The sequence below is a fragment of the Macaca fascicularis genome, chromosome 17 (assembly GCF_037993035.2).
Source record: "Macaca fascicularis isolate 582-1 chromosome 17, T2T-MFA8v1.1".
Taxonomy (NCBI): domain Eukaryota; kingdom Metazoa; phylum Chordata; class Mammalia; order Primates; family Cercopithecidae; genus Macaca; species Macaca fascicularis.
Genome location: NC_088391.1, coordinates 52,097,501 through 52,169,589, shown reverse-complemented (window position 1 = coordinate 52,169,589; position 72,089 = coordinate 52,097,501).

Genomic DNA, 72,089 nt, shown 5'->3' with positions numbered 1-72,089 from the left:
TTCGAGCCACTATTTAAAATGAATATTTTATTACATGGTAATGCATAACAATAACAAGAAAGCAAAATGTGTTATTTCAAAAACCCAGCATGTTTTCTTTGGTTTCTCTGCTATCTTCTAGAAATATGGTATCTTTTGGTGGATCCTCTACAGTCAGGTGGGAGATGAGAGAATAGAGAAATATAATATTGTAAGGTATTTATTTTAGGAACCATACTTGAATGTAACATATATCTCTTCTCCCCAAATTTTATTGACCAGAAATTGGACAAGGCCATATGCAACTACTAAGAACGTCAGCTATTTAGTCTAGCAGTATGTCTGAAGAAGCAAAGAAACACCAACATCCTCCGACAGGATAGAAACACAAACAATTATACTACATTCTTTTCTATATCTACAGGAAGCAAGAGTGTTTGCAAAATATGATGGTGTAAATACTAAAGCAGGAGTCTTAAGGAAATTATTATTAATTTGAAATAAATCCTTGTTAGAATGAATGAGAACTGACTTTGGAGGCTTTTGTGGAATCCAGTTGTTATTATAGATTTTGCAACGGCACTGATATGAATAGTTTTCACTTAATAAATATTCTACTTTGCCACAAACAATTTGAGAAAAAATAAAGACCTACCATGGAAATTGAATTGAGATTTTGGAAAAAGACATGGGGATATTTAAGGAACAGTTAAGAGAATTTTATTAGCTAGAAAGTTGACAGGTCATGCCTATTATAATGTGACCTGTCAGAAAAGATAATGGAGACAAGGGACACAGAGATTAGTAACACAGACTAATACAAATGGGATAAATTAAGTGATAATAAATAAAAGAGATACATATTTGAAGGCACAATTAATTATTTTAGAGGTATAAAAGTATAGTGGATGACCAGGTCTTGCAAGTAGCTATATCCATAGGTGCCTGAATTGGACTGAAGTGGAGCGCAGAGAAGGATCATATACATGAAAACATTATAAAAGTGTAAGCATAGTTTTTTTATAGATTATATATATACACACACATTGTACATATTATATGTATATATACACATATGTGTGTGTGTATGTGTGTATATATATATATAGAGAGAGAGAGAGAGAGAGAATTCAAGATTATTCCAAGATAGTGAAGAGTTTTGTTACATATAGTTTCAAATTGTAATAGAAGTAGAAAGGGTAAGGATATAGGTAACTATTTTGAATGAGGTGAAATGGCTATGAAGAAAGAGATGCTTGATATGACCCTCCAAGGAAGAAACTGTTTATCTTTAGGTGGTTTAATGATGATCTAGAAATTATATTAGGAAATCAGGGCACAGTGACCTAATAAAAATGGCAACTTTGAAGCCTCAATATAAAGTAACTGTGGAATTGTGAAGTGTGTGTGTATACCGGTAGGTGTACATATGTGTGTTGGTGTTCCTGCATTGTATTATTCGTGCCTTCTTAATAATATTTAGTGAAACTTGAAATCAGAATTAGAAGAATGAGTCTTGGAATGTAATTTATGGCTGATTAAACAGAGAGAACTCCATGTAGGTTTACCTCTTCAGAGCTGTATTTTAAATTTCAAGGAGGGGTATGAGTCCTGGGATTTACCTTTCCCATGGATATACTTATTTACACTCTAAATTAGAGTAAGAACTCATGATTCTTTTTTTGGAGGAAAGATTTTTCTCCTTTTCTTTAGGGGGAAGGGGAGCAGCACTCATCTAAGCAAATAGATTTCATATTTTCATATTCTTCATCTGTGTTACAGACTCTGACATATGTAGGATGTCATGGTTATCAGCACCTTGCCCAAGTAATAAGAACTGAAGGCAAAAGTAGATGCCACAAGTGTTATGTAAGAATCAATAATTAATATATCTACTATAGAAATCTTATATGTGCATTCACAATAATAATCACAAAGTAGACTTTAAAACCTAATAGTTCAAAAGCAGAATGCTAGGTTTTATTTATGAAACTTAGCATTTCATAAATGTTAAGTTTCATAAATGCTAATTTCATAAGGTGGGAGAATCCCGTAATACGAAGTCAGGAGTATACAAGAATGTAACTGTGGAATAGGAACTCCGAAGATCAGTATGAAATGTTTCGGAATGGATGAAAAAATTGTTAAAGGTAGATGTAACACAGAAGTGCGCAGATGTGAGGCTTTAAGGTGGAATAACCTTAGGGGTGTTTAAATATTGATGGTTATTGGAAGTGTCCAAGGTATGATATAGAATTAATTAAACTGTATTCAATTTTTCAACAAAAACCAATACATAAAGTTGCTAAAAATCAATTGTAGCAAACTGAATGTTTTTAAGAAATTATGCTTTTAAACATGACTTAGACAGTGGCACAGAGGTTTAGACTCTGTATCCGGACCTTGTAGTGAAACAAGCACTGATTTCTATGGTGGAACAATAGGTCTTGCCTGAACTTGGTTATTCTTCAAAGGAAATCCTAGTCAGAAACTAACATATTTTGAGAAAATAAAGTTCATGTTCAAAACTGGATTAGTAACTGTTTGCAGTAGTGAAGAATGGCGGGAGCAGTACCACAGACTGGGAACCGGGAGAACGACATGTACTGTTGTACCACTAAGTTTGAGCACACAATTTCTGTTACACATGTGGGAATTTTACAGCCACAACCCACTAGTTATTTTCAGAAAATTATCTTTGTTTAGAGTAAGATAATTTTATTTGGATTTCACTTATGCAGAACACCACATCCTTCCATTCTGCCAGTAAACTAAGTACGTGAAACTCTCCAATTAGGAAAAGCTAGAGAGGGTAGATTCCCCAAGCCAGGTTCACTCTGTACTGTAATCACGAAGCAAAATGGGTGGATGTTTAAAAATGAACAAAGAACTGCATTTTCTTAAAAATCACTCTAATCTAATTCTATAAGGTTGTTAAAAGGACTGATGATCCAACTTGTTGAGGTCCTTGGAACCATTCTGGCACAATGTTATGCTATGTCTTTGTTGAATGAATAAAATCATGATGAAAAGTTTTGAAGTTTTCAGCTGAAAAGTCAGAAGCAACTATTAAGTTCACATCCTGTGGCTCCCGGAGGAAGACATTCTTGAGATTTCAGTTTGTAATTGTGAATTTTCTATGAGAGTAGCTGTATATGTGTGGCGTGTGTGTGTGGGGGGGGGGGGGGCGGGGGGGGGGTTTGTTTCTTTAGATTTAATTTTTCTAAATAATTTTTTAGTTTCATACCAAAGTCTCATTATTTAAAACAATACATCAGAGAATACATTCATGTTTCTGAAATTACTGAGTTCAATGTCACAATTAGCAGCTGTGATACAGTTTTACATGCTATTATGTTAAATTAATAGAATTCTATATTTAGTACTCTGCTATAGCTATTTAAGGGATTTATAATGTATTTCAAATTGTTTTAAAATTTGAATTACCAATATAATAATTATGAAGAAACACAGGGAAATATATTTAGAATTTTTTATGTATTTTACATTAAACTAAATAAAGGCATCATAACATAAATGAACTTTAGCTTTTCTTTGGAGAAGAGATATGAACACTAACTTTGTTAAATGTGGTCACATGTTGTATGATAGATTTCTTGAATATACAATTAATCATGTAGTAACTGTATATAAACTAATATATTTTTAAAAAATGCTAAGACTGGATATAAAGTGTTCTTACCTCAAAAAAATGATAATTATGTTAGGGAAAGATAATCAGCTAGATTTAGTCATTCCCCAAGGTATACATACTTGAAAATATTATGCTGTACATGGTATATACATACACTTTTTTCTGTCTTTTCTTTAGTAAGTAATTTTATTAATTAAATTTTGTATATGTTAATCAGTCTTAATATAGTTTCAAATAACGGTAACCAATGTTTCTTAGGTAGGAAAAAAGAGAAGTCTTTAATATAAGTTATATGTCCTTCAACAAAAAGCATGAAGTCAGTAAGAAACTCAGTGATTCAATTTTCAGTGTAGTGCACTGTGGTTTAGTTCCATAATTCTCATTATGGCTAATTGGCATCAGGCAGTTAAACTTGCTATACTACACTAAAAATGAAATGAGTACAACAGCAAGCTGTGCATATACTTCAAATATATTTAATATCCTGTTGCTATACTTAAGGTTTACTCACTAGGGAGGTTGTTGTCTTCTAAATCGTCAGAAAGAAGAAAATAACTTTGAACTTTCTAATTTGAACAGTAAATGTACACAGAGGAAAATAGGTTATGTGGACTAATGACTTAAATGTCCCCACAAACTAACCATCTACATCTACACGAAAATACCATATTATTTTTCAATTGCTGTGTAATTACCATAAACCTAATGATTTAGGAATACACAATTATTATGTCGATTTCTGTGGGTAAGGAGTCTAAGCATGGCTTTGCTAGGTCTGCTGTAGAGGGTCTCACAAGGTTGAAATTAAGGAGTCAGAGAAGCTATATTTTCATCTGAAGGTTTAACTTAGACAAATATCCCTTCAAGCTCATTTAGGGATGAGCAAAATTTATTTCCTTGTTCTACAACCCAGGACCTGGCCTCTTGCTGACTTCTTCAGGAAGCACCCTCATGTCCCAGAAGCCACCAACAGTTTCCTCTCATGGGTGAGTCTCCCTCAAATGTCTCAAAACATGACAGCTTGCTTCTTAGAGGCTAACAAGAGAATAGCTCTCTCCAGCATTCTAAAATGAAGTCTCCTAATTACAAAATGTGACATAACCTAACCCTGGAACTGGCATTCCCATCACCATTGTCATCTGTTAGCTAGAATCTAATTTCAGGTCCCACCACAATCAAGGGGAGAGGATTATACAATGATTCACTGGAGTTCATCCTATGGAATGTCCACCACAAATGTCAATCTGCTTGAGACCACTTCTTTACTTCTTTATTCCGTATTAAATATAGACTCATCATTTCATTTTAAGCTTTTCTAGCCAGGCAGGATGGCTCACGCCTGTAATCCCAGCACTTCAGAAGGCCGAGGCAGGAAGATCACTTGCTGTCAGGGATTTAAGACCAGCCTGGTCAAGGTTGGGTGCAGTGGCTCAGGCCTGTAATCCCAGCACTTTGGGAGGCCGAGGTGGGCAGATCACGAGGTCAGGAGATCAAGACCATCCAGGTTAACACGGTGAAACCCCATCTCTACTAAGAATGCAAAAAATTAGCTGGGCATGGTGGCAGGAGCTCAGAGTCCCAGTTACTTGGGAGGTTGAGGCAAGAGAATGGCGTGAACCTGGGAGGCGGAGCTTGCAGTGAGTTGAGATGGCTCCACTGCACTCCAGCCTAGGTGCAGAGTGAGACTCCGTCTAAAAAAAAAAAATTACAAGGAAAAAACAACCCCATCAAAAGGTGGGCAAACGAGCAGACACTTCTCAAAAGAAGACATTTATGCAGCCAACAGACACATGAAAAAATGCTCATCATCACTGACCATCAGAGAAATGCAAATCAAAACCACAATGAGATACCATCTCACACCAGTTAGAATGGCGATCATTAAAACGTCAGGAAACAACAGGTGCTGGAGAGGATGTGGAGAAATAGGAACAATTTTACACTGTTGATGGGAGTGTAAACTAGTTCAACCATTGTGGAAGACAGTGTGGTGATTCCTCAAGTATTTAGAACTAGAAATACCATTTGACCCAGCCATACCATTACTAAGTATATACCCAAAGGATTATAAATCATGCTGCTGTAAAGACACATGCACACGTATGTTTATTGTAGCACTATTCTCAATAGCAAAGACTTGGAACCAACCCAAATGTCCATCAATGATAGACTGGATTAAGAAAATGTGGCACATATACACCATGGAATACTATGCAACCGTAAGAAGGGATGAGTTCATGTCCTTTGTAGGGACATGGACGAAGCTGGAAACCATCATTCTCAGCAAACTATCACAAGGACAAAAAACCAAACACTGCATGTTCTCACTCGTAGGTGGGAATTGAACAATGAGAACACCTGGACACAGGATGGGGAACATCACACACCAGGGCCTGTCCTGGGGTGCAGGGAGTGGGGAGGGATAGCATTAAGAGATATACCTAATGTAAATGACGAGTTAATGGGTGCAGCACACCAACATGGCACATGTATACATATGTAACAAATCTGCACGTTGTGCACATGTACCCTAGAACTTAAAGTATTTAAAAAAAAAAAAAAAAAGGAAGAAAGAAAGAAAAAAGAAAGACCAGCCTGGGCAACATGGTGAAACCCGTCTCTACAAAAAAATACAAAACAATTAGCCAGGTGTGGTGGCCTGTGCCTGTAATCCCAGCTATTCCGGAGGCTAAGGTGGGAGAATTGCTTGAGCCAGGGAGATCAAGGATACAGTAAACAGTGATTGTGTCACTGCACTCTAGCCTGGGTGACAGGGCGAGACCCTGTCTCAAAAAAAAAAAAAAAAAAATCAATTTTTTCACTTCATTCCTTGAACTTCCTGTTTTATTTCCTTATAATTTTCATCTTTTTTCTGATTTTTCACCTTTCTTTCTTGACATAAATGCATAAATTATTTCTCATAAAAGCCTTATTAGAGAAAAGATTTCTTCTTAATCCAGCTATCTTTCCTTGTATCTAATTATTTCTATAAATCACCACAACACAACACATTGGATAATTGGATAAATTACCTCCTCTCTTTGTCAAAGACACCATGCCTCTAAAACAACCAAGAATATTCTTTCAATTGTTTGCAAAACAGGTCAGTGTTATGTGATGATACCTGGCCAATACGACAAGGTTTCTGTGATTATTTGTTATGGTTAACACTTAATCACTGGACAGTATTTTAATATAAAGAAGCTATATGAACACCACTAGGTAAATGGTTCGCTAGGTAAAAAGCATTTTTTAATTTTAAAAAATTATACATGGATATAATATCATTATGAAACATGGATACTATGGAAAATTGTATATGAAAGAATGAATTGACTGACACATGCTTACTTTTAGTATAAACATGGATTTATATTCAGAGACATCAATATTTTTGTTACACAGATAAATCATTATTGTCAACATATGGTTTAACTTTCATTTCTGGAATTAACAATACTACATTGAACACAGAGTTTTATTTAAAACAAAGTGTTGTGGGAATCAACAACCAGTTTCTTTAGTTGTATGATTGTTGAAATATTTACCACTTGGTGTCATTTCTTATGAAAATTATCAACATCAGAATTTGACAGTGTTTTTGTATTTAAAAATGATTACTTAATAAATTAATATATCCTAGTTATTGCTACAAATAGTGCAGTTTTACTTGAGTTATTTATCACAATCTTGTTGCAAAGATTATTATCCCACTCTTGCAACCCTATATTTCACTGTTGATTTTAAGTCCTTCTTTTTATGATTAAGTTATATCTAAAACAGTATTAATAGTATATTGCAGTAATTAGACATTCTACAATCTATCATTTTTAAACATTCAATATTTTTCCTCTAAATAATTGGATCTTATAATATGATGAATAATTTGCTTATTTTGAAAAAGATTTCAGTGTTTACCAACTAGGCTTACTTTGACAACCGCATATAATAAATAGATAATATGATATAAAAGTAGGCACTTGTGATCTTTAAATCCACATGATAATAGATAATAAATATATTTAAGTGAATTAGTTTTAATAGCAATTTGATTCATTAGAATTTCATTGTTAATTTATTCTATTTTGCATTCATAACAGGTATTTTATTGTTTCCAAAGCTGGCCAGTTATAGCCAGTTTGGAATTTAGTCACAGACTTTAGTCACATGAATTCCAATTACTTCAAAACAACTTTTCAAAGACAAAAATGTTCTAATGACCAAAAATAAATTTCTCAAAATACAGAAAACAAAGATTTATTACAAAGAGAAAAATCTTTCCTTCTTTTTAAATGAATAACAAAGTTTTAGACTAACATAAAATTGATAATATATATGTTTAAATGATAAATTATTGCTACAAGACATATTTCCATCTAAAGATCTGTATGCTATTTCCCAGAACATTATACATTAATTTCCAACCTACCTATATATTTACATGTTTTAGGGAAATGAAGTAAATTCACTGTGATATTAGTTTTTTGGAAAATAGTTATTCATAGCCCTGGAACTCTTATAAGAGTAAAGATTACAAAGAAAAGCATATACAAATATTACCATGCTTAAATAACACTAGGCATTCTATGAAATTGTAGTAAACAGTGAGGCTGGAAAACTGCTTATTTCAAGAGTCATACTCCTTTTATTTTAAGTAAGCTTTTGGCTTTGAACTTCTAGAGAAGCTAGAGTTTATCTCGTGCAAGAGGGATCAAGGATTTAATCTTCACTATAGGATTTAAAACATTTTCAAGGGAAACATGAACTTCAAAAATGCATCATGCTGCCTGAACTACCCAGGAGTGGTTTCCTTATGTTATATAAACACCCACACAGTGAAAGTAAACATTTAAAAAAATTCTGCTATTCTCATATACTCCTACTTTAAATAGAAGTTTGTTTTTTTAACTTTACACAAACTTTGCATGGATAGGTCATTTGACTCTGCCAAAATTATTATAAGAATTGGATTAGCATGGGGATTCTTAAGCAGTGCCTCAAGAAGAAACTTACACATTTTTTTTTCCTTATAAAACAGTTTAAAAAACCTATTCTGCTATGACTGAGATGGAAACTTTTATCTAACCCGTTTTTTAAAACTTTACAACCAAATAATATATTTTTAAAATAGCATAACAATTAATTCCGAAAACAAAGTAAAAATTACCTCAAGTCTGAAAATAGTCTCATCAAAATATTGTATAACATTTGTTACATGTTATTTAGCTTTTACTAATATAGAAAAATAAGAAAGAGAGCTTTCCTGAAAGTATATGTTCTCCACTCTCAATCACATTTCATACCTTTACACTCCTGTGTTTCAAAAATTCTATTGAGATAAAAGTATGTTTTCTTGTGTATTTATTGGTTTGTTTGCACTGTCGTATTAGGGGTTGTGGATAGAAATCAAACTATAGTGTTGGATTTCTGATTCAACTTTGTCCAAGCTTCCATAACAAACTTCATTGTTTTTTAAATGTTTTCTGTGTATAAGGTATTCAATTTATAAGGTATAGCCAATCTGTTTCTGAATATGAACAAGTACAGTTAGTTGAAAATTTACTAATTTCATAGTTTATATAATCGATATATTTCTGTTAAAAAGTTGATCATTCAAAAGTAGACATGAATCAAGTGAATAAGATAATACATGCTAAAAGTTACTGATGTCTAAATTATGTACAAATCAGTATATTATAACAAGGAGAATTTATTACTTCAGAGCTCTTACTTGAAAAAAGATAAAATTAAAAAGAACAGAAAATTGTCTTGAAAAGAACGGAGGGAATGCAGCCTAGATGATAAGGTGACTAGCATCTGACCTCTACTGTCAGGACAAACTCAGTAAAGTGTCTTCTTTTAGTTTTCTCACCTGTAAAATTAAATTATGAAATTAAAAAGCCTCTCTATATTTGTGATCATCAATGTACTAATAGATGCTAACTTCAAAAAACATTCTATGGTCAAATAAATTTTGTGGTTGCCTTATACCAAGTTCAACATATTTCCTTATAATATTTTCTTAAATGCTAATTGCATTGTGGATAAGGGTTGCCTGATTTAGCAAATAAAGTACAGAAGTGTCTGTTACATTTAAATTTTAGATAAGCAATGAATAATTATATGACCTATAGTAAGCATGTTCTTTGCTATATTTGGGTCATACTAAAATATTATTTCTTGTTTTTCTGACATTGAAATTTAATTGGATGTATTTTATCTGGGAAATTTAATTGTAAAATATTCAAATTTAACTGGGCGTATTTCATCTGTCAACGCTATTTGTGAATATAAAATAAAGAGGTGTAGCTTTCCCCAGAGACGTGTTTTTTTTGTTTTTTTTTTGTTTTTTTGTTTTGTATATTTGATGGGGAAGTTCCAGAAGACATCTAGCTTGTAAACAACTCTAAACTCTGTTAAGTCTCTTCAGTTTGTAAAGAAAATTTGAACTGAGATTAATTTATAAAAAGGAAAATAATATCAACATCTAGTATTTATTCAGCACTTACTCAAGGGAGAAACTATCCTTGAATTTTTTCATTGACTCTACATGACAATTGTTAAAATTATTGCTTTTCCAATGGGGAACTTTGGGGCCTCGAGGCTTCAAGACTGCATAGTTTATAAGTGGTGGAGCTGAGGTTAAAAACACCAGCTGTTTGTGACAGACTTCTACCACTATCAAAGCTTAGTCACTACTGTGTACCTCCTCTTTACGTGTATTTCATATATAAAAATATTTTATATTTCAAATTTAAAAATATTTTCAAATATAACTGAGTAAACTGTATTTTATTTAGATAATTTGTTTCATTTTGGTTTTATTTTTTGAGATTTTTTCTTTCAGTATTGAATTTATAAGAGTCAAGTTAGCACATAATTGTGTTTTATTAGGAAATCCTTGGCAGGAATAGACATGTGACTATGTGTTCAGAAGCCATAAGAAAAATAACCAATTCATCTTTTCACTAACTAAATGGAAAAAAAACACAAACTTCCAAGTCATCCCAAATGAATTTTCTTTTTAAAAGTAAGTAAATTTTTTCATTTAAAAAATTTATGTGAATATATATTGAAAGTTGTAAAATATAGAGGCAATAGAATGGATTATGCAAAAACTATTTATACAGGTACTTTATATGGTAACATTGATGTTACAAGGCAAAATGGGAATACACAAATTTGGGGTTGGAAGGTTTGTAATTCTTATTTTTCCTTTTTTTTCTTAAGGTAACAAGGAAATATGGCATTTTATTATATCTATTTTTTTTTCATTTGCAAGAACAAATTGCCTTTTTGTTTAAAATATGCCTTTTAAAACTTCTTGTTTACTAGCAATGTTAAACTGCTTTATGAATAGGAAAGAACAAGCGTTGCTATATCATTGGATCCTGGATGACTAGGTCTACATCATCACCTACCAGATGCAACTGGGGACTGAGAGGCATTGCTGCTGACATTTCGGAGGTATGGAGATATAACGGCAGATGTGACAGGCATAATAAGAAAGTCTGCAGGCTTCTTCTTTAAATCACTAGAAATGAGGAGCCAGAAATGCTTAGCGTTACTGAAATAGGACTTTTTATAGCTGAATTGTCCTTTAGCCTGCACACACTTTGCATCCATGTTCAAATTAACATTACTATCTAGTCACTGCAGAGAAGGTGAATTCATATAAATTCAAACATTGGAAAAACTTAGCAGGTTAATTTTCTTTCTTAATTATATTCAGGAACTAAAGGAAGACTATAATAATTCTGGCATTTTTGTCACAAATTTTCTGTTGTTGCAGAACTTCTAGAAGAAACAAATTTGGTGTTTTATTCAAAAAAGTAAACGTTAAAAAATTAAATACTTCATGCTTTTATGTGATCATTTAGATGGAATTATTATGGAATATTAGAAATAGATAGGAATAAAATACTCTGTTTAATAAAGAAATAAAACAGAGATACATGGATGCTTTTAGATTATAAAAAAATGCTTTTAGACTGGGTTCAGTGGCTAATGTCTGTAATCCCAGCACTTTGGGAGGCCCAGGTGGGTGGATCACTTCTGAGGTCAGGAGTTTGAAACCAGCCTGACCAATACAGTGAAACCCCATCTCTACTAAAAATACAAAATATTAGTCAGGCATGGTTGTGGGCCTGTAGTTTCAGCTACTCTGGAGGCTGAGACAGGAGAATCGCTTGGACCTGGGAGGCAGAGGTTTCAATGAGCCAAGATCTTGCCACTGCACTCCAGCCTGGGTAACAGAGTGAAACTCTGTCTCAAAAAGATTTTAAAAAGTTGCTTTAAACTACTGAGAACAAGGCTTGAAAGTGACTTAAAGATCACAAAGATCAACCATCCACCAATAATCCAAATGAGTATATGTTATGTATATCATATTTTATGTATAAACCAAATCTTTTAAATATTCATAATTTGAATGATAATTTTATGTAATATATGTTACATTCAGTACACAGAACCAACCGATTTCATATGTACTTAATGAGATATAAGCTTATCTAAACAAAGCAAGTAAATGAGTTTTTATTCATAAGAAATTTGTTAATATGATAGTAAAATGATTAAACATACCATTACATGGATATCATATAAATAAGAGATTATGTCCATCTAAACAAGAAGTTATATCAAATATATGTAGCAATTGGCATGTTCTAAATAAATCAACTGTATTCTTTCTGCAAGTCTAGATCACATATCTAAAAAATAGCTTTTATTACTCGAATTATTTTTCTAAAAGTCTTTTCCTCAATAACAATAATAATAATGTTAATAATGTATAAATAACTAAATTGCTATGGTGTTTTATTTTTCTCCATCCCTGTCTCCCATGTAGAGTGTTTTGAGTGTGGTTTGTGAAAGATTGTGAGTGTTTGAAAGAAGGTATGAACCCCGTAAAAATAGTAGAAGCATTATTCCTAGAAAAGTAACAAGCCTAAGTGATTCACCTATCATAAAAGAAACTCTGAAAGGAATCATATTATTGGGGTAGGCTTGTGTCAAATTATAAAACGTTTTTAAAAAGCCAAAAAAATTATACCCTATTTTTTTTCCAACATTACTGCAGAATTGAATGGAAGAAATAAGTAATAGCTCAATTTAGGAAAGGTCCTCTTATTTATGGAGTATGTCATTTAATGTTAATTGCATTTTTGCAGCAAACAGAGAACACTCTATAGTAGCATAAATAATTACAAATTTTTAAAATCTAAACTTTAGGTGAGGTTTAGATGCTAAAGCACTAGGCTACAGATATGCTGCCCAAGGCTCAAATGGATCACAAAGGACACATATTCTTTTGTTTTTCACTTCTGCCCTTTTGTCATTAATTTGTGGCTTTCCAATCACAAACAAGAGATGTGCTGTGACTCTTCATTTGTTCTGTGTCCCAGGAAAGAAAAAGAGCATTTTCTCTTAATAAAAAATGTATCCTTATTATTTTTGGTAATAGCATTTTGAACTATGTTCTACTAAAGCACTTTTACCTTTTCTTTTTTGACTAGATTTCTTTTATATGACCATCTTATGTGCACATGTGAGAAGGTAGATATATTAATTTTGCCACCTAAAAGGTAGGGGAAAAAAGGAGTGAAAAAGATTGTGAATGGCTTTAAAGTAACAAATTTACACTGTCTTCTAAAGGGATATTGTCAGGATATAGAACTATTTTATATTAAACTAGCCTATGAATATATTAAAGTAGTCATTTTTGTCAGTACTGTCATTTAATCATTTAAAAGTAAGTAATGACTAAAGATTTGCTATTTCTTAAACAGAATAAAAGAAAGAAATTTAGCATGTACTTAAAATTTGTTTTGTTTCCTCATTTTTAGAGCAATCTCTTCCCTCAGCCAGAGAAAAGACAATGAGAAAGACGGTGGCTCAAAGAAGTCTGTGTGTGTGTATGTGTGTGTGCGTGCATAATGATAATTATGCTTTTCCTGAAAAGGAAGTGTAGTCAATGAACATTTCTTCTGAGATTAAGCTTTGCTGCTGATTGCTTATATAATGTGTTCACCTTACAATTCATTTCCAGATAACAGTTGCATGTAGAGTCCTGGGTTAGTATTAAAAATATTAAAGTCCTCTTCATTTGAGTAAGTCTGCATTGAGTTTTTATTTTATTTTATTTTTTACAATTTCATTACATAAGAAATCAAACACTCCTTTTCAAGTAGTTTGAATTTCTTGAACTTGGCTTCATAATTTATAGATGAAAGAGAATTCTTTGCCTATTCCTCTATTTGATTTTTAAGGGGGGAATGTGTTTGCTTAAAGACTCTGGGCTATACTGCATCCTTAATGAAATCAATAGTCTAGTGCAGAGATCAAGGATGGGTGAGAGCCCTACCTACATATTTAACTTGTGAACATTTTTTTTTTTTTTTTTTTTTCTGCAGAGACCTATGATCACTGTAGCCACCTGGTATCTAAAAGATTTCCACGCAATTTCTTAAACATGAATCTTTTTCATCATGCTGAGACATTACTTGAATATTAGCAGAAATAATTCATTCACTCACTTTTTAGAAATGTCAAGGTAAGCATTGTCAAGAAAAAGAGTACTGTTAGTGCTGAAGTGCTCAACTGCTCTAAAATTACCTTTAAAAATATGTGCAGACTATGAAAAAAAGCAAAATCTTAATTACCCTATATAGACTTAGAATTGATGCATCATCGAAGACTGAATCAATTGGAAATATCTGGCACTAATTTTTCCTCATATTTATTCAAATATACAAAGAGGTGTAATTAGATAACACGTTTGTTTGGTTGGTCAGTTGGTTTTTTTGAGACAGGGGCTCATGGTCGCCCAAGCTGGAGTGCAGTGTCGAGATCTCGGCTCACTGCCACCTCTGCCTCCCGGGTTCAAGCGATTCTCCCACCTCGACCTCCTGAGTATCTGGGATTACAGGCGCACGCCACCACGTCTTGCTAAGTTTGTGTTTCTTGGTAGAGACGGGGTTTCGCCAGGTTGGCCAGGCTGTTCTCAAACTCCCGACCTCTGGTGATCTGCCTGCCTCGGCCTCCCAAAGTGCTGGGATTACAGGCGTGAGCCACCACATCTGGCCAGCTACACATATCTGACAGACCAGAATGAGGCATATTTTTAGATACCCAGATTGGGTGTTCGAGAATAGAGAAAGAGCATTGTATATTTATTGAACAATAAAGTATTTGAATATGGGTTCAACTGAAAAGAATTTAAAAGAAATAAGAACTGTCCTGCAGATTCCCTTTGATGGTAGTCTTCTAAAATGTGGCTCTAGGGGTTGTATTGGAACCTCTTTCAGGCAAAAATAAGCAAAACAACAGAAAACTACTTTCTACAAGTCCAAATAAAAAGTAAATAATTTCTCCTAGACTAATATGATTTTCATTATATTTGAGATTTATTGGAAGAAGCTTTTCCGTTTTTATTTCTTAGCAGGTGAATAGATCTCTAGAGATTAAAAACAATATTTGACATTTTTAGGAAAAACTCTGAAGAAACCCTGAAGATCTTTAGTATGAGAGTAAATTTCTGACTAGCCATTAGTTGCACCATTAGTTAAGCATGTTGAAGTTACTTTCCTTTTAGATCGCAATTCCAAAGGTGGCATTTGATCGCTTCAGACATTGAACGAACAGCCATTAACTTCTGCTCTAAACTATTGCTAGTATTGCTTATTTCAATCCTTCAAAGCCTCTTCTTGTGAGAAATACAGTATTCCAATCTAACTTCTCCCTTTGAGTCATGCCGAACATCTGCATATCTTTTCAATAAAATGGTCAGGACTTAAACTGGCTTTTCCCTGAGGACATTTGATCCTTCCATTGCTAGTACAATCCTAGGGCTGGACCGGTGCTGGGTCAGGCTGGGAGGCAGGGGCTCAGTGGTTATGTTCTCTTTGATACATTCCAATGCAATTTCTTGTTTTTGTTTTAGCTTCTTGCAAATTAATTAATTCATTAATTCATTCTACTTTGGGGCTTAGGCCATCTGACTTTATCATTGTCATGTAACTATTATTTCATGTTGTTATATGCAGACTTCTGGGTCATTTCCTTGCATTTTTCCCCAAAAAACTGATGTATACAGTGCAAACCAAATGATCTTCACTCATCCCTCCTCACCTAAAAATGCATCAATGCCACACTCATTCTTTTTTCCTTCTAATACTAGTGAATAAGATGTCCATCTAATTAAAGCAATTTCGAATAACATTCTCTGGATCCTTCATATTTGTCTTCTCTTTCCCCCAAAGTTCTCAAGAAAACTTGCTTGATTTCAAGATAATTGAAGTGTCATCTTCTCTGTGAATCTAGCGCTGCCTATACCGGGTTTAAATCAGTGTCCTTTTAAGCTTTGCTTTCTCTTCTTTTCTTTCTTTCTTTCTTTCTCTCTCTCTCTCTCTCTTTCTTTCTTTCTTTCTTTCTTTCTTTCTTCCTTCCTTCCTTTCTCTCTCTCTTTTTCTTTCTCTTTCTTTCTTTCTTTCTTTCTTTCTTTCTTTCTTTCTTTCTTTCTTTCTTTCTTTCTTTCTTTCTTTCTTTCTTTCTTTCCTTTCTTTCTTTCTTTCTTTCTTTCTTTCTTTCTTTCTTTCTTTCTTTCTTTCTTTTTTTTCTTTCTTTCCTTCCTTCCTTCCTTCCTTCCTTCCTTCCTTCCTTCCTTCCTTCCTTCCTTCCTTCCTTCCTTCCTTCTCTCTCTCTCTCTCTCTCCCCTCTCATCAATTACGTTTATCACACTACATTGTAATTTTTTCTCCTAACTTTTTAAACACACCATAAGGGAAAGAAATGCATCTTTTTCAACCATTTATTCCTCAGATGCATCAAAGAATCTATTCAATAAATGTTGTAGAATGTTAGAGAAAAATAAGTAAATGGCAATTTCAATTAATTGTTCTCTTTTTCTCATTGATGGGCAAACTAATAATATTTAAACTTTAATATATGAATGTGTAAAGTAAAATGTGGCACATTTAAAAATAGTAAAATGTGGCAAGTAGAATACGCATATCCAAAAGGATGTTGTGATTATCTGTTACCAAAAATTTTCCATTTGCTATGCCAAATATAAGAATTTACAAAAACATACGGAAACTGAAAATTAATCAACTTCCTCAGATCACTTTACCTATACAGGAAGATCTGTATCTGTATTTACATTATTGACTGAAATTTTATTGGAAAGTCCTGGAAATGGTCTGTAACATTATCTTCAAAATTCAAATATCCTAAAATATACCACATCTCTTTTATTTATGTATAATTAATTAATAGATAAAAAATACAAATTGTACTTTTCTACTGACATTTCTGCCTTAACTGTAAATGAAGTTCACATTTATTGTTTGACTTTCAATTCCTCTACTATTAAAATAAGCATATTGTTTCCTGTCACCAATTTTCTACATGAATTATGAAGTTAATATGTATCTAATGAAAATTTTTCTTATAGTTTTACATGGTTAAACTTTATACATGGTTGAGTAAAAAAAAAGTCAATTATGAAATACCTCACAAATTGACACAAATATTAAATTATCAACTTGATGGTGAGGGAAGATGACTGGCTGTTGGTTTTTATTATAAAAAAACAATTCTTTTTTAAAATGTTAGTTTTTATTATTTGAAAAAAAACTATAATGGGTTGCAACATCAGCAATTATTATCTGTCAGTGAAGTGTGTTACATGGCACCATAAAAGAATGTTTACTGGAACAAGACAATACAATTTGGGGACTTTAATTATAAAAGACAAACACAGTATAAAAAAATATTAGAAAAGTATTCTTATCTTATGAGATCTGGAGACATCTTTACCAGCTCTATTTTTTTCTCTTTTTAATAATATAAAGAAGCACAACTCAGATGAGTGCGATGACACACACCTGTAATCCCAGCGCTTTGGGAGGTCGAGGCGGGTGGATTGCTTGGGCTCAGGAGTTTGAGAGCAGCCTGGGCAACACGGCAAAAACCCGTCTCTACAAAAATACAAAAATTAGCCAGGGGTGGTGGTGCACACCTGTAGTTCAGCTACTCAGGAGATTAAGGCAGGAGGATCGCTTCAGTCTGGGAGCCGGGAGGTTGCAGTAAGCCATGATCATGCCACTACACTTCAGCCTGGGAGGCAGAGTGATAACCCATCTCAAACTCTTTGCTGGTGCAAAATTGAAGATATGTTGGCTTATGTAAAAAGGCAGTAAAAATAATTTATTGGCTCATGTAACTAAACTACAGGAAGGACAATGTAGCAACTAAGACCTCAAAACACCTCAGTCCCGAAGCCTGATTCCTGACAGCATTTTTTTTTCCCGTTTTTGACTATTCTGCTTCTTTTTGCTCTTTGTTCTCTCAAATCATCTTTCACTACATGACTAGAAACATATGACAAGCTAGTGCAGACACATTACATCTTGCAACTTCAACTCAGAAAGGGCCTCGATCCTCTTTTCCCTTCTGAATCGCAGTTCACAAATATTGGCCCAGCTGGCAAACAATGAGGTCTCTATAATGAATTGAAAGAAGGATTCTTTGGGATTGTAACATACTTTCCCATCTCTTTGTGTTTGTAAGAATGGTTAGCCAACATCAACTCGTGTAAAAATATGTGCTAGGTTTTATATAAATTTGGGATAACAAATAATTAGCAATGAACCCATGATTTAATCTTTTAATCAATATATGACATGAAAACAACCAAATGTAACATTACTAAGGCTAATTACCATAACAGAAGGTAAGTGGTTATTAGAATGCCTGCAATATGATTAGAATTTAAAATATAAACATTTCCATCATGAAAAGATAGAATGAGAAGAAATACAATTGAGAAAAGTCTTCATATAAAAAGTAATGATTAAATTGTATTCTGAAGGGCAGCAAAGAATAGCAACGGTTAAAACTAACCCTTAATTTATGTTAGAAGTAACGTTATATTGTAGAACATAAGTATTTGATGCTATCTGAACCTTAGTTTCCTAATCTGTTAGGTGGCTTTTAATTTTTTAGTATTAAAAACACTTTTCCCATTGTTAAAAGTACCTACTAAAATATTAACAAATTGTATCTAGTTTAAGAGGCGAGAGAATCACTTGAACCAGGGAGACAGAGATTGCGGTGAGCGAAGATCGGGCCACTGCACTTCAGCCTGGGTGACAGAGCAAGATTCCACCTCAAAAAAAAAAAAAAAAAAAAAAAAAAAATTGCAGTCTATCCATCTGACAAAGGTCTAATATCCAGAATCTACAAGGAACTTAAACAAATTTACAAGAAAAAAACGACACCATCAAAAAGTAGGCAAAGGATATAAACAGACACTTCTCAAAAGAAGACGTTTATGTGGCCAACAAACATATGAAAAAAGGCTCATCATCACTGGTCATTGGAGAAAATGCAAATCAAAACCACATTGATACCATCTCACGCCAGTTAGAATGGCGACCAGTATAAAGTCAGGAAACAACAGATGCTGGAGAGGATGTGGAAAAATAGGAATGTTTTTACACTTTTGGTAGGAGTGTAAATTAGTTCAACCATTGTGGAAGACAGTGTGGTGATTCCTCAAGGATCTAGAACTGGAAATACCATTTGACCCAGCAATCCCATTACTGGGTATATACCCAAAGATTATAAATCATGCTACTATAAAGACACATGCACACGTATGTTTATTGCAGCACTATTCACAATAGTGAAGACTTGGAACCAACCCAAATGCCCATCAGTCATAGACTGGATAAAGAAAATGTGGCACATATACTCCATGGAATACTATGCAGTCATAAAAAGGATGAGTTCATGTTCTTTGCATGGACATGGATGAAGCTGGAAACCATTATTCTCAGCAAACTAACACAAGAACAGAAAGAACAGAAAACTAAACACCACATATTCTCACTCATAAGTGGGAGTTGAACAATGAGAATACATGGACACATGGAGGGGAACATCACACACTGGGGTCTGTCAGGGGGTTGGGGACAAGGGGAGGGATAGCATTAGGAGAAATACCCAATGTAGATGACAGGTTGATGGGTGCAGCAGACCACCATGGCAAGTGTATACCTGTGTAACAATCTGTTCTGCACATGTATCCCAGAACTTAAAGTATAATTTAAAAAATTAAGAAAAAAAAATGTTAGCAAGACCAAAAAAAAAAAAAAAAAAAAAAAAAGAAGTAGTTATTTTATTAACAGAGATTCACTGCGTGTATAAAATTTTTAAAAAGTCTTCCACCATGCCTAAATATTCTGGTTATTGCAGTGGTCAAATAAGATATTGTTATGAAAGACCTTTCTAAAACACACATTTCTATAAATAATGGGTGTGATATAGAGTTATAAATGTATATGCAAACTTGGTGATAGTTTAAATTTTTTAAGCTTTTCTGTTTTAATGTATATTTTACTATTTTTCTTGCAATAAATGTTTCATATATTTTTATGATAAAGGCAAACTTGGATACTGTTTATAACATTTTGAAACATTTTGTTTTATCTGATATAATTAATATTTACCCATAGGACCAAATTACTCATGAATCACTGCTGCTTTGAAAACATAAAAGTTAGAGCCTGCTATAAGATGAATCAACTCAGTTTTGTTCTGAAACTGCATGTTTTTCAAAGTTAGCTATTATATTTCATAAAATATGTCTGTTAAAATATTTATGTTGAATTTCTAAATTCATTCATGTTGACAAATAGCAAAACACCACCACAATTCACCTAGGAATTCTAGTTAATTAAATACCAGTTGATCTGTTCATGCTTCTATTATGTTTTCTATAATAACTTAGAATAAAAAATTCATTGAAAAGACAGAAACACTTCATGGCAAATATTGGATGCTGTGTTAGAAAAAAGTTGAAGCTTTTTGTTCTACTTTAGAAAATGAGGTGTTTATTAAAAGTTTTTGAATTAATAATTTAAATAGCTACCAATAATCACACAGGGACACATCATACTGTCACAAAAGTTAATTTATTAAAAGAAACCATAAGGCTTCCTAGAGAAGCACTTAATTTGGGAGACTCATGGCTTAGCGGAACTATTAGAGTACCAGAATTGTAGGTTTTATTTATAATTCACATTTACTGTTTATTAAATATAAGACCCTAGATATTGACATTTTCTCTCTATTCCTCAAATTCTTTCTCTGTAAAAAAACACACAATTGAACTATATGATATTTATAATTTCTTTCTGCTCCAAAAAGAAACAAGTTCATGAGATACATGCAAATTATTATTATATTTAAATAAAATATTTAAAATATTTAAATTTTGTTACATTTAAACACTGTTAATAACCTCATTGTTATTTAGAAAACTCTCCCCATAACTATTATGACATATAAATAGGAGAATACAATAATGGAAAGGGATAATATTTTGCATTCCTCTTAATCCAAAACAAAACCAAAAAAAATTTTTTTAATTATTATACTAGAAAATTGTTTAAAAAAAACATAGCAGGACAATAAATTCCAAATCTAGAATAACATATTTACAAAATCCAATAACACATTTATTTCAGTTTTTCAGTTTTATTAATATCATTTTAATTTTAAAAAAATAATATCAATATAAGTTTGTATTCTGCTGTACTTCTGAGAGTTGATCATGAGTTGGTTCTTTCTTGTCCCATCCAACTAAAACACAGTCAAGATGCTTGGGGGAATAAAGTACTGAGCATATAACATTGCTCTAAGAGTGCAATTTTGGGTGAGCCTGGCTGCTAGAACTGTCTGCTGTAACCTAGAACCAGTATCTAATGGATCTGCTGTAGCTGTAATAGTTTCACTTATTGTCCTCTTTCATTAATCCAAACTTACTAGCTCTCCACAACCTTACTATGCCAATTAACTTTCTCTAAGAATACACGTTTCTTTTTTGCATAAAATCTCTAACCTTCTCTTTGTTCTTTGGACACACCAAAGACAACCCAATCTATGTGTGTGCTCCAAATTGCAATTCTTTCTTCTCAAATAAAATGTTTAATTTCAGAGATTTGTCTCTGTATGTTTTATTTTACTTTACCATACATTATGATACAAAAGGAATTACAACATATGAGTTTAAAGTGAATTTTGATTGTTTTCATCCATTGTTGGTATGAATAGCAAAAACAAATGTTGCTGTCTCATTAGAATTCGAGACCCTTAAAATCTACATATAGTAGAATAAGACTTTTATGGTTCACTGAGTAAACCGTTCATAAGTGTTTTATATATGTATCAGAATATGCTGGGGAACTTTTATTGTTGCTTCAAAATTTTACTAGAGCTTCAAAATAGAGGATGAAGCATACTACTGTGATCAGGTTTTAAGTAATGGTGCTAAACAAAATTTGGTGAGTCAAAAAATATAAAAGATTTTCGTTCCTCTATTAGCTCTATCACACAACTACTGTTCAAATAAGGGTAGATTAGATTTCTGAGGAGATTCTTCAAGGAAATCAGAGATGCAAAGAGATCTGGCATTTTATCAGGAAAATACTATATATCTCCCCAAGCTTTTGTTTGTTTTTCTTTTCTTTTCTTTTTTTTTTTTTTTTTTGAGACAGAGTCTTGCTCTGTCGCCCAGGCTGGAGTGCAGTGGCGTGATCTCGGCTCACTGCAAGCTCCGCCTCCCGGGTTCACGCCATTCTCCCACCTCAGCCTCCCGAGTAGCTGGAACTACAGGCGCCCGCCACCACGCCTTGCTATATTTTTTGTATTTTTAGTAGAGACGGGATTTCACCGTGTTAGTCAGGATGGTCTCCATCTCCTGACCTCATTATCCGCTCGCCTCGGCCTCCCAAAGTTCTGGGATTACAGGAGTGAGCCACTGGCCCCGGCCATTTCTCCCCATTCTTTTCCTCAGCCTAAGGTGGGCATTCCTGGGAAGTCTCCCATAGACACTGGGGTTGCCACATAAGAGGACATTTTATCTCACACTCTTCCTATATATGTGTGACACTGTTGATACCTGTATACACATTCACTGGATGAGGAGACAAGATCTGGTATTTATTTCTCAACAGGGAAACTTTGAAGACAGGAGGTGACTCATGATAACAAGGCACTATGAGAGGGGAGCATGAGCCAAGCTGCATGTTCACTATTTACTAAGGTCGAGGGTACGTTTTATTTTCTTGGGGAAAAGATGGACAGAGGAAGGTAATGAAACTGAAGTTGTGATAAAAGAAATCTACCTAAGTTGACAGCCAGCTAGAGTGAGGAAATTTCTACCAAAAGAAGCTATGATTGAAGTTCTAGAAGCAGGAATTGAGAAAAGGGTTTAAGAGACGGTATCACCTATCACATCAGCCAAGTAAAAGGAAAATTGCACTTTTACTTATCCCCCTTTTCTCTTCTTTAACCCTGGTGTAACCACAAATGTCCACTGTGGGGAAGAGAGAGAACAGTATTTGAACGAATCCACATTTCTGCAACTCCCAACATCCACCTCTGCAACTGCTCATCTCTAGGCCACTGGTCAGGCCTCTACTTAGAGAATGAAAGGAGGTTCAAAGTGGACATGAGTTTTAAGTTTTGATGTAGTCTGTTCTTAAATAAGTCTATTCTACTTTGGGAGGCCAAGGCAGGTGGATCACTTGAGGCCAGGAGTTTGAGACCGGCCTGACCAACATGGTGAAACCTCATCTCTACTACAAATACAAAAATCAACCAGGTGTGGTGGCAGACATCTGTAATCCCAGGTACTCCAGAGGCTGAGGCAAGCGAATCACTTGAACCCAGGAATTGGAGGTTGCTGTGAGCCAAGATCATACCAATGTATTCCAGCCTGGGGGACAAAGCGAGACACTGTTTCAAAAAAAAGAAAAAAAGAAAAAGAAAAAAAGAAAGAACCTATTTTAGTAGCTGTTTGTTAATAAGAACCTTTAAGATTTGCTTGAGATGGGCTGAGTGCGATGGCTCATGCCTGTAATCCCAGCACTTTGGGAGGCTGAGGTGGGCAGATCACCTGAGGTCAGGAATTCGAGACCAGGCTGATCAACATGGAGAAACCTCGTCTGTACTAAAAATACAAAATTAGTTGAGCGTGGTGGCACATGTCTGTAATCCCAGCTACTGGGGAGGCTGAGGCAGGAGAATCGCTTGAACCCAGGAGGCAGAGGTTGCGATGAGCCAAGATCGCGCCTTTGCACTCCAGCCTGTGCAATAAGAGTTAAACTCCATCTCAAAAAAAAAAAAAAAAAAAAAAAAAAAAATTGAGATGTCATGAAGGTTCAAAGAATATTAAAGATTACTGATATTGTTACAACACTGTGTGTGTGATAGAGGTATGATTGTCCTCATTTTCAAATCATAAAACATAGCTACTAACTGTAGGGGATTTACCAAGACTTAAAACTTAAGTTTGTTAGTCTTTGAAGCCTTTGCTATATTTTACTACTCATTTCATGGTTCCTGTAAGAATTTTATAGCTCACCATTTTAATTTTATTTAGTTTTTACCATATGAGGTGCAAGCTCAGATAAGTAATTTTCCAGATCTTTCATTAGTGTTAAGTCCTGTTAGATAAAATGCACTTCAAAGTAATTTCTAACATTCATACGTACTTTTCAGCAAGGCCAGACTTCTGACTACCCCATGATATGCCTTCCCTATTCCTGTGTCTAACTTTGCCTGGGCCGATTCTTTCTCTAATAGCAATTTGTCCCTTCTTGTCTGCCTACTTTGAAGGTATATAATTTTAAGATCCAGATCAAGCCAGTTTTCCCAACACAACAGAGCTTAACATGACTTGTTCTTTTCCAGGTAATATAACTATAATATTAACAAGCTAGCCTTTGAAAGAAAGGTAGAAGAAAATTTTAAACATTGTTAAAACACGACCACACCATTACACAAACTCATTTAAAACAATTTACTTACCAATGAGACAAATTGTTTTTGTTGATTGCTTTTTTGTAGTATAAGTTTGGATTGTCTAAGTATTGTAGGAAGGAGAAAGCTGATCTGGGAAAGACATCAAAATAAAGAGGAGTGTTATGCTTTAAATATAAAAATATAATTTAAAGCATTAACTATATTGGAATATATATTACAAGTTCTTATCAATCCTAAAAGTCTAGAAATGGAAATTGGAAAGATAAATATATTATTATTAGTGGTTAGAGGAAAACGAAAAATCTGTCTAATTTTCAGATGGCAGTTATTAATTTTATTTCCCCATGTCTATAAAATAAAGGTATTATTAGATTACACACCTATTTATTTGTTACATAGCTGTACTATATACAGTGATGTAAATATATTTATAGTTATATATATTAGTATCACTTAGGTATAATGATTGACTACTAATTAAGAACTGATGTGTGTAGATCATTTATATGAAAGACACAAAGAATTATATTCTAAAATTACATCATGAAAAAAAGTCCCAATGTCAATGAATACATTTTATTACTTAATTTAATGACACAATATTATCAGTAAAAGAATATTCAAGGCAGTACATAACTTGGATGTGAATTTAGTTTCCATAAAAACTTTATTTAGGCTTCTAAATTTACTCATCGACTGTACACAACCCATGCCCTGAATCCACCGTGTTGTTCCCTTGATTTTCTTTTAGGAGACATATAGAAACTCCTAAGAATCTAGTAAAAGTACAAAGAGAAGAGAAAGAGAGAGAGATCCCCAAAGAAATTAACAGCTCCCTAATTGCTAATTAAAAGCTCTTTGCTTTCTCTCCACATGGCCAGTACAGCTGCTTCACATCCTATCACTGAAAAGAAACACATAAATTCAAAGACAATATTGAGAGCAGCACCTGGTTCTGAGTGCACCTGTCGTGATGAGAGCATATTTCATACTGTCAGTAAATTAACATTTTCTAGGGTCCCAAAAGATGATTTTTTCCCCTCATTCAACTTCTTCCATTGTCCCCAGTGTAAAGAATCACTAGTTTTGCTTCCATTTTCAATACTAAATATATCATATTGTTGTTTGCTTCACTGGTGCAGACACCTGCCTCCTGCTGTAAACGCTGTGTTCCAGCTTTAAAAGATTTCCCCAGGGCTTCCCATTCAAGTATTGGCTTATAACTATGGCTTAATATCGTGTCAAAATCTCTTAAGGAAGATACAGCCTGTCACGTCATTTCAAGATTGAACCTTCATCTACTGAGATTCTGAAAATGTCCTTTGAGTGTTTGAAGCATGAGCAGACAAATAAAAGGCTAACAAGTCATTTGTAAAGATAATAGCTAACAGCATGCATTCTCCTTTCCCTCCCCCCTTTCCATTAAACGTTGATAAAGAAAAAAGAGAGCAGACTGCAGGGCCCTAGTTTTCATTATTTATAAACAGGTCAGACGAAGCTTAAAACTCAAGCATTTTAGACGTGGGAAAAAAAATATATATATATATATCTCCAATATCCTGCAAGAATTCAAGCATCACTGAAACACGGATGAGATGTCAGTTTTCTGAAGAAAATAATTTTACAGACTCAGGATAGAGATGTGGTTGCTAAAATGTTTTTAATGACTTTTTAAATTCAGTATATTGTAGAAAATAAACTGGGTCTACTTTTACCTCATGGTGGCTTTAATGCTTGGTTTGAAGAGTAGTAGAAAAAGCTTTACAAGTTTGGAAGAAGATCAGGAAACCCTATAGAATTTGGTAAGTGGAATGGTCAGTTCTACATTATTGAATTGCCAAAATTCATACAAATCTCATAGATGGCAAATAAATAACTTTAATCTTTGTCATTTAGAAGAATCAAACTTCTCAATTTACAGATACTCCTTGAGTTACGATGAGATTATATACAATAAAGCCATTATAAATAAAATGTATTGTAAATCAAAAATGCATTTAACACCCCAGCGAATCCGTTTTAAAGCTGAGAGGGGAAAGAGAGCCATCAGGTCAGGTTTGTATTTCTTTTCTTTTCTTTTTCTTTTTTTTTTTTTTTTTTTTTGAGACATAGGCTCACCCTGTCTCCCAGGCTGGATGGAGTGCAGTGGCGCGATCTCAGCTCACTGCAAGCTCCGCCTCCCAGGTTCACACAGTTCTTCTGCCTCAACGTACCCAGCAGCTGGGACTACAGGCATACGCCGCCACACCCGGCTAATTTTGTGTGTGTGTGTGTGTGTGTGTGTGTTTTTAGTAGAGACGGAGTTTCACCGTGTTAGCCAGGATGGTCTCGATCTCCTGACCTCGTGATCCGCCCGCCTCAGCCTCCCAAAGTGCTGGGAGTACACGCGTGAGCCACCACGCCCGGCCAGCCATGTTTGTATTTCTCAAATTCACAATCATTGTCACCTTTGTTGCAGAAGTGATTTGGCCTGAGTTTTAAATTTAGTCCTCCTGAAAATCAGAATGAGATGTTCCTAAAGAGCATTAACAGTATTTCTCAAAGAGAAATAAATAGGGCAACAGAAAATAATGTCTCAAATAGAACATAGCAAAACCCACACCAAAGTTGAACATAACAAAGAAACCATTCTTGAAGAACATTGTTGATGTCCCACAGATAGTATCCCCAGCCCTACTTCTTCCCTTCTACATCTTGAACTAAGATTACTGAAATATTAAACTCTTTAACTGCCCTTCTTTGGGAACAACATCAAGTGTATTAGGTTGGAGCAAAAGTAGTTGCGATTTTGCAATTAAAAAAAAACTGCAAAAAATTATTTTTGGGTACAAAAATGAAGTGGACTTTGCTTCTCTGATCCTTGATTGGAATCACTCGCCACAAGTCCAAACTCTGTGAGAATACCTCCCCACTCAGCCTTTCTGAAATACACCGTGGTTACTCTAGTGAGGATTCTTCTTTGCTGCATTAAGCTATTTAATGTAACTCTTGTTTGAATACAAGTATGCTCCTGGAAGATCTGGCAGATTTGTGTTTATTAGTAAAAATTTCACTATGACTTGATTGATATTCTTGCTGACGCACACTAGGACTCAGTTTCAGAATGAGATTCATTGAGTCTCTACTTGCTCAAGAACACCTTGCTTAAAATAGTGAGGCAATTCTTACACTGAATCTGAACTCTGAATACTTTTTTGAGTCCTTTGGTATTAGTCTTATTTTATTTGTCATAAGAATAAAATCTTCAAGGAATTTTTGGTTATATTGTCAAATATATTTGTGCTTATTTTTTAATGACAATTTTGTTACTGAAATTCTAGGGCTTTAGTCTAGGTCCTATTAGCTTGCCACACAGAAAGTCAATCACTGAGACAATGAGTATTGCCAGGGATGGAGTCTTTATTCAGGTGATGTAGCCCAGGAGATGGGCAATTAGTCTTAACTCCATCTCTTCAACTGACTGAAATTAAGGGTTTATATAGCAAGAAAGAAATGTAGCCATGTGTGGGAAAACAGGAATAAGGGAGGGGTAAGGAAGATAGTTGTCAATAGGAAGCATGTGGTTGGTTAGGCAGTCATGATGAATGAGGGGTCTGGTATCTCATTGTCCAGATATGGTGACTTGGTAAGTTTCAGTTTCTTTACAGTATCTGGGAGGTCTTATGGTTTGTTTCCCGAGAAACGAACTCAAATAAGCCAGATGTAACTTTCTCAAGTTTTAAGACTGGGAAGGTCAACTTCTATGTTTATTCAAAAGAAACTACAAACATCAATTCTATGGGATAAATAGGATAGTTTCAGTTTGACAGAGCATGAATTTTTTCCCAGTCTTTCTGTTTGTCTAGTTATTATCTGAACAATTGTCTGTATATAAGGATAGGTTTATATAGAGTAGGACATATATATGGGTTTTATAAGCCTGTATTCTAAGCCAGTACGAAACCCTAATGAGTTCAGAAGTTCTATCACAGCTGCATCCTTTGCTTTGCTTTTCAAAATTTAATAGGAATTTCTTCAGTTTTGGATTTGTGAAATTTGCTTTGAGATCAATCTCCTGGCCACAAATTTGCTGACCTAAAATAAGCACATTGTCAATATTGCTTTAGTTTGTCCACTAATAAGTTTGTGCTACCTCTGGAAGAATGCTGGGTTATTTTATTATTGTTATTGTTACTATCATTATTTTATTTATCTTTTTAATTGGTCTAACACTGACTTGACCATTTCAAATTGCAGTGGTTATTTAGAAAATTTTTGACACCTAGAAGATTGTTCATTTGAGAGTTACCTAAGAACAACAACAACAAAAGCATTCACAGGGAAATCATGTGTTTTATCTTTGTAAAAGAGGGATTAATTTGTTTAGCATAACAGACATCTTTTCTTTCCACATTTGAGCATTAATAAGAATAACTATTTTAATCATATACTATTTTAATGGTATACTTTTAAAGGAATTTTCAAAGCCAGGTTCTTGATTAAGTTTTCTGTATATGCTGAATTATTGAAGATATATAAACATAAAAGTTTTCCTTCCTAATTGATAAGGAAATTCATAATTAGCCTCCTATAATAGTAAGTCCATATATAGTAATATTTGTGTTTGAGTATCTGACTTCTTCCAATTTCTTCCATCTCCTTTTCCCCATTTTTTTTTATTCTCGTCTCTCACAGTTTTCTAGGAAACTTTAATAATTAACTAATAAAAATAAAATTCCACTCACTATACTATTTCAGAATCATACATCTTAATGTGCTAGGGCTATCTCAATATTGACTCATCGTGAAATTTGTTCAGAATAATTCATGGAATACAACAATGTATAGCTATGATTAAGCCACACTATAGCCTGTGAATACAATACATCTGATTATTGAGTTTGCACATATTTATTTCCTTTTGCGGTCTGCATAATTTCCTTTGCAGGTAATTACAAAATTGACTACCAACAGAATTACTGGCATATTTCACCTTTACTACAAAGGTGTATGATTTATTTCTAACTTAACTAGCCTTGGAAGCATTATCTTCGCAGAATCCATGATAGCAGTTTTAAAATACTCAGGTGTAAGCACGGACCCTGGGTGGCCTTCGAGATGGAAATTAAATGCATAAAAGTGTATCAGTTACAACACAAATACAGAACAGGGTTTTCTTACATTATAAAAGTGATGCTTATCTTCAAGATAGTTCCTGATATCACCTAGGGTACCTTTAGATCAATCAGTTTTCCCATTCAGGAAGTGAAATATTGAAATAACTTCATCCGAGAAAGAAAAATGCATGAGTCCCAACTTGAGTCTCCCTTTTTATAAAGGGAGTGTGCCACATAAAAATCAATTAAATCACAAATCATTAAATCAAAGACCCTGTTCTGAAGTAGATACTTGAGGATGCTAATATTCCAATAATCCACAAATATCCACAGTGAATAATCTGAGATTTAAACTCACACTTTTTAAGCACCACTCTGTTCCGTTCTCACAATACTTTTTCAATTTTAGTTCTTATTTTTGAAAATTGCCAGCATGTTTCTTGGTTGAACGGTTACCGAGCAAAAAGAAACCAAATCCACTTTCAAACCTTAACGTAGGTACTATCTCTAAATGCAACATAATGCATAAAAAAGTATTTTTCTCTACTCTCTGATCTGTATCTGAAACCAGATCATTATACCATAGGTGTTTTTTTTGGACGAACATAGAAATCGACCCTCCTGGTCTTAAAGCTTGAAACTTACATTTGTCTTATCTGAGTTCCTTTCTCAGGAAACTGACCCTCAAGCCTCCTAGATGGTATCCAGGAACTGAAATTACTTTTTTACCCTCTCTAATTCCTGTTTTCCTAACTGACTGCTTGCTTCCTGTTGACAAACTCTTCTTCCTTACTCCTCTCTAATTCCTGTTTTCTCTCAGGTAGCTACATTCCTTCTCCACTAGAAAAGGCCCAGTTTTAATCAGTTGGGGAGAAAGATTTAAGATTTACCTCCCGTCTCCTCAGTTGCAGCATCCAAATACAGCTTTTTTCCTTGGTAATACTCATTGTCTCAGTGACTGGTTTTCTTTGTGGTGAGCAACGAGACCTAGCTCAAACTCCTGGCATTTTAGTAACATATCAATTACATTGTGTGCTTATAATTTAGATTCTATTGACATATAAAATTTTGCCTGAATAAGTAAGGGAAGAGAGTATAGTTTGGAATATGCAGGTATAATGTATGGATTTGCTTATACACTCTATACTCACATCCCTTCTGTAAATACACACACATATAATATGTATTTATACTCCCTTTTCTTATATTTTTTATTCAAAATAAGTAACAGTGGATCTCTAAACAATATATTTGGATTTAATATACATCAGATATATAAGGCATGCACTATTAAGTACATCAAATAATAATAGATTATAATGTAAACAATGAATTCTTGATTTAATGGGATTATGTATCTTCTCAAGACATGATGGAATTGAGGAAATTAATTAATAAGGTTTCATCTAATTTTAAGTAGCATGAACACTATTTATCCTTCAAATCAGCTTTTGTCTTTTTCCTATGTGCTACAAGATAGAGAAACCATCATGAGAAAAATTTGGAGACTTTGGAAGTATGGGAAAGGAGAAAATACAGAATAAGAAGTTGGAAAAAAAATAAATATAGTTTGTAAAAAAATCTCAAACATTATTGACTTTAAGAATCCATTCTGGATTGAAAAACATTTTCATCTTTTCTGTAAATGGTCTTTTATTCAATAAGATCATGTTCTTTCTTTTCTTTCTTTTTCATCTTTTCTCTCAAGATCCTGTTGAAATTATTTCTTTCAAAGAATGTTTCTTTTTATTCCTTCCCTCCCCTCCTTGCAATCCATTTACCAATTTCTGTAACATTCTCAAAATTTATGTAAAATATAAAAAATTATTTTTATTATCCAACAACTTCCTCTGGTTTCTTCATCACAGTACTATATATATAAATAGACCGCATGTAAGTAGTACAGTGCTATTTACCAAAATGAGTACTGAGGTAGGGTTTAGCTCCTCCATTTGTAATTTATTTTACGGACAATAAAATAAGTAGTTTTTCTTATGACTCCCCTATGAATACAAATTTCTGAAAACTTACTGAGATATACTCCTCATATTGATCCCTTTCTAAAAAGATGGGCTTTCTAACTTCTCTGAACCAATACAAGAACATTTCTATTCTTAATTTGTACTCTTATTTTGTACTCTTATTTCCCAACAGATTCAGTCACAAGAACATATTTATGTTGTTATTTTGGGTAGAAATCCAATAATAAGTACATATAAACTATATTCAGTAGAATCAGTTATTCACTTACACACCACAAAGGAAAACAGGAGAAGATATTCATAGTATCTATTTTTATGGAAATTTTTGGCATACATTATAGTATCTATCTAGTTATCATAATTTATTTTTATCTCTTTTCCTGGTAAATAAACGTAATTTTCTCACCTTTAATTTTGTTTACACAATGAAGTCTTAATTATTACGGGCTTTGGTCTCTTTGTTATTGTTGAAGTGTTTATTATTTAAAATAATTTATAAGTTTTATTAAAAAGACTTCCAGTAATATTCATAAAGGATATTATAAGAAACATCAGATCGTTGCTATTTTTTTGGATTTTATTTCTGGATTAAAATAAGCATTTTAATCACATAATTTCAAGCAGAATACCACTTACCAAAATCCCACTTGCTGAGATATAAATTACAGTCAACAAAAAAATTGAAAGAATAATTTAAATAAAATGTTCAGTTTATTCTATTTCTATCATCTGCACTCCACACCCCTCTTTCAATACATCACCAAACAATTCTATTGGTTTGCAGGGGCGGCAGAGATGGACAGTGGATAATGTCAATCCCCAACTCTGTACTACCCTCAAACATCTTTCTCTTTAGGCTTTCAGTGATTATTCTCTAATAACCTACAGCAATAACCTGTAAGAAATTCTAATAACTGAAAATACCAATCACACACACACACACACACACACACACACACACACACACACACTTCTGTCTTCCCAAGGGGGTTCTTATGAGTGCAATAGTAACACAGTTTTATTGAGAGCAAACAATTAGTGTTGTTAACAGCAACTTTAAATACTACTTGTAATAAATTCATGCTTGTATTTTCTTTATATTTAGTACACTAGAATTCAAAGCACACCATAAAACCACCACCAGGTTTTGTGGTTTACCCACATGCTGTGTCTTCTACCAATCTATCTTGGCATTCATAAGTTAAGCCAGTAGCTAACATAACTAAAGATTTAAATATTATATAAAACATTTCTAGAAATATAGAGACATACAAATGTGTTCCATTGATGAAAAAGAAAAACAAGCACACAAGATACCTTAACTAGCTATACTCTTATTGTAGAGTACATGTTAATAGTTTACATTACATTGAAAATCTCTTATTAATGCTTTTCTATACATTGCATGGTTTTTATATTAGCTTCCACCGCCTATTAAGTTCAGCATTAAGTATCTTTGTGTCTATGTCAAGTTTGGCTGTAAAATTGGTGTTTGAGTTGGAACATCACCATGCGACCTTTAGTTCTGAAATACAATTATTTTGTGATAAGGATATATGTTATGTAAGTTTACATTTTGTCTTTGACGACTTCATTAACGTCATGCTATATTGATTTTTTAATATTTCTCCTTCATGTGTCTATGTGATTTGTGTTCAAAATTGAATGATACATTTTAATGTAAAGTGCTAATTCAACAAATAGTAGATGTGACTGTTTCATTTAGACATAATACCTATCCAGCTATCTACTTATCTATCTGTCATCTATTATTGGTAAATACATCTTAGGAAGAATTAAACTTGCTGCCTATAGCTGGATATAAGGACAAAAATCTTCAGTTGGAAAATATGTTCAGTTATTGGTTCATTCTTTGTTTTTTATTCAAATTGTTCTAAGTCATTCTATTACCACTTTTTCTTCTTGAACATTATTGCTTTAAATGTCTACTCTGAGCATGTGTGGAATAGCTTCCTTCTGATTGCTAGGCAGAATAATTTTGCCTTTCTTAAAAACAGCCACAAAAAGGAGACTAAGTAATTGCATAATTGTGATTATATTGGTAAAGTTGGAAATGTTATGATAACTTACAAAAAAATTCAGGGAACTTATACAACAGTCATTTACCCATCTTTTTTGGCAGGTGTATTCTATGGTTGAATTGCTTTATTGCAAATATCTATTATAAATCCCTAGAGTAAAGGCCAAATAGCGTTTTATCACTCTGAGGCAAAAACACAATGGAAACTCTCCATCGAAAAAATTGTGAAAGCGATTTTTAAAATGACACCTTATAGTGGCATGAAGAAAATATTTTTACTATTTAAAATATGTTTTCATTTTTTACACGAGATTAAAATATAGTACATTTATAGATATGCATATACTTTTTGTCCCACACATCTTTTGAAATAGGCTTACTTTTGAAATAGTCATGTTTAAGACTTAATAATTAGATTCTCAGGCCATGGAAAGTAAAGTTGTGTAAATTATTAAAAAAGGTTTTTATTGTGAATTTAAAGCAAAATGTAAACCACTTTTCTATTGTCTATAAAATTTAATCTAAATTATTTTATCTGAGTTTTCAGAAAACTCATATCAGCTTACTATCTGTATGTAATATCATACTTGAACTCATCACTTCGACTAATATCAATCATGTACCGAGATTCCTTAAACCTGGTATGCTTATTTTTAATCTGTAACTGGGTTAATATGTATAGATAAGGTTCTTGCTATCATAGAATTTATAATGTAACAGGATATTTAGTTAATACACAAAACACACAGGCAAGATAATTTCAGATAATGATGACTTCCAGGAAGAAAACTAATTCAAATGGTGATACGATAAACAATTACATGTGGAAGAGAATGGTTGAGCGGTATTTTTTATTGTGTTATGAAATATCCTTTCAGAATTAGATGTTGGAATTTTTTTAATGATTTCAAGAAGTTTCTCAATGAAGATCTGAAAGAAAAGTTTTCAAGTGCAAAGGATGCATTTAAGTCTCATGTCAAGTTCAAATTTTACTTTCTGTGCAATAAATGGAAATTCCCTGTGGCTAAGTATTAGGAGTTGGGGGAATGCTATTTGGAATGAAGTCAGAAAAGCATATAGATGCTGTCAGATGTAGGGGCTTGTAGTGCATGGTAAAGAGCCTAGTTTTACTCTAAGAATAAAGAAAAGTCATTGGAGGGTTGTAAGAAGCAGAATGGCCTAATTTTACCTAAGTTTTGTTTTGTTTTGTTTTGTTTAGACGGAGTCTTGCTCTGTTTCCCAGGCTGGAGTGCAGTGGCATGATCTCGGATCACTGTAACCTCCACCACCCAAGTTCAAGGATTCTCCTGCTTCAGCTTGCCGGGTACCTGGGACTACAGGCGCGCCACCATGCCCAGCAATTTTTTTGTGTGTGTGTGAAATAGAATCTGGCTCTGCCGCCCACGCTGGAGTGCAGTGGCGCGATCTCAGCTCATTGCAACCACCATGTCCCAGGTTCAAGTAATTCTTCTGTCTTAGCCTCCCAAGTAGCTGGGATTACAAGCACCCGCCATCATGCCTGGCTGATTTTTGTATTTTAGTAGAGACGGGGTTTCACCATGTTGGCCAGGCTGGTATTGAACTCCTGACCTCAGGCGATCCGCCCACCTCGGCCTCTCAAAAGTGCTAGGATTACAGGTGTGAGCCACTGCGCCCAGCCCAAGATTTTTGTAAAGATTAATCTATCAGGAAATTAAAAGCTAAATCCAACAAATAACAACAAAAAAGAGGATGGATTGTAGCAAGGCAAGGCTGTATGTAGAAAGGGCAGTCTGAAACTCTTACAGTTTTCCAAGTGAGAAATAATGGTGGTTTGAATTCAAATGAGAGCAGGGTTGGGGGAGCAAGGTGAACAGATTATGAATATAATTCCAACAGTGATTACTTTTGGACAGCAAGTGATGGGATAGGGAAAGAAAATAAACCTAGATCTTTGGTTTGAAATATGTTTTTAATAGTTTTGCCATTCATTCACATACACTATCATAACTAAGTGCGTTAAGTGTTAAGTATGAGGGTTTAACCAGACCCTAGAGATCACTCCAGGCAAGGACACTCTTAAAAATGATGTTTGAGGCCAGGCGCAGTGGCTCATGCCTGTAATCCCAGTACTTTGGGAGGCTGAGGCAGGCAGATCACCTGAGGTTGGGAGTTTGAAATGAGCCTGGCCAATATGGTGAAGCCCCCTTTCTACTGAAAAAAAAAAAAAAAAAAAAAAAAGGAGAAAAATAGTTGGGCATGGTGACGGGCACCTATAATCCCAGCTACTCAGGAGGCTGAGGCAGGAGAATCGCATGAACCTGGGAGGCAGAGTTGCAGTGAGCCGAGATCACACCATTGCACTCCAGCCTGGGGGACAAGAGCAAGACTTAGTCTCAAAAACAAACAAAAAATGATGTTTGAAAATCTGCATAAATGTTATTTATAGCTACAGCACTTAGGGAAGACTTGCTATTAAAGATCAGAGGCCCAAAGATCAAACTCCTGACCTTGTGATCCACCTGCCTTAGCCTCCCAAAGTGGGGAGGGATTACAGGCATGAGCCAGTGGGCCTGGCTCTGAAGCTCTTTTAAACTTCAGAAAATTTTACAGAAGAAAAAATGTCAATAAATGGCAGAGGGTTTGACTGTGTCCCCTCCAAATTCATGTTGAAACTTAATTCCCAATGAGAGAGTTTGAAGAAGTGGGGCCTGTAAGACATAATTAGGCCATGAGAGCCTCACTCTCATTCATGGATTAGTGCCTTGTAAAAGGGCCTGAGAGGGTAAGTTCACTCCTTCCATCACTTCTGCCATGGGAAGACAGTATTCATCCCCTCTGAAGGAAGCAGCAATGAAGCGCCCTATTGGAAAGAGAAGGTAGCTCTCACCAGACTCTGATCCTGGCAGCACTTTGATCTTGGACCTTCCAGCCTCAAGAACGATAAAAAATAATAATAATAATAATTTTACTTATTAGCTACTCAGTATCAGTCTCAGATATTTTTTATAGTAGCACAAAGGGACTAAGACAGGGAGACAAAAACAAAGCTTTCTGTCTTGTCCAGGGCTTTTTCTAAAAAAAAGTTTAACAAACACATCACATCACATCATAAGACAATAGTCTAAACATACCAGCTGAAAAGGTGTGTCACAATGTAAGGAAAACATTAGCGAGGTCCCATACTTTAGCCATGTGTTAGACAGGAAACCTAGTAGAGGTTTTAAACTACGGTTAGATCCTTCATCTTTTGTTTCTCCAAAACTAAGGGAAATCTCTAAGAGTGAGTCAAAGAAAAGTACAATGACCTGAAACCAGTACATAGAACAATAAACAGTATATAAATGAAAAAGCAGTGTGGCCTAAAAGGCAAATGATAATATAAGGATTGAGATCTCAAGTCTAAAATTCCATCTGCTACAAAGTAGAAGGATATGGATCTGAGTACTCAACTTAAATCTTAGATGTTAGAATGGATCTAACATAGTCCCAGGTCAACACCAGCTCTTGATAATGGGCAGAATCAAATGGAAATTCATCCTGAACAAAGTTTTTCCAATAAAGCCTTTTAAATATGTAAGGATGAACTCTTATCAAAATATGATATCTCAGAAAATTATAAAAAGTGGTAATAAGCCACAATGAGTTAGAAATAACAAAATCAATTGTAAAAATATATTCAATTGGAAATAGATCTAAAAAACAATTGTTTGAAATATTAAAGAAATTAAATGTGAAAAAAATTGTGAAAGGAAAAAGATTTACCAAACATGCCAAACTGATGTGGTAAAAACTCTAAAAAGAAATATTATAAAGGAAAAATAAATGTGTTGAAATTATACTTGATTGATCACCTAAACAGCAGACTAAAAACTGATAAAAGGATACTAGTAAATTGGAAAGTATATTTAAGAAAATTATCTTAAGAAAAATATTATATAAAAGTTCAAATTGTGAAGGTTAGATAAGAACATATAACTTAGACCTAGTAAGTTTTCGATACTTAGAACTATAAACAATGAAAAATGTAGTATTTGCTGGAAAATGAGAAGTTTCCAGAATTGATAAAATGAATGAATATAGAAGGCACAATATATCAAAGTGAAATATAAAGAAAATTGCAAATAGGTAATTATAGTAAAGCTTTAGTTCATTAAGAACAAAGAAAAGTTCTTAACAGAAATAAAAGGTTGAAAAAAAATCCACAAAGTAGTAACAATTTGATCTATAACCAAATTTCTCAAAACTGATAATGGAAGTTAAAAAAGAGAATATTACGCTTATATTACTAAAAAGAAAAAAAACAGTCAATCCAGAATTAGCTATCTATACAATCGATTTCATGCTTGAGTGTAAAATAAAGATATTCATGTGCAATGAGAGAAAAGGAAATGATTAAGAGACAAATTTTAAGTAAATTTCTAAAAGAAGTGCTGCATGAAAAAAAAATAAATAAACCTGGAAATAATTTTGATACAAAGGAAAAACTCTTACTAAACTAAGCAATTCTGAACAGTATGCCTCTAGAGAACAAATAAGATATTATCAGCTTATTAGGCTAAAAAGGGAAATTGAGAGATGACAGCGTGCTAGCACCCCTCGCTCACTATAGGCGCCTCGTCAGCCTCGGTGTCCGCTGTGGCCGCGCTTGAGGAGCCCTTCAGCCCGCAGCTGTGCTGTGAGGGCCCCTCTATGGGGCTTGCCCAGGCCGGAGCCCGCTCCCTGTGCTCGCAGGGAAGTGTGGAGGGAGAGGCAGGGGCAGGATCCAGGGCTGCGCTCAGCCCTCGCTGCTGTCGCGGGTTCCGGGTGGGCGCGGGCTAGGCGGCCCGCATTCTGCATAGCCGGCTTGGCTTGTTGGGCTTGATCCGGAGACAAGCTCCCTCTGGGCTGTAGGAGTGCCCAGTCTAGGTGCAACAAAGTCCTAAGGTGAGTGCTGGTGAGAGGTGAAGCCGGCTGTGCTTCTGAATCAGGTAGGGACTTGGAGAACTTTTCTGTCTAGCTAAAGGTTTGTAAATGCACCAATCAGCACTCTGTGTCTAGCTAATCTAGTAGGGACTTGGAGAACTTTTGAGTCTAGCTAGAGGATTGTAAACGCACCAATCAGCAATCTGTGTCTAGCTAAAGGTTTGGAAACACACCAATCAGCACCCTGTCAAAATGGACCAATCAGCTCTCTGTAAAATGAACCAGTCAGTTCTCTGTAAAATGGACCAATCAGCAGGATGTGGGTGGGGTCAGATAAGGGAATAAAAGCAGACTGCCTAAGCTTGGGGAGGTAACCTACTTGGGTGCTTTCCATGTTTCGTAGGCTTTGTGCCTGTGTTTGTTTTTTTTTGTTTTTTTGTTTTTTTTTTTTTTTGCAGTAAATCTTGTTCACTCTTTGGGTCTGCTGCTGCATATATGAGCTGTAACATGCACCACGAAGGTAGCATCATTTCGGAAGCCAGTGAGACCACAAACTCACCAGAAGAAATGCGCGGCCTTTAAGAGCTGCAACACTCATTGTGAAGGTCTGCGGCTTACCTCCTGAAGTCAGTGAGTCCACGAACCCACAAGAAGAAAGAAACTCCCAACAAAGTCCCACCACGTGTAAGCATCTGAAGGAACAAACTCTGGACACACCCTCTTTAGGAACTGAAACTCTCACGGAGAGGGTCTGCAGCTTCATTTTTGAAGTCAGTGAGACCAAGAACCCACGAATTCTGGGACACAAAATGATGTATAAACTGGACAAAACAATATGCAAATTAACATGTAAATGGAAGGACATGCTTTTTCCGAAGAATGCCTTTTCCATTGCAGTCACTTTCATTCTTTTTCAAAGGTATTTTATAGGCATATATTTCTTAATGTTCCCTATTTTCAGGAACTGAAAAATGAGCAAGTCTGAAAATAAACATGTAAATTGGGATGGAGATATTTTTCCTTCTTGTATTTTCTGGAAAGCATTGAAATACTGATTTGAAACTTTGTTAAACATACAAAATAAACTTTAAAAAGTGTATTAAAAAGGAAGAATGTGAAAAAAAGTAGAACAAAAAGCAGTTGAATGTTAAAAACAAAGAAAAATACAATATAAATAGAAACAATACAAATAAGCCTAAATTAAGAAAACAGGAATTAGTAGAAAATTTGATTATATCACATGTAAAAGGAATAAAAAAAAACTCTGGAAACAAAAAAAACCTCTAGCTTTTACAATTTAAATGGACATAAAGCAAAAGGGCACAGCCAGACTTATTCAAAAGTAAAAAGAATGAGAATCTATACGCTAGTAAAATGCTTTCCAAAAAAGATTTTTAAAAGATTATTGTAAAATGAGACATTTTAAGAAAAATCACATCCTTCAAAACATCAGTCTCAATACAAGAAAATACTTAATTTGCGTGTATCTAATAAGATAATCTCAAGATATATGAAACTAGGTTTCATGGAACTACTGGAAGAAATTGTTAAAGTCACCATTAATGTGGAAGATTTCAATACGCCCTTCAAAATTATGAGTAAACTACGAAAATATTAAACTGTTTTAGAAAATACACATTCTTATTCACGTTCCTTTTTTTTAACAAGAGTAAACAGCATTTTAAGACATTAAACAAGTTTCATATTTCAATGAATTGGTGTCATGCAAACCACGTCAAACTGCAATAATATCAAATTAGAAATCATAAACACATAAGAAAAACTTTTGAAAATTAATAATTATAAGACTAAACAACTTGTAGGTTTTAGAAAACAATATAGGATCAATTCCTTGATGTATTGTCCGTTTTGGTGACTTCCCACAAAAGCCAGAAAGAAATCAGTGGAAAAGAATGAGTCAGTGCTGGGTCAGGGTATATAGCTCTGAGTAGGCTGGAGAAGTTGAGGAGATCACCTGGAGCAACAAGGTGACGTTATGTTGTGGTGTCAAGGTGCACATGGGTGTGTGTCTGTCCAGTGAGAAGGAGATAGGGGATGGAGTTTCTCATCAAGTGCTGAACTCTCATTTTCCTCATCTCTAAATCAGTTCCTCATATAATGTTTTTCCCCTTGAGGAACATTCTGAGCATCACCCAGTCACGGAGGCTTCAAACCCTGGAACCATTTTGACTCCTGTCTTGTTTTCACACCCCACATTTGATCCATCAGTCAACCTGTTAACACCCCTTTCTAAATGTAGGCAGAGTCTCATAATTCTCACAACTACCCTATTAGCTCAAACCAATATGATCTGTTGCCTGGACCACTGTAGCCCGATCCTAGTCTCTCCACTCACACACAGTCTTTACATACACCAGCTATGAACAATTTTTTTTTTTTTTTTTTTTTCTTAGACAAGGTCTTTCTCTGTCAACAGGGCTGGAACGCAGTGGTGTGATCATGACTCACTGCAGACGCTACCTCTAGGGTTCAAGATATCCTCCTGCTTCAGGCTCCCAGGTAGCTGGGACTACTGGTGTATGCCACCATGCCTAGCTAATTTTTTGAAGAGATGGGGTCTCTATGTTACCCAGACTGGTCTCAAACTCCTGCCCTCAAGCAATCCTCTTGCCTTGGTATCCCAAATTCTGGGTTTAGAGGATTGAGCCACTGTGCTCAACCTGAACAAATTTTCTTTTAAAGGAAAGAGATACTTTTAATAGATAAGGTCAGACTTTGTTTGTTTGTTTGTTTGTTTGAGGAGTCTAGCTCTGTTGCCCAGGCCTGAGTGCAGTGACGTGATCTCAGCTCACTGCAAGCTCCGCCTCTGGGGTTCACACCATTCTCCTGCCTCAGCCTCTGGAGTAGCTGGGACTACAGGCGCCCACCACCACGCCTGGCTAATTTTTTGTATGTTTAGTAGAAAGGGGGTTTCACCATGTTAGCAAGGATGGTCTCCATCTCCTGACCTCGTGATCCGCCCTCAGCCTTCCAGGTGGCTCACGCCTGTAATCTCCTCGGCTGTGATTACAGGCGTGAGCCACCGCGCCCAGCAAAGGTCAGACTCTTTTAATGACGTCTCGTCACACTTCAATCTCTTCTATACTCAATCTACTCTAGTCATACTGGTCTCTCTGATTTTTTTTTTTTTTTTTTTTTTTTTTTTTTTTTTTTTTTGAGGAACACCAGATATGATTCAAGTCTTTGCATTTGAAGTTCTCCTTGCCTGAAACACCATTCACCATGTAGGTGCTAGCAGAGGAGGGTCTATTTAAGCTATTTAAGCTTAAAACTAAGATCAAAGCTTAGGCAAGAACATGTGAGATTTTAAGCTTGTGAATAGAATCATTACATTAAAAACTATACCATGCCACTTGAGTAGTTTAGGCAAAAACGATTTGTTTGTAATATGTGTGATTGCAGAAAATGATGCTGTATTCATGTAAGGGAAAAACGTAGAAGGGAGTTTTGCAATAATCCAGCAGACAAGCTAATGTGTCTTCAGTGAATTGATGGGAAGAAAAATTAAGAAATGTTAAAAGAATATATTAAGCAAGAAAAACCCCAATACATGATTACTAACTTGTAATGTGAATATGATTTCAAGTTTTTAACTTAGTCAACAAATTCGTCGGTGGAATTATTCATGAAGATAGGCAACAAGGAAAAGTAATTGGATATAAAGTCTGCAAAAATATTTCTGCAAATGGACAAGAAGTAAAAGAAGCCAGGCTTAGAAAGACAAATATTGCATATTTTCGCTCATATATGGGAGTTAAAATAGTCGATTTCACGGAGGTAGAGAGTAGAATAATAGATACCAGAGGCTGGAAAGAGTGTGAGGTGGAGGGTGACAAAAGGTTGATTAATGGTTACAAACATACAGTTAGATTAAAGGAAAAGGTTGTGACGCATGATAGCAAAGTAGGGTGACTTTTTAATTACAATGTATTGTATATTTCAAACTAGATAGAAGAGAGGACTTGAAATGTTCCCAACAAAAAGAAATGACAAATACTTGCGGTGTTGATTACCCCAAATATCCTGATTTGATCACTGCATATTCTATGCATGTATTAAATATCACATATACCCTACACATATGTACAAATATTATGCATCAATTTAAAAAATGCAAAGACAAGTTTAAATGTATAAAATTATCACCACTAAAATAATGGTTAATAAAGCTGTCAATTCACATCAAATTTTAAGATCCAAGATTTCCAATTGTATACAGATTTATCTTATTTGTTAGATGCTAATATGTACACATTTTACGGAAGAGATTATTGAGGTTTGAGTAATTAACAGTTGAAATTACACCATGATACACATTACTTAAATCTACTAAATAGGCTCAGAAATACATACAAAAATCAAAGATGTTAAAACATGTTCTTACATTTCTAAAATTTTAAAGTTTTGATTTTTATATCTACAATTATTTCACCAAAAGTTTAAATTTTGGTGTGTGTGTGTGTATTGTGTGTGGATTGAGTCAACCTTTGAAATGTAAATGACCATTTATAGTTATCTAAATGTACAGGTTACTAAGTGATATTATAATTTATGAACAAAATGTGAAATAATTATATCAAGTTAGTTAACCTATCCATCACCTGAAATACTTCACATTTTTTTGTGGTGATAACATTTAAAATATACACATTTAGCAATTTTGAGATGTACAATACTCTGTTACTAATTATATTCACCAAGTAGTGCAATAGAACTTAAAAGACAAAAATCTTCTTGTCTGAGATTTTGTATCCTTTGACCATCATCTCCCTTTTCCCCATCCCTACCTTTCTAACCACCATTCTGCTCTCTGCTTCTATGAGTTTGATTGTCTTAGATTCCACATATAGGTGAAAGCATGTAGTATTTTTCTTTCTGTGCCTGGCTTGTTTCACTTAGCATAATGGTCTTGATTCTATCTATGTTGTTGCAAATGGCAGAATTACCTTATTTTTTACAGGTTAAATAGCAATGCAATGTGTGTATGTATATATATATAATGTATTTTTATACATATGTATATATGTATAAACCTTTTCATTGATTTCTCTGTTGATGGACACTCAAGTTGATTCCATTAACTTGGCTATTTTAAATATTGCTGAGATTAATATGGCAGTTGCAGAAATATCCAGAAGTTGAATTGTTGGATAATATAACAATTCTATTTTTAGTATTTTAAGGACCCTCTATACTATTTGTATGATGGCCGTGCTAATTTACCTTCCCTCTAACAATGTATGAGAGTTCCCTTTTCTCAACATTCTTGCTAACACGTATCTTTCATGTTTTTGATAAAGGCCATTTTGATAGGTGTGAGATGATATCTCACTGTGGTTTCTATTTGCATTTCCCTAATGATTAGTGATGTCGAGCACTTTTTCTTATATTTGTGGCAATTTGTATGTCTTCTGAGAAATATCTATCCAGGTTCTTTGGCCATTGTAATTAGGTTTTTTTTTTTGTTTTTTTTTTTTCTGCTTGCTATTAAGTTATTTGGATATTAATCTCTTATCAGATGTATGGCCTGCAAATATTTTCCCCCATTTCAGAAAAGATTGTCTCTATACACTGTTAACTGTTTCCTTTGCTCTATAGAAGATTTGAGATTTGTAGGTTGATGCAATCCCACTTGTCTATTTTTGCTTTTGTTGCCTGCACTTTTGGGGTCAAATACAAAAAAAAAAAAAAAAAAAAAAAAAAAAAAAAAACCATTGTCCAATCCAATGTCATGTAATTTTTCCCCCTGTTTTATTCTAGTAAGTTTAGAGTTTCCAGTCTATGTTTAAATCTGTAATCCATTTTCAGTTGATTTTTGTATATGCTACAAAATAAGGTTCCAATTCTGCATGTGGAAATCCAGTTTTCCCATCACTTTTATTGAAGAAACTATCCCTTTCCTATTGCGTATTTTTGGCACCTTTGTCAAAATCAGTTGACCAATGCTAATGAATCACTGAGTTCATTTCTGGACTCTTTATTCTGTTCCATTGATTGATGAGTCTATTTCTTTTTGCCAATACCAAACTGTTTTAATTATTTCGCAGTATATTTTGAAATTAGGTAGTGTGATATCTCCAGCTTTGTTCTTTTTAAAAACTATGACTAGTAGGGGTTTTTGTGGTTCCATATACATTTTATTTTTATGAAACATGTTATTGGAATTTTGATTAGGTATTGCATTCAATCTGTAAATCACTTTGGGTAGTATGTACGTTTTAGTAATGTTAATTCTTCCAGTCCATGAACATTCCATTTATTTATGTCTTCTTCAATTTATTCTATTAATATTTTATGGTTGTCAATGTACAAGCCTTTCACCTCCTTGGATAAATTTATTCTTAAGTATTTATTCTATTTTGCAGCTATTGTAAATAGGATTGTTTTCCTGATATATTTTTAGGTAGTTTATTGTTGGTGAATAGAAACACTACTGATTTATATGTGTCAATTTTGGATCCTGCAACTTTACTTTATTTATTTATTTATTTATTCTAACAATTTTTTGGTGGAGTGTGAGGGCATTCTATACATAAAATCATGCCATAAATAAGCAGTAGTGATTCACTTCTTCTTTTCTTATTTAGGTGCCTTTTATTTCTTTCTCTTGACCCATTGCTCTAGGGAGGACCTCCAATACTATGTTGAATAGAAGTATTAAGAATGCATATCCTTGTCTTGTTCCAGATCTTAGAGAAAAGGCTTTCAAATGTCACCATTGAGTATAATATTACTTATGGGCTTCCAATATATTGCCTTTATTATGTTGAAGTTTATTTTTGCTGTACCTAGTTTGGTAAAAGTTTTTATCATAAAAGAATATACTCAGTTTTATCAAATGTTTTCTGCATTGTATGAAATGATCATATTTTTTAAAAAAACTATTCTGTTAAGATGATATGTCACATTTATTGATTTGTATATATTGAGCCATCCTTGCATCACAATGATAAATCTTACTTGAACGTGGTGAATGATCCTTTAATGTGTTGTTGAATTCAGTTGGCTAGTATTTTTGTGAAAGATTTTTGAATCTATGTTCATCAAGGATAACAGCCTATATTTTGTAATTCCCTTTCCTGGTTGTATATTAGGGTAATGATGGCTTCATGAAAAGAGTTTGAAAGTAATTCCTCCTCTTTGTTTTTTTGGAAAAGTGTTAGAAGTGTTTTATTACTTTTTCTTTAAATGTTTGGTAGAACTCAGCTATGAAGCCATGAGATCCTGGGCTTTTCATTGATTTGAAATTTTTATTACTGATTTGATCCCCTTACTCATTATTAGTGTGTTCAGATTTTCTATTTCTTCATGATTCTGTCTTGAATGGTTGTATTAGTCTAGGAATTTAACCATGTTTTCTAGGTTGTCTAATTTGATAGCATATAATGGTACATAGTAGTCTCTCATGATCCTTTGTATTTCTCTAGTATCAGCTGTAATGTCTCCTCTTTCATTTTTGATTTTATCTGAATAATCTCTCTTTTTTTCAAGCAAGCTAAAGTTTGTCAGTTTTATTTATCTTTTAAAAAACGCAATTCTTGATTTTCTTGATGCTTTGTATTGTTTCCCTAGTCTCTAATTCGTTTGTTTCTACTCTTGTCTTTATTATTTTCTTCCTTCTTTTAACTTTGCGTTTAGCTTGTTCTTTTACCTTCTGGTTTCTTGAGGGAATGTTAGTTTAATTATTTGAGCTGTTTCTTCTTTTTCCAGGTAGGCATATATTGCTATAAAATTTTCTCTTGTAAGTGATTTTGATGTATCCAATAATTTTTGGTATTTTGTGTTTCTGCTATTGTTTGTCTTGAGATATTCTTTAATTTTCATTTTATTCTCTTCAGGGATCCATTAGTTGTTTAAGAGCATATTGTTTAATTTCTATATATTCATGAGTTTTCAAAATTTCTAGTTTTATACCATTGTGATCAAAAGATACTTAATATAAATTCAAACTTCTTAAATTTGCTGAGGATTATTTTGTGTCCTAAGCTTTGATCTATCCTGAAGAATGTTTTGTAGGTGCTTAAGAAAAATGTTTATTTTGTTGCTATTGGGTGGAATGATCTGTATATGTATGTCAAATCGATTTGGCCTAGAGTGTTGTTTTATTTTTAATTAATTTTCTGTCAAGTTAATTTTTCTGTTGTTGAAAGTGAGGCTTTGAAGTTCCTTACTATTATTGTATTATAGTCTATTTCTCTTTAGATCCTTTAATATTTGTTTTGTGTATTTAGGTGCTTCAATGACAGGTGCATATAGTTTTATAATTATTATATCATCTTGATAAATGACTTATTTACCATTATTTCTCAAAGAATTTTTTCTACTCATATTTTCTGTATCTTTTAACAAAGAATAGGAATGTGAAGCTAGAAATGGAAAAATTATGGTTTAAGTTTTTACATAATTTTAATTAATCTACTAGTTTTAAATAAGTTTATACACAGACATAAATATTAGGGCATACTGACTATATAAAATTACAGCAACCAAATATGGACCTGTTATCAAGATTTCAATTTTTTTCGGTTTCTTAAACATGCCAAGCCTGTTAGAAATTCAGGCGATTTTGCACTGGCTCTTTTCAATATCTGGAAGGTTTTTGCGCCAGCATTTTTCAGTCTCTCATTTTTATTAGGTCTCTCCACAAATATTTCCTCCTTAAAATCAACTCTGAACAGCCTATTAGAAAAACAAACAAACAAACAAGAAAATCTCTGTAGTTATCTAATCTTTTGCTTGTCTTTAGTTTATCTTAAAAATCACATTGCATATCTTTTTTTTTTTTTTTTTTTTTTGAGATGGAGTTTCTTTTTGCCCAGGCTGGAGTGCAGCGGCACGATCTCGGCTCACTGCAACCTCGGCTTCCAGGTTCAAGTGATTCTCCTATCTCAGCCTCCGGGATAGCTGGGATTACACACACCTGCCACCATGTCCAGCTAATTTTTGTATTTTTAGTTAGACGGGCTTTCACCATGTTGGCAAGGCTGGTCTCTAACTCTTGACCTCAGGTGATTCACTCGCCTCGGCTTCCCAAAGTGCTGTGATTACAGGTGTCAGCTATCACGTCCTGTCTGTACAGCTATTTAAACCTATGTAACTCTAAAAAATGGGTTCCTGTTATATAAAAAGACAATATACAATGATCATATCATATTCAATTTCAGGAAAGTTTGACTGTGAATTTGATGGCCAGCCTTTGATTTGGGTATGTTGATAAAACTTCTATTATTTTTCCAATAATTAGAGATAGGATAAAGAATCACTAAAAGGTAGATTTTAGAATGAACAAGTCTAGGCAATTCCTTCCCTGCTTTATCTCTCTCAGTTTGAAAAACCAATCAGAGAAGCCTATCATACACAAAAGAAAATCCTGGAAATACATGAAATACACACTCTGATTTCTGCATTTTATTTGGGAACCTTAGAATTCTAATGACACTCTTGTCAGCATCCATTTGTAATGACCTCTCTGTAATATTTAACACAAACAGAAAATGTGTTGAGACTATGCACACAGAAACTTGTAGGTCACACTTGGCTGTGCTGTATGGTATCACCAAAAAGCAGTGGTGAAACAGGGCTACATTGATTAAGGAAAGGAACTTCTCATCTGCATTTTGTTATCGATAATGTTAATTTTAGTACTTCTTTGTTTAAGCCACTACAACTTTTTTTTATTAGTTGTAGCTTACCAAGTCCTAAAAAATGATAACTTCCTTGTTACGAAAGTTACATTTGCTTTGCATTATTCGTCAGTTTACTTGGCTCCTATATCTCTGAATTGTTGAGTAGGAACACAAATACTTCCAAATATCTGCAAGAGTAGCTTTGTATCAGAAATTCAATGTAAAATACTCAGTGTTCTGAGCTCAACTGATTATGGAAAATTGCCTTTTTCTGATGAAGTAATCTGCAATTAGATTTTTGTCACCATGGTGAAAGCAGTTTCCTCCAAATTCATTTTAAATGGAAGTTTGTAGTTTGGAAATAATTTTCACTTCTTTTTAGAGAGAAAAACATTTTTGAAAAATTCTTTTTTCTTTCAAAAAGACCCTGATGCTTAACATGCCTAAAAATATGCTTAATTGACTTTTTTCAAAATTTCCTTTTCCAATTATTGGCCTAAAAAGACATTTTAAGTCATAAGTAATCTATAATAAAATGAACACAGATCATAATGTAAATCACTAGTAAGTACATTTTGTATTAAAATATCAATTTTACATATTTATACATAAAATGATTCCTTGAAAATGAAGTTTTATTGATTAAACCGAACAATAAAATATGATAGATATAAAATATAAACTTTCCGTATAATAAATGTTCACTTTTTTTGAGATTTTTATCATTTATTTAGCTTGAAATTGTCTGACAGCTTAAGCACCCAAAGAGTTATTGATTTGGCCAAAGATACATGGCCACCTAGGGACAGCATCTGGCCTCCAGAGACACTTTCCTGCTGTTCCCCTGCTCCTTTCATTACAATGAGTATTCTGAGTCATTCTGAGGGTTACAACCAAGTGAACAATGGATCTGAAAGTAATTGTTATACCTTAATTTTTAGCCATTTTGCAGCTCAAACACAAGGCAGGGCAGTATACTAAATGCTTAACAAATCTAAGAAAAGATTTTCTGAAATTTTTTCTTGGATTTGCATAATGGCTCTGCCTCCCATTGACTTTGAGATTTTAGTATTTAATTAACTTTTGGGTCTTTGTTTTCTCATAATAGACATTCTATAAAAGGTAGTTATTATTATCTCTGACCACAGTAAATATATAAAAGAGTTGAAAGACTGGCATACAATTTCTTATATATGAAAAAAAAAAAAACACTTGTGAAATGTAAAACAGTGAGTTAAGATAAAGGTATTGTGAATATTAAACAAAGACAAAGCAAAGATTTTTTAAAGTAGAAAGTGACATTTCAAAAAGAATCACAGACATCATTTGAGTCTTCTGGGTTATCTGATACTTGAATCCACAGCACATTAAATATTGGATAACAGTATCCTCAGTATACTGACTATGAGGTATGCGCTAGGCATAAAGTTCAAAGTTAAACCAAATATAGTCCTTGTCCTTAATGGAAGTTAGTACAAGTAAATCAGCTAGTATACTGTAATGAAAGAAATCATAGATGTGAAATATGATGCGAAGTGAGTAGAGAAGAAAGGTTTGGTTAACATTGTGCTTGTGTGTGTTGGGGATTGGTGGGCACTGAGTATGTGCGATATAGCAAGAGTTAAAGACCAATGAGTGAGGAGATAACAGAGGAGTTGCTTGAGAAGTGAATTAAAATTTGCTTTTACCATCCTATAATTTTATCTTATAACATTTTATGCAATCTGTCATTTTATCAGTGTGCAATTGTGGATTTAATGTCTAAATTTCCCACTGAAATGTAAGTTCCATTAGGTTATGTCTCTTTTGCCTACTATTTTTTAAAAATAAATTTTACATTGTATTGATGTTACAAGATATATAACGTCATGTTGGATACAAAATAAAATCTATTTAAATAAAGGGCTTGTTATAGTGGAACATATTTAATATATGGATCAGTTCACATCGTTACCCATTTTACCTCTGTGGCAAGAGCAGCTCTAATCTACTCATTTAGCAAAAATTTTGAATATACTGTTATTAGTGATAGTCCTCGTGTTGTATATTAGATCTTTTGATTTGTTTATCCTACAGATCTACTTTATATTTTTTTATGTATATTTTCTCATTTCATCCCCCCTCGACAACCCCAACCCTGGTAACCACTGTGTTATTCTTTATCTCCATATATTAACATTATTTAAAGACTCCACAAATGAGATCATGCAATATTTTTATTTCTGTGTCTGACTTATTTCATTTAGCATTAAGTCCTCCAGTTTCATCTAAATGGTAGAAAGTCCTCCTTTTTTAAGGCTGAATAATATTTCATTGGATGTGTATATACCAAAGTTTCTTTATCCATTTGTTCATAGATGGACACCTAGGTTGGGTCAAAGTTTATTTGGTTGCGATCAACAGGACCTAACCTTGGTTAACTACAGCAAAATTGGAAGGATGGGGATAGTTCAATGATCCAAAGGAAAGGCTACATAGTAAGGACTAAAATATAAGTGGATTTAGAGCGACCCTTTAAACCTAAATATATATAAGAATATTAGAAATTATTTTCAAATAGAGAGATATTATTAGTTTAGTTTTAGAAATTATTTTAAAACAGAGAGATATTATTAGTTTTTATTACAGTGGTAACACTTTGGAACATTGAATTTTAAGTAATTTGATAGTATTTTTAAAAATTATGTTCCTCTGTTAATAATATCTATATTTTAAATCCACTTACGTTTTGAATAAAATAATTATAAAAAGCAACATCATGTTAAATGTACAAACTATATGGTCTCTAATACAGGGTGTTTAGATGTATGTAACGAAATGAAATAAATGAAAAGCAAATTACTACATAATAGAAAACAATGATGCCGCTGTGATAAATTCAGTTTACAGATAGTAACAATCAATAGTTTAATGGAGCCATTTATTAGCATGCAGCAGAAGAAAAATATTAGATGATGAAATTCAAAACAATAACTTACCACTTCCCAAATGGATTATAGAAAGGCAAATTATCAAAAATAAAACCTCAATCATCACTGTTGTTTCCTTAAGTGTACAGTTAACAAAGGCACATATATAAAAGAAAAAGGACCAAAAATAATATGTGTAAGAAACAGTTATAATTTTAATAACAAATAAACCTATGAGAATTTCCAAAACATGTTACAATAAACACTATATTACATGAAAGATTTTAAGTCTAGATTGAAAATCTGAAACTTGATTACTGAAAAATACATATTCTAAATATTCTAAATGTTGCTATGGCAATAATTTATGTAGAAAATGAAATGCAACAGCATCATAGATGTTGGCTGCAAAGCATAGCTATATATACAAGGGATATTAGCCAGCATAGGGCTTATTGCTGTCATTTCTCTGCTTTTATTTTTTTATTTTTATCATCATGACAGGTCATATTTGCATCCCTCTTTTCTTTCCTGTTAATTTTTGATTGAATGCCAGATACAATAATTTTACCTTATTGAGCATTGGACATTTTTACATACTATAAATATTCTTGAGTTTTGTTTTAAAATACAATCAGCCTGCCAAGACTGAATAATATTCCATTGTATCTGCATACTACATTCTGTTTATTCATTAATCAGTGACATTTTGTTTTCATATCTTAACTATTATAAATAATGCTGCAACAAACATAGGAGTACAGATATCTCTTTGAGGTAGTGATTTCATCACTATTTGGTATGTATCTGAAAGATGGATTGCTGGGTCTTATGTTAGTTCTATTTGTAATTACTTTAGGATCTGCCACATTGCTTTCCATATGGCTGTACTGGTCTACATTCCCACCAACAGTGTATTAGGGTTCCCTTAACTCCACACTCTAACCAGCATTTATTATCTCTTGTATTTTTCATAATAAACATCCTTACAGGTACGAAGTAACGCTTTGTAGTGGTTTTAATTGGCATTTCCCTGATGATTAGTGATGTCAAGCACCTTTTCATATTATTTTTAGTAGAGACATGGTTTTGCCATGTTGGCAAGGCTGGTCTCAAACTCCCGACCTCAGGTGATTTGCCCTCCTGGGCCTCCCAAAGTGCTAGGATTAGAGGTGTAAGCCACTGTGCCCGGCCATTTTTACATATTCATTAGAGAAATGTCTGTTCAGTTCCTTTACCCATTTTTAAATTAGGCTATTTGTTTTTCTACTATTGAGTTGTAATGATTCTTTATAAATTTTGATGCTAACCCCTTATCAGATATATGGCTTACAAATATTTTTTCACAGTCTGTATGTAGTTTGCCTTATTTTGTTTAGTTTTGTTTGTTTGGGTGTGCAGAAGCTTTTAATTTTGATATAGTCTTATTTGTCTATTTTTGCTCTTGTAGCCTGAGCTTTTTCTTTGATATTTAGAAAGTAATTGCCAAGACCAAATGTAGAGGTGCTTTTCTCCTATGTTTTACTTGAAGACTTACGTGGTTTCATTTTTTACATTTAGGTTTTTTATCCATTTTGAGTTGATTGCTGTGTATGACATGACTTCAATTTCACTCATTTTCATGAAGAAATTTCGGTCTTCCTAGTAAAGACTATTTTCCCCATTGTGTCTTTTTGGTGGTCTTGTCAAAAATTAGGTGCATTTATTTCTTGGCTCTCTATTTGGGCTAATTTTTTTTCACCCCTGAGGCCATACCTCTCTGAGTTGTCTACTCAATGGTCCATAAATTGCATATTTACTATTCGTATTAAAGTGGTTATAAATTATTCATGTTGGAGAAATCTGTTCTAGCAGGAAAGTAGCTGGTAGCAGGAGCAGGGTTGAAGTTCTATAACCTTATTGCACTTTATGTCAGAAGACTTAGTACCTAGGCTACCTCAGATATTATAGAGTACAGATTTTTTTTAAATATTACTGCTCATAAGGGCTTATTCCCAGGCTCCAGAGTTTCTGATTTAGTAAGTCTAGAGTGAGATGCAAGGACACACATTTTAAAATTGATCTCTATATGATGCTGATGCAGTGGCCTGTGAGTTCCACTGTAAGGAACTCTGATCTAAAAATTGAGATAAACAAGTAAATGGGATTTGAACTGGTATTGATTATAGTTCTATAGAAGTAAATAGAAAAAAAGCCTGTAACTCAAATTCAAGGACAAAGAAAGTTCCATGAGGAGTTAATTTGAAGCATGTTTAAGAGATGGTGAGGCAAAAAGATCAGTGTCTCTAAAGGAAGCAGTAAAGTGACAGAGAGGCCTTAAGGTAAAGGCAAACGTAAAATACTTAGACAATGACATGTTTTGAAATATGACTGGATATCTGTACACATTTGTTGATTCAATATTAGATAAAAAGATTGCAAAAAAGGAGAGAAAAATATCGCAAACTAATCAATATACCGTTAACCCAACACTCACAAGTCATCCAATGAGGAGTGTCCCCTCATAATGCTAATTGTGACCATACTCCTTAATAGATACTTCGATGCACTCTCATGAAAATATTTTATTTTATACATAATGAAAAGTTATTTGAAATGTTTTATATGTATGAAATGACTACATTTTAAATTTTCTAGGGTTAAATTGACTTATTTTTCTGGACAGTCATTTATGACAAGTACCTATCTTAGTCCATTTAGTGTTTCTGTAAAGGAATACCAGAGACTGAGTAATTTATTTATAAAAGGTTTATTTGGCTCATGATTCTGATGACTGGAAAGACTGAAGTTGGGCATCTGCAACTGGTGAGGGCTTTGGGCTCTCTCTACTCGTGGGGGAAGGCACAGGCGAGCTGGTTTGTGTAGAGATCACATGGTGAGAGAAAAGGAAACAGAGAGGGGGTAGGTCCCAGGCTCTTTTTAACAACCAGCTCATGAGAATTCATCCCTGAGGGACAGCCTTTATCTGTTCATAAGGAATCCACCCCCATGACCTAAACACCTTCTATAAGGCCCCCTTTCTAACACTGGGGATCAAATTTCAACATGAAGTTAGGAGGGAACAAACATTCAAACCAAAGTAGTAGCACATCATTTAAGGGTTTTACAATATCCCACAGAAATATTTGCCTATCCTTGAGAATATTATCTATATAACTTAGCTTTTTACTTAATCAATTAGAATTCACCAACACTTTTTTATACACAGCAGACATGGCAGGGAGATTTAAATCCTTAACACCCATAAATGATACTGTATCAGGTTTCCTTCCTTCTCCACAGAAATGGTATTTCTAATGCCTGCAGTTGTGATTAGAAGCCATTGTTCAGTAAATTTTGAATTTCATTTGGGAATAAACATAAACATTCTGGAGATAACTGATGATATCATAATACAGGCTGCTCCCAACTTAGACTTCCAGTTATTATTAAATAACATTCCTCATTTAAACCCCAAAGACAAGATATATTGTTGGTCCTTCATTTCTGGCAAAGTAAACCATGGGAAATACAATATTCTTTACATGCATTGTACTTGAGTTCATGGAGAACAATTGCAAGATCTTACTCCTCGGTGATATCCAGCTACCACTTTAACATAGTGTTTCTATTTTGGAAATGAAACACCCACCCTCCAGACCTCTAGAAATTTTGGCCACTGTGATTTATAATATCAAATTTCATAATTGTTAAAATAATTTTAAATTATTTTTCTGAGACTCCAAGACCTCTCCCAGCATTGTTGTTGAGACTGATGTTCCATCAACTTAACAACGTGCTTAATCAATCCTATTTTTTTTTTCTTTCTATACTGATTACCAAGTTAAGTCTCAGAGAAAGTCTCCCATTAGTGCATAAAGTAGGGCCAGCAAATATTTTCCAACATGATGACAAGCCTCAAATATTTTAATTTTCGTGTGATTCTAAATTCTGAATTTTATTCTTAAAGCTCCTGTTGACTTATTGAAACTAGTACTGACTAAACTATCATATATAATTTTGTTACTGGCAGTTAAGGGAATGTGTGCAATATAAAAGCACAAAATTAACCCCAGTTTATGGGTTGCTTTATGAAATCATCTGTCGGGCAGTAAAGTCTGACATAATATTGTCTCGTCATTGTATGCAGAACCTAGACCTCAAAAAATTTTTCTAAGACATCTGTAAGCACTTTCTTTTCTAATGATACTTAGTACAGTCTTTTAGCATGATAGTTGTTCACAGAATGTGAAAGGAGTATACTATCATTTGGCTTATCTTTGGGTTGATTGCACACTTCTGTTTAGACTTACTATATTAACCCATGTGTCCAGTACTAAGCATCTGTGCAACGCATCTGCCTTACAATTCCACTCCCTTTCCATGCCAACCACTCAGTCTGGGTTCTTCCTCAACATTTCCACAAGAACTCATCCATAACTAAATACCCCATATGGGTAGTGTCCCATCATCTAGGGTCCATTTGCCTGACTGCATCCTAAGACGATTGTAGCAGTCTAATACTCTGTAAATATTTTAATATTTCTCTGAAAACATATATCTAATTTATATTAACACTTCTCAATAGTGGACAGTCAGCTTTACCTATGGTATCAATTTATTCCCACAGTTTTCCACCCAAAATTGACAAACTACAGGCCTTATTTTCAGAGATTTCTAAATCATAGCATGGCTTTCAACCAAGGGGCTTTCATTAATAAATCAAAAAGCTTGTTTTGCCTTGACAGCAAGGGAAGATATACTTTAATTCATACAGTAATATGAGCAGGGAGGTTCTAAGGTCTCCATCGTTAATCCTAAAGAAATTCAAGTAGGGTTTTCATTAAAAAGAAGAATTCCTCCAGACATTTTATATCGCATAATCTTAAGCATTGAATTTCTCCCTCTTCATTTAAATATTTCTCTGCTATTTCACAAGACATGATAGGTACTTCTGGTCTCAGGGTTTTCTGACATAATTTTATGTTGAAAACAGACTCTTTGCATGTCCAGTAAGGAGCTTCCCATTGTCTTTCAACAGTTGTATTGAGTTTCCACAAAGACCTATTTCAAATCTAAAATCCATGTGGTATTTACAAAGTTGTAGTTTTAATCCCTTCCAAATACACCATACTTTTTTTTTTTAATTACTTGCTTTTTATTAATGTATTGTAGTTATGCATTTTTGGGGTGCGTGTGGTAGTTTGAAACCTGTATGCAGTGTGTCATGATCAAATCAGAATAATTGTGATATTCATCACCTCAAATATTTTTCTCTTCTTTGTTTGAGGAACATTACACATTGTCTTTTCCAGCTATTTTGAAATATAAAATAAATGATTGTTAAGAATTTCCCAACGGTACAATTGAATACTAGAACTTACTCTAACTACAAATTTTAAAACTTATTTGAGTGCCTAGATCATAGGATCCTAAAAGCAATGTCTCAGTCACATTTGTAAAAAATTAAATATTTATTTCCTTTCAGATCTCATTAAAATACAAATTTTATTAAAATACAGGTATCAGGACCTTGTAGAAAGGGCTCAGCATTATCCCTACATGAGAGATGTAATTCACCAGAACCCAAGCTGCTGCTCCATTAGCCTCTGTACTTCTTATTTGTTGTCGGAGAGAAGGGGTCAAAAGATAGTAATCCATTTCTCATATTTGGGGACATAATCTAGCCCCTTATGATTGTTCCACATTTCATGGACGTTGCTGGACGTTGTATTTAGTCTGATTAAATCAGTCATTCTTTAGTTGTCACGAGTGACCACTGACCTTACATTTTTCTGTCTTTTTGAGAAGCAATTATTATTATATTTTCAAGTTAATGCATCAATTAATTCTATTGATTTTGAAGTGTAAGTACTGCTGTAATACTTTATGATAGCATGCCATTGAATTAAATGTTCCTTTGGGAGAACTGTGAAAGTGTACTAAAGTCCACTCCACATAATTGAAGATTAAATGTGGCTATATTTAAAACAATAAGGATAAGAGGGGCTAGCCAAATCTGTTATGATGACACACCAACAATCCTTGTTAAATGTCTTGCTATACTGGCTTTATCATGTCAACTCCAGGTAAATCTCTCAAGGAAATTGCCTTGTTTGGTCCCCAGTCTCCTTCCTGTCATTCTCCATGAACCAATTGCCTTGTATATCTACAAGATGGAGTTTTTAAACAGATAGTGGAAGTCAATACACTCTTTTTTTAAATCAGAGCAATATCATCTTGTTACCTTCCTAGAATTCTATATCAGTTAATTTTTATTAGAGAAGAAGTTCAGGGAAATCCCAAAGGCTTTTGGAGGTCCAATTATAGTCAAGTCAAAGGTACATTTGGCTCACATTCAATTTAAAAATTGTAGGTTAATGTGTTTTCGTTTTTACATAATGTCCTCATCTCACTCATACTTTAATGTAATGGTGACATAACACAAAGCATATCTCCTGTCATGTTTTTCGATTTTCCACCAAAGCATTTATGTACCCTCCACATTGTACCTTTGGGCCTTTCAGAGTGTTCTCTTCATCCCTCCCATGCACGTTGCACACTTACTGTCTATATCTAGTTATCTCTAAAAGTTTCTCATATTTCTTGTAAACATTTCTCTTATATCATTGCCTAAGATCCTGGCCTCTTTTTTCAGGGATTGTGTTAGATCTCTTCCCTTCAGTTGGTCATTTTCAGATTCTTTCCCATTTAAGCAAGGAGGAGAATTGTGCCCCTCATCAACTATTTTATGCCTCATTTGTGATTCTCATCACTGAATTTTAATTCAACCAAAATAAATATATGGAGTATATGTTATATCTAAAGTTGAAACTATTTTTCAACCTCTCAGCTACTGTTAATGTGCTACCAGTTCTGCAGGGGCAAACTCATCAATTTTCTCTTTTATTTGTAATTCCGTTTTTCAGTAGTTATGTAAACAATTTCACTTGGTTTTGTTCTTCCTCCTTTTCTTCATCTTCACTTTAATAACACTTTTTAATTGGTAGGAAGTTATTCAAGGGGAGGAAGTATCAAATTTTTATGCTTATCTAACACATATATGGTAACTACCTTCTGCATATTTTCTTCCCAGCCCCAAAGTCAGGTTACAAATAGCACCAAAGATAAGAATATACACAATTTGTATCAATAATATCAAATTCTCGATGATCTCTTATTCTCATATTGCTGATCTAGATTTGTCTGTTTCCTTTACATTACTATTGTTTTGGAAAGAGTATACTATACCATTTGTTAGTTTGGGAGGGAGTAGAGCAGTTTGGCTTTCTCAGTGTATGTTTGCTAAATTTCCACCTTCACCCACTGCCATCAGTTAATATTATAATCTGCGAGTGTCTCGTCACAAAAGTTTGTAGCCACATTGGCTATAGAATTATTTCTTTCATTTAGTAACTATCTAAATTAGTGGTATACTTCTCCGATCATTTATTCTAAAAATCCATGATAGCAGGATGCACTGGTCTTCTAACACTTCTCTTTATATTGTTCTAACTCTAACATAATACATTTAAATTTAGCTATAATCTTGATATGGCCTCTATCTACTTGTGGATTCTTTTGGAAAATTAATAGCTGTGGGTTAGCTTATGGATAAATATCATTTCTTCCAAGACAGCATCAACAATAGAAGCATCAGAAGATTTTTTCAAAACTGCAAGGCAGTACTACTTACTTTATTTTGTTTTAGTTTCTATATTTATTCTACCTTCAGGGTTTTTTTGTTTTATTATTATGATTGTTGTTGTTATTTAATTTACAAGTACTGTCACAATAATAAGGGAATGGTCTAGCTCCTTTTTGCTCTATTTGGTGAACCATGATTTATACACTAACAATTTTCAATTATATGTTATACAAATTTTATTAAGACTTCTGTAAAATGATTTGCTGGCCTTTGAAAAACCTGACAAAAACAAGCAATGGTTCTAGAAAGGATTCCCTATTTAATAAATGGTGTTGGGAAAAGTGACCTGCCATATGCAGAAAATTGAAACTGGACCCCTTGCTTACACCTTATACAAAAATTAACTCAAGATGGATTAAAGAGTTAAAGGTAAGACCTAAAACCATAAAAACCCTGGAAGAAAACCTAGGCGATACCATTCAGGACATAAGCATGAGCAAAGACTTCATGACTAAAACACCAAAAGCAATTACAACAAAAGCCAAAATTGACAAATGGGAACTAATTAAACGAAAGAGCTTCTGCACAGCAAAAGAAACTATCATCAGAGTGAACATGCAACCTATAGAATGGGAGAAAAATTTTGCAATCCATCCATCTGACAAAGGTCTAATATCCAGAATCTACAAGGAACTTAAACAGATGTACAAGAAAAAAGCAAACAACCTCATCAAAAAGTGGGCAAATAATATGAACAGACACTTCTCAAAAGAAGACATTTATGCAGCCAAAAGCATGAAAAAAAGCTCATCATGACTGGTGATTAGACAAATGCAAATCGAAACAACAGTGAGATACCATCTCAGGCCAGTTATAATGGCAATCATGAAAAAGTCAGGAAACAACAGATGCTGGAGAGGATGTGGAGAAATAGGAACACTTTTACACTGTTGATGGGAGTGTAAATTAGTTCAACCATTGTAGAAGACAGTGTGGCGATTCTTCAAGGATCTAGAACAAGAAATGCCATTTGACCCAGCAGTCCCATTACTGGATATATACCCAAAGGATTATAAATCATTCTATTATAAAGACACATGCACACGTGTGCTTATTGCAGCACCATTCACAATAGCAAAGACTTGGAACCAACCCCAAAACCTGTCAATTATAGACTAGATAAAGAAAATGTGGCACATATACACCATTAAATACTATGCAGCCTTAAAAAATAATGAGTTTATGTCTTTTGCAGGGACATGGATGCAGCTGGAAGCCATAATTCTCAGCAAACTACCACAGGAACAGAAAACCAAACACTGCGTGCTCTCACTCATAAAGGGGAGTTGAATAATGAGAACACATGGACACAGGGAGGGGAACATCACACATCGGGGCCTGTTGGAGGGTGGGCGACAAGGGAAGGGATAGCACTAGGAGAAATACCCAATGATATTTGGGTATTAGATGAGGGGTTGATGGGTGCAGCAAACCATTGTGGCACATGTACACCTATGTAACAAACCTGCACGTTCTGCACATGTATTCCAAAACTTAAAGTATAATAAAAAATAATAACAATTTGCTGGGAAGATTTCCCTTATTTAACTGGGATTGCGTAAGCAGATATTCTGGAATAAAAACATCATATCACTTTTTTAAATCCCCTTTCATTTTTTTAGCAAAAAGTTCATTAGCAATTTTGGTTCATAGATCTGCAAAAATTCTACTTCTATAACCAATTGGTATCATCATAAATGTTAAATTGTAAAACAAAAAGAAAGAAGGAATGAAGGAAGAAGAAGCAAGGAAGGAAGGGAGGGAGGGAGGGAGGGAGGAAGGAAGGAAGGAAGGAAGGAAGGAAGGAAGGAAGGAAGGAAGGAAGGAAGGAAGGAAGGAAGGAAGGAAAGAAGGAAGGAAGGGGCATGTTTTACTTAACATCAATAAAGTAATCTCTATTATTGATTAGTAAAGCATACAATCATAAGGAAAAGCATTAGTTCTGGTAGCTGAAAAATCAGACGCAGCTCCCTAAATTTACCACTTTCTTCACTTGGATGCATTTTGAGCACAGAGTCAGACCCCTGTCTGGAAAGGAAAATCACTTAGATAAGGATTCTCACAGTTTTAAAAATACCTCAATAGTCACTAGCCACATTTATTTGCTGTTTATTCCCCATCCTCACTTCTCTTTCATTTTAACTTTATATGCAACTGTTCTAATGCATTTGACGAGGGTAATTTTATTTTTACGTGTTCTGTAAACCTATGTACTACTGTTTATGTGTATTTTTAGGTTAGTTGTACTGTGCAATAGATTTCATAATTTATATTTAATTTTACACTAAAATTTTTAAAAAATATTCATGTACCTTATGAATGTTGATAGTACTCTACCATGTTCTTTGTGAAATTTTTCCTAATCCATTGCTTTAGAAATGGAAAACCAGATTGTTCTCGTCCCTCACTACTACAATCTCTAATAATATATACATTACATAATATATATGAGTGTATATTATATATATATATGCGCCCATATTAGCATGTGTGAGCATGTCTCTGTATGCACAACAAAAAATAAGATTTCTGGATCATAGTGCTTATATGATCAGTTTGATCAAATACTGCCTGATTGCTTACCAGAATGGCTGCATCAGCTTTGTTTGTTGCCAGTGGTGCATGAAGCTTCCATATTCCATGTCATTGACAACACATGGCATTACCTATCATTATAATTTTTGGATTTCGATGAATGCAAAGTGAAGAGCAACACTGTTTTAAAATTGCATTAATTAATGTATACATTTGAACACATATTTATATGTTTGTTACTTTTTGACTTTCTTCTTTTATAAATTGCATTTTCCCTGTTATTCTATTTTAGTTCTTTCATTTCGTTATTGGTGTTTAGGAGTTCCTTATATATTCTAGATATTAGTAATGATTAGATTTTAGATGCTGCACATATTTTCTCTAAATAGGGTATTTATGTGTTAAATCTGTCTGTTAATTCTTAATTTTCACTTTAGTCTTTATGGTTTGTGCTCTTGATGTCTTGTTTAAAAAAATCACACTTCAAAAGAGTTGAACTTGGGTGTTTGTGAACTATTTATCTTATAAATATTATTAAAATTTTAGGAGCTCTTCATTTTCAGCTTGAATTTGGATTGAGATTACAATGAATGTACAAATTTATCCTAGAAAGTTAATGTCTTTATATATTGAAGTCATCCAAGCCAATAGCATGGAAAATCTCTCCAAGTCTCCATTTAGTTCCTGTGTGATCCCTTTTAAGTTAATTTCTAAAATGTGTTTTCTATTACAAGTATGTTATTTATATTTTCTAGTAGAGTATTGCTGGTTTTGAAAATATAATTGATTTTTTAATTTAGTCATCAATCATTTTCAATAATTTGCTGATCTTGTTGGTTTTCTTTGTTGAAGAAAGTCAATGAACCCCAGGACTAAGAGCCCCAGATACTGGAAAACTGTAATCAACCATCTCTGTTTGCCGATTCTCCAACAGCCTATGTCTGTAGGCAAGGACTCAACCATACATCTTTATTTAAAAATCAGAACTGCAAGTATTATACAGTAATACGTCGGTTTAAAAGGTTTGTAGGGACAGAGGTTGGAGAGATGCTTAAATGAGATTTCATCAGGTTCTCTGCACCAAATGCTTTTACTCTACTCTGAAATTTTTATGCCAACACTGACATTGGATGGTTTGTGCCTATAGCAGAGAAATAAAAACAGAACTTAAAAGATCATATCCTCACTGCTGACCTTGGTGTGTTGTCACTGGCTGCCCATCACCCGATGTAAGTCCGGAATATCCTTAGATCTACCTTGCAATTTATCAGCGTTTAATTTGTTATTGATATACATTCTTCCATCTCTTTTCTGTAGTTTCTAGGGCTGCTATTGAGGGGAAAAACCAACAGTTGATGCTAATTTCTCATTTTATCAACAGGAAGACTGAGTTTGAACTTTCAACTTATTATTTTTATTTGTATAAACATTTATACTTTGCTAAAATTAAAATTCATTATTGATGTAATTACAACAAAGTTTTAGTATAACATTCAATTAAAAGTAAACAAAGTTATCGAAGTTGAAGTATCAGGCAAAATGAAATGAATGAAACCTGTAAAAAGTTATACCAGGTTTTTAATTCTGAAACAAGCTGCTCCAATCAAAAGTATTATTTAGCTCAGTTATATGTCTGTAATCTTGGATTTGGATTATCCCTTATTTATTTATTTTTACATACATTTATCTTATTTTATTCAACTTTCTGATTTTTTAATTTTTAAGTTCTTAAGTAATTTTAACGTTTATTTTAGATTCAGGGGTATATATGCAGGTTCATTACATAGATATATTGTGTGATGCTGAGGACAGGGGTACAAGTGATCCCATCACCTAGGTTGTAAGCATAGCACCCAATAGGTTTTTCAGCCCTTGTTTCTCTCACTCTTTCCTTCCTCTAGTAGTCCCCAGTATCTATGTTTTCCATATTTATGTTCATGTAGGATAATCTATTTTTTATCATTAATTTTCAATATTCTTTTAGAACACTGACTGAATTTTATATATCTCTGTGTACTGAGGTCTGAGAGCAGAGCTAGGCAGGTGGAACCGCACAACATATGTATTAATAACATAAATCGTAAAAAAAAAAAAAAAACAAAACATAAATCATGGCCGCCAACTTGTTGATGAATAAATGTAGAACAGGAAAGGTACATATTTTGAGTATTTTAGAAATTATTAAAGTGTAGTTTTACAACAATTAAGAATGATAGATCTTACTGCTTGAATCAGTTCCTAGCTCTGCTAGTTATTTAGAAATGATGTGATTCGGATCAATAGAATTAATCTTCCTTTTAGTTTCTCCATTTATAAAAAGGAGGTAAGGATAATGCCTATTGTTGTATTATATATATGCTAATGTTATAAAACACCTCAATATAAATAGACCTTTCTAAAACAACTGGCCTGCATTCTTCAATACCTTAACATCACATAAAAATAAAGCTGAGGCATTTTTCTCTATTTAAGGAGACTAAAGACACATGAAAACAAAATGCAATTCATGTTCATTCCTTGGATGCCAGATTTTTTTGATAGCTATAAAGTACAACTTGGGGACACTTGAATTTCATATTGGTTTTATATTAGCTAATAATTGTTTAATTATTAATATTGTATTCACCACAGCTGCCACCTTAACATTTCCTTTAGTTTAACCAAACTTTAGACAGGCTTCTTCCCGCCTCCTCTAAACTTCCTTTTACCTTTAGTCCTTAGAAAATCAGGTTGGCATAAGCAAAGAGCTTCCTCTCCTCTCTTTTCTTAGAGTATTTACTTTAGGTAACTTATAATTTAAAAATATTCTTCTGTCTGTTTAGGATGTAAAGCTTTAAAAGGCTGCAGTCAGTTTTTGTAAGCCACAACATTTTAATTTTATTTTATTGTATTTAAGTTCTGGGATACATGTGCAGGATGTGCAGGTTCATTACATAGGTAAACTGTGCCATGGTGGTTTGTTGCACCTATCAACCCATCCCCCAGGTATTAAGTCCAGCATATGTTAACTATTTTTCCTGATGCTCTCCCTCCCCCATCCCCCGCAGGTGAACCCCAGTGTGTGTTGTTCCTCTCCCTGTGTCCATGTGTTCTCATTGTTTATCTCCCAGTTAAAGGGGAGAACATGTGGTTCTTCTAAATTTTCTATTTTATTTGCACAGAGGTGTTTATAGTATTCTCTGATGGTTGGTTGTGTTCCTCTAAGGTCAGTGGTGATATCCCCTTTTTCATTTTCACTCTGTCTATTTTATTTCTCTCTCTTTTCTTCTTTAGAAGTCTAGCTAGTGGTATATCTATCTTATTATTTTGGTCAAAAAACCAGCTTCTGGATTCATTTACTTTTTTTACTTTTTGAAGGTTTTTTTTTTTTTTTTTTCATCTCTGTCTCCTTCAGTTCCACTCTGATCTTGGTTATTTCTTGTTTTCTGCTAGCTTTGGGGTTTGTTTGCTCTTATTTCTCTAATGCTTTTATGTAGGATTTGGTTTGCCAAATTAGGATGTAGGTTTGAGATCTTTCTAGCTTTTTGATGAAACCACATTTTTTTTAAGGATCTGGGATCCATTCCTTTGCAATGTAATCATCAAGGAATATAGTGTTCCTATCTCTGAGTCTTTGTAGGAAAGTAGACACCTAATTTTTGTGTGTTTTGCTCCAAGCCGTAAAACCACCTACTGTCATGAAGATAAAAGAAAGTTGACTTTTACTTTGGTTAAGAATAATCAGGAAACACAGAAGGTCTACCCCAGCTTTTAAAAACCCTGACATTGCTTCGGTGGAGGTGAATTCAGTCTATGTTCTGATCTCTCTCCAGGATTGAAATAGACATTGAGTATGGTTTTTCTTAACTATTTAGCTTAGACTGGTGAAATTTCTCCTTTGGCAGTATTAAATGTTAACTTTTCTGAGTTTGGTAATGTATTATGATATGTAGGGCAATGTTCCCGTTATTAAGATATACTTAAGTGTTTAGGAGGTGACACATCAAATAATATCAACTATCCAATTATTTAGCAAAATGTCTCTCTCTCTCTCTCTCTCTCTCTCTCTCTTCTCTCTCTCTGTGGGCATGTGCATGTGCACATGCATACATGCATAAGTAATTGACCAACAGTGAGAGCAAAGTGAGAATGAGAGTAAGAGAGAAAGACAGAAGAGAGATACTGGTGAATAATCAGATGGTGAAATGGAATGAATGGACATGGCCTTATGAGATAGTATATACAACATATTACCACATCTGTTATAGTGATTCTGGGGTCATGGTCCTCTTCATGCCTTAATTATAAGAAAATCTTTGTCTCTATTTAGGACTTGAGTTTTTTTTTTTTTTTTTTTTTTGGAAAAAAAAAATTAAAAATGCTTGGGTCTAAGCATTATACTCTATGATTGTATTATCTTTAATCTACACCTTGAGGTGATTAATTAACATTTGAAATACATTAACAGAATCAATGTAACAGATGTGCTTTCCTGTACCTATTAAATATCGTTATTGAAATCTGTACCAGAGGGCATTTCAATTAACCAGAGAAATATTAAAAATCAGTTTTATTCACGAAATGAATGGTTTCAAGAAAAGTGCTTGGGACACACTGTCTTTGTTTTTGTGGGTCTCACAATTTTATGGAACTCACTTTTGTTGTGAGAATGAGTTACAAGAAACTAGAAAGCTGATCTTTGAATACCTCCTGAGCAGTGCTCAGACTCTAATTCCCATTAGTCCTGTTTTTCCCCTACTTCATAGAGAATACTGTCTCCTCACGTAATTTCTGCTTCTGGATCGATAAAGTGTGAGCCTTTCAGTGAACCTATGAAAAACAGGACTAATGTATTTTGGGCTGAATTTACTCTAATATTTGTTTTCATAATTATATTCTACATATTAGTGAAGTTAGAAAATACCTCTGGAGAGTCTACCACTCAAGTTAATTAATATTTACCAAAAGAATTTTACAATTAAGAACCACTACTAGATTGACTTCGATTAGTTTGCAACATTAGTTTTTAGAACTGTTGTGAGGATTTAGAGAGATAATAAATATGTTGCTTATAATATTACCTATTGTATTCTAAAATTCAATAAATTTCAGATGTTATTTCACACTAATATTAAACATGTGCTGCTTCTATTTTTTATTTTGAAATTTTTGGTTGAGGCAAGGTCTTGTTTTATTGCCCAGGGTTGTCTCGAACTCCTAGTCTCAAACTATTCTCTACTTCCCAAAGTGCTGAGATTACATGAGTGAGTCACAACTCCTGGCCAGTATATCTGCAACTTAATAAAAAATGTCGATATTTATTTTTAAAAGTTACAACAGTCCTGCCATAAAATCACGCTTATTTAGTAATACACTTTATCAGGCCGAGCTGCTACAGTGAACAGGATTCTCCTAATGGTTCAGATAAAGGGAATATTTACAGATTTATGAGCAGGCTTACCAGAATATAGAAGAGATGATGAGCTATTCAGAGAAAAGCAACTGTGAGGAGCTATTATAACACCCACATCTGCATTGTTAAGGGTAGAAAACGGTGTTAGAAAAATCTGAGAAGTGTACTCAGAAATGCTGTGTAGTACAGGAAGGGAACAACTATTCTCTGACAGGCAGTGCTAAAACATGGAGAGAATGGGAAGGAATGGCTGACCTTCCTCTTTCTCTGATCTCCTGTCAGTAACTTGCACTGTACATATAATAGAAAGCCAGAGAGCAGTGGAGCCCAGATGATATAACCCACAGGCTCAGTCTCCAGGACGTCCAGGAAGGCACAGAGAGATGGATAATTTAAGGCAATCAGGAAATAAGCTGTCCACATTCTTTTATTGTCAGATGCAAATTATATAGTGTTAAAAAATTTGCAACAGATGGCAAACTACATAAACCATTCTCCAATATTTTTTTGTTGTTTTAAACTCACACAGATAGAATGAAACACGTATGTCTGTCAGTTAATGCTTTGTGAGGCATAGGTTAGTTCAAACCTCAATCTAACCTGCTGAGCACCTCTCCTATCTGTAAACAATGTCTTCACGCACTAAGGCTTTAAATTTCTATGACTATATAAACATCTTCACTGACTCATGGACTTTTTTTCTTTGGTGTCTCATTTTACAGTGTTTGGTATTTCTCGTTTAAAACAAATGGTTTCTCATATGACAGGTGATAAAAATAAATGTTTCATTTACCACCACATTAAAATAAGTTGACAAAAGTTCTTTATTGTTATTTCCTGTCACTTTTCTTCATCAGGCCTTTTTTTTTTTCTTTCACACTCAGTGTAACAGTAATCAATATGCCCTCAAAATGTATTATGTTTTATGGTTATACTTTCCCCAAATTCAAGCTATGGAAGTTAATATTTTATATAGATCTGTATAGGTTACAGAAAAATAAGTAATAGTGCACTTAGGGAAGGTACATTAACTACAGATAGATATCACGTCCCACCAAATGGCATGTCTATTCTGTACTGAATCTTGCTAACTGTATTTTTAGAGAGTGTTTTAAACATTTTAGTGTAATGTACCCGTTTGAGTCTAATTGAATGTTAAAAAAAGGCAAAGAGAAAAAAAAATGTCTACATTAAAAGGCTGCGATACAGTGTTTTTACTTTAAGGGAGAAAATAAACTTTAGGCATTTAAGAAATCAGTTTTTTTATCACTGAAAATGATCAAAATAGGCATTTAGAAAGTTAATTAAGGAGCATATTCTAAGCATCCATGTGTTAAAAATAGAACACTTTTAACGTTTAGACTTTTGTTGTAGTATTAGTCATGCAACTTGGTTCTTATTTCCAAATATGGTTTGGCTGTTATAGAATCTTTGCATGTGGATACGAATTTTTGAATCAGCTTTTGAAGTTCTTCAAAAAATTCTACTAGGATTTTGATAGGGATACATGAATCTATAGATAAGTTTGAGAAAGACTGATGTATTAACAATATCAAGTTTTGCAAACTAAAAACAATACATATCTCTCCAATTATTTTTATTTTATAATTACATTATTTTGTATTTTTATTGTTATTTTTTTAACTGCAACTTTTATTTCAGCTACAAAGGGTACATGGGTATATTGCCCCAGGTGGTGAGCATAGTACATTATAGGTAGTTTTTAAATCCATGCCCCGCCTCCTCCATCCCCCACTAGCAGTCCACAGTGTCTCCTGTTCTCATGCTTATGTCTGTGTGTACTCAAGGTTTAGCTCCTACTTACAAGTAAGAACATGTGGTATTTGGGTTCCTCTTCCTGCATTAACTCTCTTAGGATTATCACCTCCAGCTCCAGTTGCTGTAAATAACATGATTTCATTCTGTGTTTTTTTTTTTTTTTTTTTTTTTTTTGAGATGGAGTCTGGCTCTGTCACCCAGGCTGGAGTGCAGTGGCCCCGGCTGGGCTCACTGCCAGCTCCGCCTCCCAGGTTCCCGCCATTCTTCTGCCTCAGCCTCTGGAGTAGCTGGGACTACAGGGGCTCGCCACTACACCCGTTAAATTTTTTATATTTTTAGTAGAGACGGGGTTTCGCCTGTGCTAGCCAGGATGATCTCGATCTCCTGACCTCGTGATCCACCTGCCTCGGCTTCCCAAAGTGCTGGTATTACAGGCGTGAGCCACCGCGCCAGACCGATTTCATTCTTGTCGTGGCTGCATAATATTCCATGGTGTGTATGCGCCACATATACTCTGCAGATTATCCCATACACCACTGAGGGACACCTAGGGTGATTCTATGTTTTCAGTATGGTTAATAGTGTACTGATGAACACATGAGTGCATGTGTCTTTTTGGTATAGTGTTCTATTTTCTTTTGGGAGTATACCAGTAATCCCGGTACTGGGATTGCTGAGTTGAAGGGTAGTTTGTTTTAAGGTCATTGAGAAATCTCTGAACTGCTTTCCACAGTGCTGGAACTAATTTACATTGTCACCAAAAGTATATGTGTTCTCTTTTCTTTGCAGCCTCACCAGCAGCATCGATTGTTTTGTGACTTTTTGATAACAGACATTCTGACTGGTGTGAGATGTTATCTCTTTGTGGTTTTAATCTGCATTTCTGGAATGATTAGTGATGATGTACATTTTTTCAAATATTTGTTAGCTGCTTGTATGTCTTCTTTTGAAAAGTGTCTGTTCATGCTCTTTGTACATTTTTTAATAGAGTATTTGGTTTTGGCTTTTTGATTTGTTAAAATTCCTTATAGATTCTGGATATTAGAACTTTGTTGGATGCATAGTTCATGAATATTTTCTCTCATTCTGTAGGTTGTCTGGTTCTAACTTTTGTTTTGTTTTGTTTTGAGATGAAGTGTCACTCTGTCACACAGGCTGAGGTGTAGTGGCACAATCTCGGTTCACTATAACCTCCACCCTCTGGGTTCAAGCAATTCTCCTGCCTCAGCCTCCTAGGTAGCTGGGATTATAGCCTGCCATTACGCCTTGTTAATTTTTGTATTTTTAGTAGAGATGGGGTTTTACCATGTTGGTCAGGCTGGTCTTGAACTCCTGACCTCGAGTGATCTGCCCACCTTGGCCTTCCAAAGTTCTGGGATTACAGGCATGAGCCACTGTGCCAGGCATAGGTTGTCTGTTTATTCTGTTGATACAGTTTATTTTGCTGTGCAGAACTTAGATCTTTAATTTATTTTAGTAATATTTAGGTTATTTGTAATGTGATTACTTAGTTTAAAATTTATCAACTTGCTATTATTTTCTGTTTGTCCCATCTGTTCCTTTCTCCTCCTTTTCCTCTGCCTCTGCCATTTTTTGATTGACTGATGCTTTTGATTAACTTTTGTCTTCCTGAATGCTCATTAGCTATAACTCTGTTTTTTTATGTCAGTGTTTGCTTTAGTGTTCACAGTATACATCTTTAATTTATTATCCTTTTCCTTCATACTGTGATGATCTACTACATTCCTAAAATAAACCTTCAAAATTCTATTCAGTTACCCTACTCCTAGCCCTTGTGTTATTTTTGTCATACAATATTTAAATACATTACCTTTATTTACATCTTGAAATGTTTAGTTCACATTTTAAATAGAGTAATTAGACTCATTGCAACAAATGGGCCTACATGAACATCAAGTAATATATTACTATTAAGGACACTATATTGTTACTACGTTTAATTAAAGTCAATTTTCCTCTAAAGGTATTTAATAAGAAAAGTCTGATATATTTAATTATGTTGTTATTTCTAATATTCGTCCTTCCATTAGGTATATCTGAATATCCATCTGGTGTCATTTTGCTTCTGTGGCAGGCAGTCCTCAAGATTGTCTCATGATCCCCAATTCTTGGTATCTACAACATATGTATTTTCCTCTTACATTGTACTCCAGCTGTATGATGAATCCTGAGCCAGTGCTATGCAGATAACCTACTCATAAATTCTTCACAATATGAAGCTTAGTGAATTAATAAATACTTACTGCTTTAAATTGCTAAGTATTGTATGGATTTTTGTGCCACAGTATGTAACTAATACAGATTTTGATAACTGGAAGTAAAGCGTTGTATCTAGGAATTGCTTTGAAATGACAGTAGGTATTAGTGAGGGTCTAAAATGACTTGAAGAGAGTGACATAAATGTTATTTTAAAAATCTGGGCAGAGATAGGCATCTAATTACATTTTTCTGCATATGGTTAACCAGTTTTCCTAGTACCATTTACTGAAGAGACTGTCCTTTTCTCAATGTATGTTCTTGGTGCTGTTGGTGAAATTACTTGGTTTATTAAAAAAATGAATTTATTTTTTGGTTCTCTATTCTGTCTTACTGTTTATTTGCCTGTTTTTATTCTAACATCATGCTGTTTTGTTGGTATAGCTCTGTAGTGTATTTTGAAGTCAGGTAACATGATGCCTCCAGCTTTGTTCGTTTTGCTCAAGATTCCTTTAACTATTCAGAATCTTTTGTGGTTCCATATAAATTTCAGGATTGTTTTATCTATTACTGTGAAGACCATCATTGATTTTTGGAGATGGATTTCACTGAATCTGTAGATTGTTTAGGGTAGTTTTGGCATTTTCACAATATTAATTTTTCAAATCAATGAGCATGGAATATCTTTCCATTTTTTGTGTCCTTTTTAATTTTTTTAATCAGTGTTGGGAAAAATAGATAACCATATGCAAAAGAGTAAAACTACACTTCTATCTCACATCATATACAAAAATCAAATCAGAATTAAGCAAAGATTTAAATCTAAGACGTGAAAGTATAAAACTAATAGAAGAAAACGTTGGGAAAATGTTCAAGGACATTGGTCTGGGCAATGATCTTTTGAGTAAGATCTCAAAAACATAGGCAACAAAAGCAAAAATAGACAAATGAGATCACATCAAGCTGAAAAGATTTGACAGACCAAAGGAAATAATCAACGAAGAGACAACCCACAGAACTGGAGAAAATATTTACAATTTATTCATCTGATAAGGGATTAATAACTGAATAGATAAGAAACTCAAACAACTCAATAGCAATACTGCGGGATCCTTGGGGTGTTGTTTTTCTGACCAGAAACCTCGGTGGCCAGCGGTGTCTTTGCCTGAGTTTCATTCAGGCCCACTGGGCTCATTCAGCCCACTCAGCCTGGCAGGGTGTGCTTGGGTCATACTACAGGCCTGGATTCCATGCCTGCCAAAGGCAAGCCAGGTGTGGAGTGGCGAGGGATATGTGAGCCAGCGAGTGTGGGTTCTGCCCACTGAGCACAGTCAGACATGCTGGCTCCTGCAACGGGATGGGCAGCTCCAAGTACCGGCATGGGCACCGGTTCTCTGTGAGGCTGCAGCTGAACCTGGCGCACTGCAAACAGCTTCCACAGCTGCCAC